General features: G+C 41.0%; 1 protein-coding gene across 1 annotated transcript; it reads right to left on the bottom strand.

Annotated features, from left to right (window-relative positions):
• Positions 1–56977: 56977 nt before the first annotated feature.
• Positions 56978–59442, bottom strand: LOC107810040 (mavicyanin-like). The gene is made up of 2 exons (XM_016634767.2): positions 59141–59442; positions 56978–57630 (listed from the first exon to the last, which is right to left on the bottom strand). Exons 1-2 carry the CDS (start codon positions 59307–59309, stop codon positions 57233–57235), a joined length of 567 nt encoding a protein of 188 aa, XP_016490253.1. The 5' UTR covers positions 59310–59442; the 3' UTR covers positions 56978–57232.
• Between the last annotated feature and the right edge of the window lie 12647 nt (positions 59443–72089).

The following is a 72089-nucleotide window of genomic DNA, read 5'->3' as shown; positions in this document are numbered from 1 at the left end:
GAAGGAAAATTTTACAGACTTACAGATGAATTCAGAAGGTGCGAGAAAGAAGTTAGAAAATTTAGAGTTTGGAGATGTAAAATTGATTGAAAGTGAAAAAAGGGTTTATTTATAGTTAGAGCAATGGCGATTCAATTTCGATAATGGCTGACCATCGTCTGACATGCATTAAATGCCTTGGTAAACTAAACAGACGGGACAACTATCACGCACATCATGATCGGACTCGATGCAAACGTTAGTATATATCTAATCGTACCGTTGAAAAATTATTTCGTTTCTCGCTACATCCTTCCCAAGAAATGAGGGGACTATCTGTATAAGGTCAAAACCAGTTAGCCCTTCATACGAACTAGTCGAAATGGTAATGCATTGAATTGAAGATCAGGTTGAGGTCCGAAGTCATGTCATCAAGCTTCGAGCCCTAGGGACTGATCAACGTCGAGCTCGAATCCAAATCAAACTATGATGAAGTTATAGAGCTTATGATGCAGAGACCGACCAACATTTTCCCCGAATCAATACAAGGCTCCGAATCAGAATCAAGCTCGAGTCAAGATCGAGAGCTCGAGTCGATATCGAGCTCGAGTCAATATCGAGCTCATAGCCAAAAGTTGTTGCAACCGCACTAGAGGAGAGAATCCTGGCAGGAATTATGGAAAAGCTGATTTATCATGGGTCTCCCACTATGTATTTTTAAATTTATCTTAAATAGGATTCCTCCACTATAAATGGGATGGTTATTATTTCTGTAGGGGACCAAGTTCACATACATTGTAACTGAGATATTATACACTCCCATATTGAAGAGTTATCCTTTTTGAGCTTCAAAGTTTGATTCATCTTGCGTAATCCATAAATCATCTTCTTTCCAACTTTGCTTATTTTTCATTTTCTACAGTCAACATTCGATATCTCTATTTATTCTTACGATTTGTGTCAAGTTATACCACATACCCTTAGAACTACGTATAAATTTAACTCTATTCATTTTTTGGGTAAACAGTTTGCCGCCCACCGTGGGGCTAAGGATAATAGTGATTATTTTATATGAATCTGCAAAAACACACCATTTTACGCTTATTTTTAGAAGTGCCTTTGATTTCGGATTAGCTACAACGAGCTCTCTAAATTAAATGGCCTTACCTATCGACAACGAAGCTGGCCTTCAAGGTGAGAACAACAACTTGATGCCTAGGGTCAGAATGAGTTCGTCGACGCAGTTGGAGATCGAGTCAAAGTGCCATTAGACGTTAATTCTCATGTGGCCATTGAGGCGAACCTACATTCTGAACCTGAAAATAGCATTCATGGTGGCACTCGATCTGCAGCTCGAGAAACCCATAACGTTGAGGAAAATGGAATCAGCTTGCGTATGATTTTTGAAATATTGCAGGCTTAATAGGTAGTGATAGCTCAGTTATAGAGTCAAACCCATGGACCGAGCAGGCCGGAGCCCAGTCTGCCCGAGAAGTCACCCACAGAACAGAACCGGCTATAGTAAAGTTAAATGAGCAAGAATCGGGGACTAATCCCGAAATTTCTAAGATATTCGAAGAACTGACCAAACGAATAGAATAAGGAGAAAGGAGGATCGAGGCAAACCACAAAAAGGTGGAGACATATAACTCCAGGGTTGATCAGATCCCGGATGCACCACCGATATTGAAGAGCTTAGATTCCAAAAAAATCGTACAAAATCCTTTCCCCCCAAGCGCGGCTCCTAAACCGATCCCAAAAAAATTCCGCATGCCCGAAATTCGTAAATATAACAAAACTACCAACCCCAACGAGCATGGCACCTCTTACACATGTGCCATTAAAGGGAACGACCTAGAGGACGATGAAATCTAATCCGTATTATTGAAGAAATTCGGTGAAACCCTGTCAAAGAGAGCAATGTTATGGTATCATAATTTACCATCTAATTCTATCGATTCTTTTGCTATACTTGCGGATTCCTTTGTAAAAGCGCACGCCGGGGCCATAAAGGTCGAGACCAGGAAAGAGGACATGTTCAAGGTAAGACAAAAGGATAACGAGATGCTAAGGGAGTTCGTATCTCATTTTCAAATGGAACGAATAGATCCGCCACCAGTCACAGACGATTGGGTTGTTCAGGCTTTCACTCAAGGTTTGAACGAATGAAGTTCAACGGCTTCACGGCAGTTAAAGCATAACCTAATCGAGTATCCTGCTATTACTTGGGCCGACGTGCATAATTGGTAGCAGTCAAAAATTAGAGACGAAGATGATCAGTTGGGTTCCGAACCCACTGCTAGAAGGGACATCAATCAGGAACAAGTTCCGATTAGGGACCGATACCTACCATATAGTGGAAACCACATGACCAATGAATCGAGATGTAACCCCAGACAGGGCAATAAAAGGAGTGATCAAGGTCAAGGGTCTCGGGGGATGATGAATAGAGATAGGTTCGACAGGCCTACCGGACCTAAGAAAGCACCAAGGTTATCAGAGTATAACTTCAGCATCGATGCATCCGCCATCGTGTCGGCTATCGAATGCATCAAAGACACCAAATGGCCTCGACCCATACAGACTTTTCTTGCCCAAAGAAACCCCTATCAAATGTGCGAATATCATGGCACCCATGGCCACAGAACAGAAGATTCCATGCAACTAAGAGAGGAGGTAGCCCGGTTATTCAATGAAGGGCACCTTCGAGAATCTTTAAGCGACAAGGCCAAAAACCATTTCAAAAATAGGGATTTTGGTAAACAGAACGAACAGGAAGAACCACTGCACATCATCCACATGATCATCGGTGGTGTTGATACCCCTCAGGGACCAGAGCTTAAACGCATTAAGATATCGGTTATGAGAGAAAAGTGACATGGTACTCAGGATTACGCACCCAGAGGAACCTTGTCCTTTAATGATGAAGATGCAGAAGGAGTCATGCAACCTCACAACGATGCACTGGTAATATCCGTACTTATGAATAAAACTAAAGTCAAGTGTATTCTAATTGATCCAGGTAGCTCGGCCAACATTATTAGATCGAAGGTTATAGAACAGCTCGGTCTAGAGGACCAGGTCGTACACGCGACCCTGGTTCTAAACGGATTCAATATGGCATGTGAAACCACCAAAGGTGAGATAATCATGCCGTTAAACGTGGCCGGGACCATCCAGAAAATAAGGTTCCACGTAATCTAAGGTGACATGAGGTACAATGCCCTTTTTGGAAGGCCATGGATCCACAATATGAGAGTTGTACCTTCGACCCTCCGCCAGGTGCTTAAATTCCCAACATCGGAGTGAGTCAAAACAGTGTACAGAGAGCAACCGGCCGCAAGAGAAATATTTTCCATCGAAGAAGCAATTTCGATATCCTCACCTTCATTGGCAAAGGGATCGGACTCAAAGGGGGAGTGAGATGCCAAATAGCAATCACAGACATCAGCTTCAACACAACTAGAAAATCTGAAGACTGGCGAAGATGATTATCAAAGGATCCCTTGATCCTTCGTGATCCCCGATGATTCCGAAGCTACCCAATCAACGATTGAAGAACTGGAGCAAGTCATACTAATAGAGCATTTTCCCGAACGAAAGGTATACCTGGGAACGGGATTAACCCCCAAACTCAAGAAAAGGCTTATTCAATTTTTTATTGATAACATAGATTGCTTTGCTTGGTCCCATTTAGATATAACATGGATCCCACCGAATATAACGATGCATCGGCTAAGCCTGGACCCTAGGATCAAACCGGTGAAGCAAAAGAGAAGACTCCAGTCTGAGGTAAAGCACGCATTCGGGAGGTAAAATACCCCGAATGGTTAGCCAATGTAGTTGTCTTTAAAAAGGATTTAAACAAGGCGTTCCCCAAGGATTCTTTTCCACTGTCCAACATCGATTGCATGATTGATGCCACGGCCAGCCACGAGACCCTTACTTTTCTCGATGCCTATTCTCGGTATAATCAAATCCAGATGAACCCGAAAGACCGGTAAAAAACTTCATTTGTCACAAAGTATGGAACCTATTGTTATAATGTAATGCCCTTCGGGCTAAAAATGCAAGGGCTACTTACCAACGCCTAGTAAATAAAATGTTTGAAGAGAAAATAGGTAAATCGATGGAAGTTTATATTGATGACATGCTAGTTAAGTCCTTGCACGCAGAGGACCATTTAACTTATTTGCAGGAAATGTTCGAAATCTTAAGAAAACACAACATGAAGCTCAAACCCGAGAAATGTGCTTTCGGGGTCGGTTCGGGAAAGTTCCTTAGCTTCATGGTATCGAATCGGGAGATCGAGATCAACCCCGCTAAAATCAAGGCCATCGAAGACATCGCCATCGTGGACAGTGTAAAAGCCATGAAGAGATTAACGGGACAGATTGCTGCCTTAGGCTAATTCATTTCAAGGTTGTCGGATCGAAGTCACAGATTTTTCTCTCTTCTCAAAAAGAAAAACGATTTCGCCTGGACCTCGAAATGTCAACAAGCATTAGAGGAATCTAAACAATACCTATCGAGCCCACCGCTGCTTCACACTCCGAAGACAGATGAGAAACTTTACTTGTACTTGGTGGTATCGGAAATAGCGGTAAGTGGTGTCCTAGTTCAAGAAGATCAAGGTACACAATTTCCCGTTTATTATATAAGTTGAACCTTAAGGGAAGCAGAAACTAGATATCCACACTTAGAGAAATTGGCACTAGCACAGATAAGCGCCTCTAGAAAGTTAAGACCATACTTTCAATGTCACCCCATATGCGTGTTAACCACTTACCCACTTCGTAATATTTTGCACAAGCCCGAATTATCAGGCCGATTGGCCAAATGGGCCGTCGAACTCAGTGGGTACAATATCGAATATCAAACCCGGACGGCTATCAAGTCTCTAATTTTAGCGGATTTTGTGGCCGATTTCACGCCGACTCTCGTACCCGAAGTTGAAAAAGAACTCTTGTTGAAATCGGGTACATCATCTGGGGTATGGACCCTTTTCACGGATGGGGCTTCGAATGTGAAGGGGTCCGGGCTGGGCATCATTTTAAAGCCTCCCACGGGTAACCTTATTAGGCAATCTATCAAAACTACTAGGTTGACTAACAATGAGGCCGAGTATGAGGCCATGATTGTAGGTCTCGACCTAGCTAAAAGCTTGGGAGCAGAAGTCATTGTATCCAAGTGTGACTCTTTGCTGGTAGTAAATCAAGTAAACAAAACCTTCAAAGTTTGAGAAGATAGAATGCAAAGGTATTTGGACAAACTGTAGGTAACTTTGCACCGTTTCAAAGAATGGACCTTACAGTACGTACCTCGAGAACAAAACAGTGAGGCCGATGCACTTGCAAATTTGGGGTCATCGGTCGGAGAAGATGAGATCAGCTCGGGGACTGTCATTCAACTCTCGAGATCCGTGATCGAGGAAGGTCATGCCGAGATAAACTCTACAAGCTTAACTTGGGATTAGAGAAATAAGTATATTGAATACTTGGAGAACAGAAAGCTCCCATCGGACCCTAAAAATTGGAGGGCCCTACAAACAAAAGCTGCTCGGTTCATATTGACTACAGATGGAACATTATACCGAAGGACATTTGATGGACCATTGGCAGTATGCTTAGGACCATGGGACACCGATTACGTCCTACGTGAGATTCATGAGTGTACTTGTGGAAATCATTCCGGTACCGATTCATTAGTCCGAAAAATAATCAGAGCAGGATATTATTGGATCAATATGGACAAAGATGCAAAGGAGTTTGTTAGAAAATGTGACAAATGTCAAAGGTTTACACCAATGATCCATCAGCCCGGAGAGCAACTTCACTCATTCCTATCCCCATGGCCATTCATAAAATGGGGAATGGATATCGTCGGCCCTCTGCCATCGGCCCCAGGTAAAGCTAAGTTCATTTTATTTATGACTGCCTATTTCTCTAAATGGGTTGAAGCACAGGCATTCGAGAAAGTAAAAGAGAAAGAGGTTATAGACTTCATTTGGGATCATATCGTATGTCGATTTGGGATAACCGCCGAAATAGTGTGTGACAATGGGAAACAATTTATCGGCAGCAAAGTGACAAAATTTCTCGAAAACCATAAGATAAAAAGGATATTATCAACACCGTATCACCCTAGTGGGAACGGACAGGCCGAATTGACAAACAAAACAATCATTCAAAATCTAAAGAAAAGGTTGAACGACGCTAAGGGGAAATGGAGAGAAATCCTAGCCGAAGTTCTTGGGGCGTATCGAACAACATCAAAGTCCAGTACAGGGGCAACCCCATTCTACTTAGTATATGGCTCTGAAGCCTTGATTCCAGTTGAATTCGGAGAACCCAGTGCTGGGTTTTGATATACAACAGAAGAGTCAAACCACGAGGCTATGAATACTAGCCTCAAATTATTGGATGAAAAACGAGAAGCCACTCTCGTCCAATTGGCCGCCCAAAAGCAGCGGATCAAAAGATACTATAACCGAAGAACCAATCTATGCCATTTTAAAATCGGGGACAGAGTGCTAGGGAAAGTCACCCTCAGCACCCGAAATCCAAACGAAGGAAAACTAGGTCCAAATTGGGAAGGACCGTATCAAGTACTCGAAAACGTCGGTAAAGGATCCTACAAACTCGGTTTTATAAACGGCAAACAACTACAAAGAAATTGGAACGTGTCATACCTAAAACGATACTACTGCTAAGGTACGACCTTCCCATTTTCGTTTATATTTTGAAACTAACCCTTGCAGGAGTTCAATCAAGAACAAGGATGGATCATTCAACACGAAGCCTTAGGTCTGAAAGCGCGCGTTGCACTCTTTTTCCCTTAGACCGGTTTTGTCCCAAATGAGTTTTTTGGCAAGGTTTTTAATGAGGAAACCATCGATCATGCTAACTTAGAACAATTCAATAGTATCCGAGGCCTCTTTACAATCGACCTCGAATACTGGGGGGGCATTACCCCGCAAATATATGAAGTTCGATGCAGGAAAGTTACTTCATAACAAAAGGGTTCCGATAGGAAATATTGTAAGAGCCAAATGGTCAAAACGAACCATGCTCATATAGTTGGCCCGAGCCCTGACATAAAACATGAACACATGTATAATGACTTACAAGAAACATTTCCTCTTTATCGATATCTTTTATCCAAGAAAAATTCCTGTATTTCGAGATTTATTATGCAAACAGGCTTATGGGCCGACCATTACCCCATAAATCGGGGACTGCCAACCGAAAAGTCAACGGGTTCGAGCAGCACTCACTTGACTACTAAGCCTACGGGCTACATTACTTCGATTTTGAATCACTCACTCGACTAATAAGCCTACGGGCTACATCACTTCGAGTTCAAGCAAGCACTCACTCGACCATTAAGCCTACGGGCTACATCACTTCGAGTTTGAATCACTTACTCAACTGCTAAGCCTACGGGCTACTCTTATTTCAAGTTCGAGCAAACACTCACTCGACCATTAAGCCTACGGGCTATATTACTTCGAGTTTGAATCACTCACTCGACCACTAAGCCTACGGGCTACTCTTATTTCGAGTTCGTGCAAACACTCACTCGACCATTAAGCCTACGGGCTACACTATTTCGAGTTCGAGCAAACACTCACTCGACCATTAAACCTACGGTCTAGATTACTTCAAGTTCAAGCAATCACTCAACTCGACTACTAAGCCTATGGGATACCTTATTTCAAGTTTGGGCAAGCACTCACTCGGTTATAAAGGCTAAAAGATCCAAATTCGATCAAATTGCCTAAAACCTTATAAAAACCTTCATAATACATGAATGAAATAAAGTCTTCTCAAGACAGAGAATAAAATAGAGGCGAGTCAGGAAAACAAAAGATCTTTATATATACAAGAATATTTACAATGTTCGAACAAGACGCTACACAAAAAACCAAAATAAAAACTAAAAGCTAAATTTCTTGATTATCTACGGGGGCAGTCTCTTCCCCATCGGGCTCTATCCTGCTCGCAGACCCACTCTTGCTCCCATCATCACCATCATCATCATCATTATCGTAAGCCAAGGCTTTAGTATCAGCTTCAAGCACTTTAGCTCTTTTTATCTTTTCGGTGAGATCAAAAACTCGAGCATGGATCTCTTCGAGGGTCTCCCTCTGAGATTGGTATTTAGCAAGTTCAGCAACCCAATGTGCTCGAGTGTTAGCGGTCTTGACTGCCTCTCTTGCTTGTACCTGAGCAGCTTCAGTATCCAACCGATAAACGGTCACTAATGCATCCGCATAGGACTTTGCTTTTTAGGCATCAGATTTGGCCTTGGCAAGTTCGGAGGCCAACCCAGCCTCGAGTTCCTCTATTCTTCTCGTTTGAACCAAACTCTTCTCCTTCATGCCTTGAAGTTGGCTTGCAGTCGATGACAATTGGGCCCGAACAGTTTCCTTTTCTGTAGCAAGACGGTCCATGCCATCTTTCCATCCCATGGTCTCCACCCTTATTATATAAACTTCCTCACGAAGCTGCCCGATCATCTCGAGTTTCTGCTGCAGCTGTGAGATCGAAATATTAGCCTCAAATCCTGAATCAAGCCCATGAGTTCTTAATATTATCATTATCTGCTCTGTCAGGTCGGTCTGGTCTTGAAGAGCCTTGGCTAACTTAGCTCGAAGGCCTTTGATTTCTTTTTTCCTTTGCTCGGAAAAGAGTTTAAGGGCATTCCTCTCCTCTATAACCCGTCGGAGGTCGACCTCGAATCGATGCAGCTCAGCTCGAGACTAAGAACATACTTCTCGATGAACCACTATGGCCTGCGAAAAAAAGAAGAAAAAAATTTAGAAAGGAGTAGCAAACATAAAAGTAATATCAACAAAGAGAGTTAAAGCTTACCCGATTCAGAGCTTGCTGCACTTCGTAGAAAAGGCCCGAAACGTCACTAGGGCCAGCAGCGTCCTCGACCCCAGTAAACAAATCACAGAAGGGGTCCTCCCCTTCATGAGACCGGTTCATCTCGAGTGCCCCCAAAGCTTGAGCTTCCCGAATTGCCCCTTCGGAAAAGGCGGGGAGAGTGGGCGAGTGTCCCATTACTATTTCCCTAAGCGACTCGCTTGGGGCGTTCTCCTCAGTTCGGAGAGCTATAGGACTGGCCCCTTCCGATATACCCACCGTTTGTTGACTTCGATGGGAAGCATCCTCAATCACTAATGATTCGGGGACTCTGCCCGAACATTCCTCCGATATCTCCTCGGTTCGAGGCGGAGCCTTACAAATCACCATCGATTCAGCTACCTTTGGGGCATCGATGGATTTCTTCATTCGGGCCACCAGCACGGACTCGTCTTTTTTTTCTTCTCTGTCTTTATCCCTTATCTGCAGAACTGATTCTACGGTCAAAGGAATGGTATTCTTCATCAGCTTTCGAGCCATCTTCGTCTTCGATTTTGGATCTTCGAAAGCGGAGGCCTTTTTTCTTTTATTATCCTTCACCGGTTTTGGAATAGAGGTCGAAGCCTCTTCCTCGACAGACGAAGGCCACAAAGCCGCATCTTTAACCACACCTACATTCAGGAAAATTGATTTAAGTATATGGAAAGCATCTCGTTCGAACTACCAAAGATACGAGAAATGGGCTTACCATGATTTTTGCCCTCCCATCGGCCCTTTGACAAATCACGCCATGAGTGCTCGGCATAGGTGGAGGTCGAAGCTAGATACCGTACCTAGTTCTTGAGGTCGGGAATTGCACCGGGCATCCAAGGAACCGCTGCACCACGAAAAGGTAATATCGGTGAGAAACAAAATGAAAGGGCAAAGTAGTAGGAGATAACAGCAGAATTACACTTACGCTTTATGTTCCACTCCTCGGGAAAATGCATCTTTTCAGTCGGAATCATGTCCGAACTCTTTGCTCGAATGAACCTGCCCATCCAGCCTCGATCCATGTCCTCATCTATGCTTGAGAATAGAACCTTGGTAGCCCAACGCTGAAGTTTTATTAACCGGCCTCGAAAGAGGTGAGGGCAGTACAATCGGATGAAATGGTCGAGGGTGAAAGGCATCCCCTCAATTTTGTTCATGAAGTAACAGATCAAAATAACGATCTGCCAAAAAGAAGGATGGATCTGGCCTAGCGTTATTTGATATTGACGGCAGAAGTAGATAATAACAGGGTCGAGGGGACCTAACGTGAAAGGGTAAGTATACACACTTAAAAAACCTTTCACGTAAGTGGTGATATCTTCTTTAGGAGACGGGATTACTATATATTTGTTCTCCCAATTGCAATCTTTCTTTAGCTATTTGAGGTGCCCCTTGATTATCGAACATATATACCTCGATACTGGCTCACATCGGTCGGGAACCCACGAGACTTTATCGACCTTAAAATTAGAGGTAAGTACACACGCTCCATGAACGCACTCCTCAGGCCGTGGCTCCACCGGTGTTTTGTTGGCGGCGGGCTGTGAAGAAGAATATTTCTCTTTATAAGGAATGGTTTTTGATGTTTTAGCCATTTTTTTATTTAAAGATCAAAAAAAGAAGGGGGTAACAGAGATTTGGTGTTTTGAAGAGAGATTTTGCAGTTGAAAACACAGAAGGAAAATTTTACAGACTTACAGATGAATTCAGAAGGTGAGAGAAAGAAGTTAGAAAATTTAGAGTTTGGAGATGTGAAAGTGATTAAAAATTAAAAATGGGTTTATTTATAGGTAGAGCAATGGCGGTTCAATTTCGATAATGGTTGACCATCGTCTGACATGCATTAAATGCCTCGATAAACTAAACTGACGGGACAGCTATCACGCACGTCATGATAGGACTCGGTGCAAAAGTCAGTATATATCTAATCATACCGTTGAAATATCATATTGTTTCTCGCTACATCCTTCCCAATAAACGAGGGGACTATCTGTATACCGTCAAAATCGGTTAGCCCTTCGTACGAACTGATCGAAATAGTGATACATTGAATCGAAGATCAGGTTGAGGTCCGAAGTCAGGTCATCAAGCTTCGAGCCCTAGGGACCGATTAACGTCAAGCTCGATATTATTATCGAGTTTGAATCCAGATCGAACTATGATGAAGTTATCGAGCTTATGAGGCAGAGAACGACCAACAATGTCCCCAAATCAATACAAGGCTCCGAATCAGAATTAAGCTCGAGTCAAGATCGAGAGCTCGAGTTGATATCGCGCTCTAGTCAATATCGAGCTCATAGACAAGAGTCATTGCAACCGTACTAGAGGAGAGAATCCAGGAAGGAATTATGGAAAAGATGATTTATCATGGGTCTCCTACTATGTATTTTTAAATTTATCAAAAGTAGGATTCATCTACTATAAAGGAGATGGTTGTTATTTCTATAGGGTACCAAGTTCACATACATTGTAACTGAGATATTATACACTCCCATATTGAAGAGTTATCCTTTTTGAACTTCAGAGGTTGATTCATCTTGCTTAATCAATAAATCATCTTCTTTCTAACTTTGCTTATTTTTCATTTTCTACAGTCAACATTCGATATCTCTATTCATTCTTACGATTTTTGTCAAGTTATACCACATACCCTTAGAACTACGTATAAATTTAACTCTATCCGTTTTTCGGCTAAACAGATTTATTGTTCTGGTATTTTAGTAGCCACGTTACTCCATCCTGCAAAACAATGCCCAAAATTTTGTTTACTTCAACTACAATTAACATTTTGGTTTGAAATATTAACCGTACGCGTCAAATTTTTGTACTATTTATTTTGGAATAGTAAAATCTGGTGTATTTGGTCATAGACAAGGTTGGCCTCTTTAAGGTAAGACCTACTCGCCGCAAATAACAAGCAGTCTTTTGCAGATTTACAAGCAATTCTTTGTATAACTGTGGTGTTCGAATTAATGCAGTTTTGTTATGAAAATATTACTATGGATATTCATTTATTACTCCACTGTACATAATTTTTTGAAAAAGATTATCCATTTAGTATTTCATTGAATTTTATCTCTAAGCAGCTGATGCATGTAGGTTGCAAGCAACTCAATGAAATGACTAACAGCATGCTTCTTATTAAACAGACAGATTGCGAGCAGCTCATGCAGTCAGTTTACAAGCAGTTCAATAAAAGCCTCGCACTTGCTTCTTTTCTTCTATAAATAGAGGAGATTTCAGTTCATTATGTACAGGAGTTTGAAGTTGAATAATATATCAATATCTCTCTATACCTCTCTGTCACGACCCGAAATTCCCACCTTTGGGACCGTGATGGCGTCTAACATTTCACTTGCTAGGCAAGCCAACGTTTATCTATATCTATTAACCATTTTTGACAATTTCAAATTAAATGACGATAATAAAACTGAATAGTCTGAAATAAGGTGATAAACTAATAAACGATGAAATCCAAATACAATCTCATATCTGGTGTCACAAATACATGAGCGTCTAGAGTACTACAGATAATGGTTTGAATAAAACATAATTTTCTGAATCAAAATAAACAGCTAAAATGATGTAGAAGGGTACTTCAGGGCTGCGAATGTCGTGCAACTATACCTCAAGTCTCCACTGATAGCTAGATCCAAGCAAACCTCACTCATCGCAGCTGGGATCAACTCTGGTATCTGCACAAGAAGTGCAGAGTGTTGTATGAGTACAACCGACCCTATGTACTCTGTATGTGCCGAGCCTAACCTAGATAAATTAGTGACGAGGCTAAGGTGGGTCACTTACAATAACCTGTACGCAATAATAATAATAACAGAAAAGACATGAATAGAAATAAAGCAGTTAACTCACAACAACAAACTCAAAATCCAACTATGAGAGGGCCAGAATAACAAGTCTTATAAACTCATCTCAAATACCGAGGCAAGTCCAATAGTCACAAACAAATACAACTTATATAATTTGTTACGGCGCGCAACCCGATCCCACCATATCATCATCTGTCAATATCATAATCCATCCTTATTCCGCCATTTCAATTCACTACCTTTCAATTTTCGTTGCGGCGTGCAACCCGCTCCCCAAATAATTTCAATCAACAAAAACAATTCAACAACCAAATTTTACGAGAATTTCTTCATCAAGAGAGTAAAAGTACGAGACAATGAAGAATCACATAATAATCAAAGAATCTCTAATAACTCGAATATCTCAAATTTACCTACTCATTGATATCTACCAATTAACCATTCATACAAGTGAACTACATTATTGAAGGCAACAAATTTTACAAAATTATAAGACATGTAAGACATATGACAAGTTAAATATGCAGGTAAAGCAAGTGGAGACAAATAGTAAATAAGCATGGGATCATGGAAGAGATTAACAATTTAATACAAAGATAACTAAATGACAAGTAACAATTATGGCATGGAAGTCAAATAAGAATGTAGCAATTAAGGCATGAAACGAGATATATTATGACGTAACAAAAACATGGAAGCAAGTACATAACGGCGCATATACACTTGTCACCTAGCATATACGTTGTTTCACATGTAATTCACATGACACGTAGTTTAAGGGTTCCTAATTCCCTCATATCAATGTTAGACCCAACACTTATCTCACTCTACAACTCAAGCAATCAATCAACCACATCCTTGCTTTTTGAACAAGCCTCCAAACCAACCAAAACTAGCAAATTATTGACCAAATGATTCAAAATAAGCTTTAGAAACTACCCGCAAATAAAAGAGGTTCAATTTAGATCATTTTTGAAAAAGTCAACAAAAGTCAACCCAATTACACATTCACCCCCAATCTTGGTTATGTGATTTGTTACCCTAATTCGAGGTCTAAATTTCAATTTTATAAAAATCCCAATTCTACCAAAATCCCTAATTTCTACCATGAAAATCCTAAATTTGATATTGAAATCTCATAAAATGTAATGGGTAATTGAAAAGAAATAGATTAAGGTCACTTACAAATGAATTTGGGAAGAAAGGTTTCTTGGAAAATCGCCTCTAGAGTGTTTAGGGTTGAGAAATAGTGAGAAATGAGCCAAGTCTAGTTCCCCTCTTTCACCCAGCTGTAGATGTCGCAATTGCAATGTCTTGTTCGCAATTGTGAGCATTGAAAGTACGAACTCCCAACCTTCGCAAATGCGTACCATTCCTTCGCAATTGCGAAAGTAACACAAGAAAACACTGAGTCGCAAATGCAGCTCGATAGTTCGCAAATGCGTGGCTGCCGAGTCCAGCCCATGCTCGCAAATGCGAATAATTATTCACAAAAGCGAGTCCTAGCATTAGCCAAACTCATCTGAAACACGTCAGAAACTCACCCGAGCCCCTGGGCTCCAAACCAAACATGCGCGCAAGTGTAATATCATCATACAAACTTGCTCGCGCAATCAAATCACCAAAATAACTCTTAAATCTACGAATCAATCCACAAAACAAATGAACATTCAAAGTGAAACTTAAGAACACTAGAATCACATTTAAGCATCTGAATCACGTCAAATATATTCCGAATAGAACCAAATATTGCAGACAAGTTCCAAAAAGTGATACGGACCTATTTCAAGTTTCAACATCAAAAATACGAACTCGTTAGCTAAGAAGTCGATTTACAGTTAAACCTAGAAATTTTTTACCTTTCAAAAATGCTAGTTATCGGCAAAATGAGTCAAAACAAGTTAGGGACTTCCGAATTTAATTCCGGGCCTACGCCCAAATCCCAAATCATGATATGGGTCTGTTTGCACAAAATTTTGAACGTAGTCAACTCAAACCATTTTAAGGAAAAAATTCACATTTTCTTTAATTTTTCGCATAAAGACTATCTAGAATAAAACACGGGCCGCACACGCAAATCGAGAAACACTAAACGGAGCTAATCGAGGTTTTGGAACACGAAAATAGAGGCTAAATCTCAAAATAACCTATCGGATCATCACATTCCCTACCTCTAAAACAAACGTTCGTCATCGAACGGACATAGAAAGTACCTGGACTAGTGAAAAGGTATGGGTATTTACTCCACATATCGAACTCGGACTCCCACGTAGCTGCCTCGATCGGATGACCCCTCCACTGCACTCTAACTGAAGGGTAACTCTTATACCTCAACTTCCGAACTTGGTGGGCTAGAATGGCTATCGGCTCCTCCTCATAAGTCAAATCCTTGTCCAATTGGACTGAGCTAAAATCTAATACATGGGACGGATCACCGTGATACTTCCAGATCATGGACACATGGAACACCTGATGGACTGCTGATAAACTAGATGGCAATGCAAGCTTTTAGTCCACCTCACCCACTCTCTCAAGAATCTCAAAAGGTCTGATATACCTAAGGCTCAACTTGCCCTTCTTTTCGAACCTCATCACACCCTTCATGGGTGAAACCCGGAGCAAAACCCTCTCTCTAACTATGAATGCAACATTACGAACTCTACGATCGGCATAACTCTTCTGCCTAGACTGAGTTGTGCAAAGTAGATCCTAAATCATCTTGATTTTTTCCAAGGCATCCTAAACCAAATCGGTACCCAACAATCGAGCCTCTCCCAGCTCAAACCAACCAACTGGCGGGCGGCACTGCCTCCCATATAGTGCCTCATAGGGAGCTATTTGAATACTCGATTGGTAGTTGTTGTTGTAGGCAAACTCCGCAAACGGTGAGAACTGATCCCAAGAACCCCCAAAATCCATAACGCAGGCGTGAAGCATATCCTCCAATATCTGAATAGTATGCTGGTTTGTCCATCCGTCTAGGGGTGAAATGTTGTATTCAACTCAACCCATGTGCCTAACTAGCATTGTACGACCCTCCAAAAGTGCGATATCAACTGCGTACACTGATCAGAAATGATGGACACCGGCACACCATGCAGTGAACAATCTTGCGAATATAGATCTCAGCCAACCACTCTAAAGAATAGGTAACTGCTACTTGAATGAAATGCACTGACTTGGTCAACCTATCCATAATCACCCATACAGCGTCAAATTTCTTATGAGTCTGTGGGAGCCCAACAACAAAATCCATGGTAATACGCTCCCACTTCCACTCAGGAATCTCACGCCTTTGAAGCAACCCACCAGCCTCTGATGCTCGTACTTTACCTGCTGGCAATTCAAACATCGAGCTACATGCGCAACTATATCTTTCTTCATTCTTCTCCACCAATAATGCTGCCTCAAATCCTGATACATCTTGGTGGCACCCAGATGGATGCAATACCACAAATTGTGGGCCTCCTCAAGAATGAACTCATGAAGCCCATCCACATTGGGCACACAAATTCGACCCTGCATCCGCAAAAACTGTGTCCTTAAGGACAAGCAAATGGGGGCCTTCATACTGACACTCTCTGATGCGTTCATACAAAGAAGACCGAGAAACCATGTAAGTAAGGACCCGACTAGGCTCTGAAACATCTAACCTCACGAATTGGCTAGCCAAGGCCTGAACATCTGATGCTAGCGGTCTCTCACCAACTGAAATATATGCAAGGCTACCCATACTCACAGCCTTTCTACTCAAGGCATCGGCCACCGCATTGGCCTTCCCGAGATGATACAAAGTGGTGATATCATAGTCTTTTAACAGCTCCAACCACCTCCGCTACCTCAAATTGAGATCCCTTTGCTTGAACAAATACTGTAGACTCCGATGATCTGTGAATACCTCACATGACATGCCGTAGAGGTAATAACTCCAAATCTTCAATGCATGAACAATGGCTGCCAACTCCAAGTCATGAATAGGGTAATTTTTCTTGTGAACCATCAACTGCAGTGATACGTATGCAATCATCCCGCCATCCTGCATCAGTACTACACCAAGCCCAATACACGATGCATCACAATACACCGTATAGGATCACGAACTCGTGGGTAATACCAACACCGGAGTTGTAGTCAAGGCAGTATTGAGCTTCTGAAAGCTCAACTCACACTCATCCGACCACCTGAATAGGGCACCCTTCTAGGTAAATCTAGTCAATAGGGCTGCGATGGATGGAAACCCCTCCACGAACAGGCAATAATACCCCGCCAAACCTAGGAAGCTCCGAATTTCTGTAGTTGAAATAGGTCTAGGCCAGTTCTGAACTGCCTCAATCTTCTTAGGATCCCCTTTAATGCCCTTTGTAGATAACACATGTCCCAAAAAGGCAACCGAGTCCAACCATAACTCACACTTAGAAAACTTGGCATATAACTGACTATCTCTTAAGGTTTGAAATACCACCCGAAGATGTTGCTCATTCTCCTCTTGACTGCGGGAGTAGATCAAGATATCATCAATGAATACGATCACAAAAGAATCCAAGTAGGGCTTAAATACTCGATTCATCAAATCCATAAATGTTGATGGGGCATTTGTCAAGCCAAATGACATCACTAGGAACTCATAATACCCGTACCGAGTCCGGAAAGCTATCATAGGCATATCCGATGTTCTAATCTTCAACTGATGGTAGCCAAATCGAAAATGAATTTCGAAAACACTTTGGCACCCGGAAGCGGATCAAATAAGTCATCAATCCTCGGCAAGGGATACTTATTCTTGATGGTAACTTTCTTCAGCTGCCGATAGTCTATACACATTCTCATCGAACCATCCTTCTTCTTCACAAACAACACTAAGACACTAGGCCTAATGAATCCTTTATCAAGAAAATCTTGCAATTGCTCCTTCAGTTCCTTCAACTAAGGTGGGACCATACGGTATGGTGGAATAGAAATGGGCTGAGTTCCCGGAGCCAATTCAATATAGAAGTCAATATCTCTGTCGAGTGGCATCCTCGACAGATCTCCAGGAAACACCTCTAGAAACTCACGCACAATAGGTACTGAATCCATGGAACGAACCTCTGCATTAGAATCACAAACATAGGCCAAATATGTTAGACATTCCTTCTCGACCGTATGCCGAGCCTTCACATAAGAAATAACCTTGCTAGTAGAATGGACAAGAGCCCCTCTCCACTATAATCGGAGCAACCCCGACATTGCTAAGGTCACCGTCTTGGCATGACAGTCCAATATAGCATGATAAGGTGACAGCTAATCCATGCCCAAAATAACATCAAAGTCCACCATATCAAGAAGTAGGAGATCTACACTAGTCTCAAGGCTCCCTATAGAAACCACACACGAGCGATAAATACGGTCAACAAAAATAGAATCGCCGAGCGTGGACACATATAAATGAGCACTCAAAACATTACGAGGCACAATAAGATATGAATCAAAATGCGATGACACGTATGAATAAGTAGATCCCGAATCAAATAGAACTGAAGCATCTCTATGGCAAACCGGAATAATACTTATGATGATGGAATCATATGACTCTGCCTCAGGTCTAGTTGGAAATGCATAAAAGGGGCTGGGCCCCGCCACTCTAACCTCCGCCTCTCGGGCGACCCCTAGCTGGCTGGCCTCCACCTCTAATGGCCTGACCTCCTCCTCTAACGGTCTGACCTCTACCTCCCCCCCTCGAGCTAGCTATGCTGGCAGTGGAGCAACTGGCGCCGGCATGATGGCACGAGAACCCTACTGAGGTCTACTGCTCGACAATCTAGGGCAATACCTCCTGATGTGACCTATTCCCCCACACTAAAAGCATTCCCTCAGCTCCTAAGTCTACTGAAGCTGAGACTGACCATTGACGGCCCAGACAGCCATTGTAGTAGCTTAGAAGCGATGGTGCACTGATAGGAGCTATAGGATGAGACCCATAAGAACCACGACTGCCTGAAGCACTATGGGCTACCTGAAGAGCTGACTGAATCAGCCTAGGAGGATGGCCTCTACCAAAAAAAAACCCTGCCTCCAAATGAGGCATCAGTGAAGCCACCGAAATGACGGGGCCTCTTCTCAGATGTCGACCTTCTATCCTCACCACGAACCATCTCGATCCGTCTAGCAATCTCTACGGCCCTCTGAAAAGAAATATCATCCCTCGTCTTCTTATCCATCTGAAGCCTGATGCCGAAAGTAAGACTATCAATGCACCTTCTCACTCTCTCTCTGCCTTTAGGAATCAACATAGCTGCATGACGGGCCAGGTCCACAAATCTGGTCTCGTACTAGGTGCCGGTTATGCTACCCTACTTAAGGCGCTCAAACTACCTACGGTACTTCTCTATTAGAGTGAAGGGAATAAACTTCTTCAGAAATAGCCGTGAAAACTGATCCTAGGTAAGTGAAGGTGAACATTGGTCTACTCCGCTCAAAATCCTGCCACCACCTCTTGGCAGAGCCTATCATCTGGAACACTGTAAAGTCAATTCCATTAGTCTCAACAATACCCATGTTGCGCAATAGCTCGTGGAAATAGTCCAAGTAATCTCGTGGGTCCTCAGATGGTGCACCGCTATAATGAACAGGAAAGAGCTTGGTGAACTTGTCCAGCCTCATCAATCTCTCAGAAGACATCGCGGGCCTCTCCCTGGGCTGTGTAACAACTACGGGATAAACTACCCCAACTGTTGTAGCCGCCGGAGTCTAGTAAAGGGGAGCCATCTGCTCCAGAGTGTGAGTGGGGGGAGTTTGTGCTACTCCCCCAGCCTGAGAGATGGCGGGTGCCATAGCAAATGCCCCGGTCTAAGCCACACTCACCATGAGTCCAACTAAGTGGACTAGAGCATCCTGAAGTACGGCAGTGGATTCTCCAGGACTGGAGTGGGTCTGACTAGTGCGGCCTGAACTGGGACCTGAGCGGGTCTGACTGGTACGGCCTGAACTAGGACCTCCTCCTCATGGTCAGGCTGAGGCTCCACCATGGGTGTTGCTGCTGCTCCTGCTCTAGGCTAATCATTGCCTCTGCCATGGCCCCTGCCTCAGCTCCGAACCCTACCTCTGGTAGTGGCTACAACATAGAACTCTGGCTCCTGCCCAGCTGTAGACGTTGTGCGATTTCTTACCATCTGCGAGAGAACAAGAGTAGAATGGTTCAAACTTCAATAATAGAAATAAACTGCAAGATAGAGAAAGAAAGATGTGAAATTTTTCTAAAACCTTATAGCCTCTGAAAGATAAGTACAGACATCTCCGTACTGATCCTCCACTCTCTACCAAGCTTTCTCATGACTCGTGAGATCTAGGCAATCTAGTGATCTGATACCAACTTGTCACAACCCATAATTCCTACCTTCGGGATCGTAATGGCGCCTAATATTTCACTTTCTAGGTAAGCCAACTTTAGCTATATCTATTAACCATTTTTAACAATTCCAAATTAAATGGCAACAATAAAATTAAATAGTCTGAAATAAGGTGATTAACTAATAAACGATGAAATCCAAATATAATCCCAGATCTGGTGTAACGAATACATGAGTGTCTGGAGTACTACAAATAATGGTCTGAATAAAACATAACTGTCTGAATCAAAATAAATAGCTAAAATGATGTAGAAGGGGACTTCAGGACTGCAAACGTCGTGCAGCTATACCTCAAGTCTCCACTGATAACTAGATCCGAGCAAACCTCACTCAGTGCAGCGAGGACCAACTTTGGTATATGTACAAGAAGTGCAGAGTGTAGTATGAGTACAACCGACCCCATGTACTCTATAAGTGTCGAGCCTAATCTCGACGAAGTAGTAACGAGGCTAAGGCGGGTCACTTGCAATAACCTATACGCAATAATAATAATAACAGAAAAGAAAGGAATGGAAATAAAGCAGTTAACTCATAACAACGAACTCAAAATACAACTACCAGAGGGCCCAGAATAACAAGTCTTATAAACTCATCTCAAATACCGAGGCAAGTCTAATAGTCACCAATAAATAAAACTTATACAATCTGTTATGGCACGCAACCCGATCCCACCATATCGTCATCTGTCAATATCATAATCCGTCCTTATTCCGCCATTTCAATTCATTACCTTTCATTTTTCGTTGCGGTGTGCAACCCGCTCCCCAAACAATTTCAATCAACAATAGCAATTCAACAACCAAAATTTACAAGAATCTTTACATCAAGAGAGTAAATGTACGAGGCAATGAAGAATCACGTAATAATCAAAGAATCTCTAATAACTCGAATATCTCAACTTTACCTACTCATCGATATCTACCAATTAAAAACTCATACAAGTGAACTATGTTATAGAAGGCAACAAATTTTGCAAAACTATAAGACAAGTAAGACATATGACAATTTAAACATGCAAGTAATGCCAGTGGATACAAATAGCAAATAAGGATGGGATCATGGAAGAGATGGACAATTTAATACAAAGATAACTAAATGACAAGTAAAACTTATGGCATGGAAGTCAAATAAGAATGTGGCAATTAAGGCATAAAGCGAGATATACTATGAAGTAATAAAAACATGGAAGCAAGTACATAACGACGCATATACACTTGTCACCTTGCATATATGTTGTTTCACACGTAATCCCATGACAGATAATTCAAGGGTTCCTAATTCCCTTAAATAAAGGTTAGACCCCACACTTATCTCACTCTGCAACTCAAGCAATCAATCAACCACGGCCTTGCCTTTTGAACGAGCCTCCAAACCAACCAAATCTAGAAAATTATTGACCAAATGGTTCACAATAAGCTTTAGAAACTACTCACAAATGAAAGATTTCAATTTAGATCATTTTTGAAAAAGTCAACAAACATCAACCCCGATCCTGCTTGGTCAAAACCGAGATTCGAACCAAATCCCGATTACCCATTTACCCTCGAGCCCGGTTATGTAATTTGTTTCGAAATCCAACCCCAATTCAAGGTCTAAATCTCAATTTTACAAAATTTCCAATTCTACCCAAATTCCTAAGTTTTACCATGAAAATCCTAAATTTGATGTTGAAATCTCATGAAATGTAATGGGTAACTGAAAAGAAATGGATTAAAGTCACCTACCAATGAATTTGGGAAGAAAAGTCTCTTGGAAAATCGCCTCTAGAGTGTTTAGTATTGAGAAATGGTGAGAAATGAACTAAGTCCCATTTTGCCCCTCTTTTACCCAGTTGCAGATGTCGCAATTGCGCTGTCTTGTTCGCATTTGCGAACATCAGAAATGCGAGACAAGGGTAGCAAATGCGAACCCTGTCACGGAAGAACAGAAGTCGCGAATGCGACATTTGGCTCGCAAATGCGAACTCCTAACATTTGCAAATGCGGACCATTCCTTCGCAAATGTGAAGGTAACCCCAGAACACACTGAGTCACAAATGTGGCTCTGAGATCGCAAATGCGACCTCTGATAGTTTGCAAATGCAAGGCTACCTCCAGCGTATGCTCGCAAATGGAAACAATTATTCGTAAAAGCGAGGCTCGTAATTATGAGCCAGACCTCGCAATTGCGAGATCTGCAACAGAGCACCAGAACTAGTATTGCACCAGCAGTCCTAGCATTAGCCAAAGTCATCTAAAACACGTCTGAAACTCACCCAAGCCCCCCGGGCTCCAAACCAACATGCACACAAGTGTAATATCATCATACTAACTTACTCACATAATCAAATCACCAAAATAATATCTAAATCTACGAATCAATTCCCAAAACGGATGAACTTTCAAAGTGAAACTCAAGAACACTAGAATCACATTTAAGCGTCCGAATCAAGTCAAATAAATTTTGAATTGAACCAAATTTTGCAGACAAGTTTCAAATAGCGATACGGACCAATTCCAAGTTTCAACATCAAACATCTTAACCCGTTACCTAATAAGTCAACTGTAAGGCCCCATAAATGTTTACCAAGAACTCAAGGTTTGCGGTGCCGAGGTAGGCTAATGTGTAAGGCCCCGTGAATTTCTGTAGCTAATTCGAGCAATTTCGAGCTTAGGAATACAATTTAATTTTTACCTGAACCACATGAGAAATTAATGGAGTGGATAAAGTTATTTGGATACTTGGAGATAATTATTGTATTAATCTTTGAGTGTTGTAATAATGGGGAACACTTGGACGCTAATTTCAAAGCAATAAAACTAAAGAAAATATAGTGAACTATCTCCCCATAGCGCAACTATAGCACAGGAGGGAAGCAGAAAATTTTAGCAAACCAATGAGCTAAAGCCTTATAGCATAGCTATAGCACCAGTGGAAAAATAATGTACCTGTGCCTATTAATACCTGAGAGGGGAGAGACAAAAATAAAAGAATTTCAAGACTAGGGATTTTCTCTCCATCACCCATCTGGCCAAGGCTTCCAATACACACATAAGGTGAGTTTGTAAGTGTGTTTTTATTATGATTTCACTTCTCAATCGCTAGTTACAACAAGGTTTTGTATTGGATTCCATGGGATTTCTTCAAAATCTCATGAACACCCCAAAAGTTGCCTTTCAAGATTTTGTCTACAAAAGGTAATCTTTCACCCTTAAACCTACATGCGTGGATTATTAGTGAATATATGAGCAATAAAAAAGTATTAACACTTATTCGATGGTGCTTGAAATCCATAAATACTTAAACTAGATTATTGGGTGTTGTAGAGATTTTGTAATGGTTAATTAGTAAAATTTGGTGGATGTGAGTTCATTGATAATTAAGATGGTGCTAAAGAAGGTAGTTAGTAGTCAAAAGATATTGTATTATATATTGTTGGTGGGAAGGAGGGATTGTTGGATTAAGAAACACCATTACTAGAGATAGTAGAATGTTATGCACTCTAGGTGTTTGATAAAATGCCAAAATAACCAAAAACCTGAAAATATTTAGTAATATCGGTCCAATTGAATTATGTTGATGTAGATTGAAGTTGTAAGAGTAGTGGGAGTTTTTATTATAACTAAGGAGCTCCATCAAGGTATGTTGGCTAAACTCCCTTTCTAGAATTGGAATCCATGAGTTCCTCGGATGTTCTAAATACGGTTTGTTCAAACTCCCTTTCCAACAGTTCCCAATTGATTCTGAAAACTGATTTGCTTAAATGCTTATGTAATTAAGTCGTGTTCAAACTTCCCTTATCATACTATGCTCCCCTTAGTGGGAAAATATTCAAACATGGTTGTTTTAACTAATGTATATGAATTGAACCCATATTTCAATCGTAAATCACCATGTTATGCTTGTAAGTATTTCCAATGTGTTTTAAGTCCTTACATACTCATGAGTTGAAACTGTATATTACCCTTTTGGAAAATGTATTTCAAGAATAAGTGATGTGTCACTCGTTTATGATTCTTTACTTGTTCTTCAATTGCTAGTCATTTTTCTCCATTCTTTGGAAAGAAACCCATAGTGGTTAAAGCCTTCATTTCTAATGAACATAAAATTATGATTTTTGGAATATTCTATATGTTGATGTTTATGATGATGACCCTTGAAAGTAAATAAATGAAAGTATGGAATATGAGATACAACCATCGTGCCATGAATGAAGAATTATATGTATGGCCAAGAGAGCCAATGAAATAATGATATTGTGAGTAGTTGCAAGTACTAGTGAAGCTATATGTGGTGTGGAAGGTTATGAAATGAATGTATTTGTATTTATGTTTCCTTTGTGTGCAAAACAAAAATATTTTTGGGAGTGTCATTAGCGAGCCGAGGAAGGGTGGGTTGTAACGGCCCACACCTGAAACTATACGTGTCGGTGTAGGGGTGGGTTGAGATTATTCCCCTTGATTGGAATGCGATTGATGTGTTGTGATTATTCCCCTTAATTGGGATGATATGGATGTTAGCCATGGGATGAAGTCAACCCACACGGCATATGTGGGGATACAACCTAGCTGATAGGGTGGAGATGGGACGACATGTCGTGCGCATGGTAGTTCCTATTGTATCACCTTTTATTCGCATCACCATGTCAATCCACATTGATTCGGTGAGAGATGGCTCAGGCGATCGGGTTTGTTATCAGACTCCATGCCTCGTGTATGGTGTGATGATCGGATGCTAATGATCTCCCAACAAAAAATGTTAATTTCTTATTTTAAAAATTATTACGTTTTAACTTTACATTTGGGTATCATTGGTTGTTACTTGCTGCTTTCATGATTATTCCCTTTTTATATCGGCATTCTATTTCATGAGCGGATATTTAGCTTTACATACTAGTACTATTCCATATGTACTAATGTCTCTTTTGTCAGGGGCGCTGCATCTTTAATGGATGCAGGTAGTTTGTCAGCGGGTAGCTTTGATCTTCGTTAGCAGTTACCCTCTATTCAGCAGGTTTTGGTGAGCCCTATTATGTTCTGGGCCTTATGTCACTTGACATTGCACATTCTATTTTGAGGTATAGCCCAGGCCTTGTCACCGACACTTCCATACTACTCTTCTATTATACTTAGAGGCTCCATAGACATATTATGGGTGGTGTTCGATGTTGGGTAACGAACTAGAAGTGTTGGTATTTGAAAAACATGTCCCTCGAAATTATTAACTTGTAATATGTTTTTTGAAAATTGTAAATAGAGCTCCTTTGAGTAATGGAAAAAGAATGTGGAACACTTTACTCTTGTCATGTATATCTCTTGTTACTGATGCTTATATTATTCATGGGTAAGGTTGGGTAGAAGGCATCAAGTAGGCTTTCTTGACCGAGGTATCTTGGTTGAGCATCGATTGCGCTCCCCGAGGTTGGGGCGTGACATCAACTTACGGTCAAACCTAGTAATTTTTCAACTTTCAAAAATGCTAGTTTTTGGCAAAATGGATCAAAACAAGTTAGGGACTTCCGAATTTAATTTCGTGTATATGCCCAAATCCCAAATCACGATACGGACCCACCGAAATTGTTAAAATACCGATCCAGGTCCGTTTATATAAAATGTTGGCCATAGTCAACTCAAACCATTTTTAAGGAAAAATTCACATTTTCTTCAATTTTTCGCATAAAGACTATCTGGAATAAAACACGGGCTATGTACGCAATTCGAGAAATGCTAAATGGAGCTAATCGAGGTCCCGTAATACCAAAATAGAGGCTAAATCTCAAAATGACCTATCGGGTTATCATATTATCATTGATTAATTTACTTTGCATTCTTTATTTTATAACACGTTATCAACACAAGTCTCTAATTTCGTCGTCACCATTTGACTGTGAGGCAACATATTGCCCTTATGCGTTGTCAAACTAAATTCATTTAGAGCATTATGAGGAAAATTATATCCTTGGGGTGGTGAACAATACGTTAGTTTTGTTAATTTCCAACTCTCTCAAGAGGTGAAATCCTGCTTCTCTCAAAGATAAGGCTTATTAAGTTATAATTTTAATTTGAGTTCTTTCATGAGCTTGAAAATTATGTATATTATCTATTTCCATCACGTGCTTCTAAGCAACTAGTGATGCAGGTGTAATGACCCGACAGGTCATTTCGAGAGCTGTAGCCTTGTTCCACCATTTACTGCTCCTTTTGTGCTTTATAGTAGTTATATGACTTATCAGATTAGTTAGTTCGGGTCCGAAGAGATTTCAGAATGAATTGAGACACTTAGTCTCATAATGAAAAGCTTAAGTTGAAAAAGTTGACCGGTGTTGACTTATGTATAAACGACCCCGAATTTGAAATTTGATGGTTCCGTTAGCTCCGTTGGGTGATTTTGGACTTAGGAGCGTGTCCGGGTTGTGATTTGGAGGTCCATAGCGGAATTAGGCTTAAAATGGAGAAAATTAAATTTTTGGGAAAATTGACTGGGAGTGGACTTTTTGATATTGGGGTCGGATTCCGATTCTGGAAATTGGAGCAGGTCTATGGTGCCATTTGGGACTTGTGTGCAAAATTTGGGGTCAATCGGACGTGATTTGGTAGGTTTAGGCATCGGTTGTAGAAATTTGGAAATTCAAAGTTCATTAGGCTTGAATCTATGTGCGATTCGTGTTTTTGATGTTGTTCTACGTGATTTGAGGGTTCAACTAAGTTCGTATGATGTTTTGGGACTTGATGGTATGTTTGGTTGAGGTCTCGAGGGCACCTCGGGTAAGTTTCGGGTGGTTAACGGATCAAGAATTGAAGTTGGGAGACTGCTGAAGTTGAGTTTGCTAGTTTTTGGCTGGTTCTGGTTTTCTCTTATGCGTTCGCTAAAATGGTCTCGCATTCGCGAAGTGCATCTGGAGGCTGTAAATATTGCTCTTCGCGTTCGCAAAGAAGAGGACGTGTTCGTGGAGGTTGGACAGAGAGTGCATCACGAACGCGAGATGGGGAACGTGTTCGCGAAGAAGAGAAGAGGCAACTAGGGACACCATGCATTTAGTCTACGCGTTCGGGGAGGCGCGGTCACGATGATAGGGGTCAGTAAAGGTTCGCGCTCACGAGTGGTTGATCGCATTCGCGTTGAAGGGATTTTTGGTCAGAGGCAATTTGTGCTACGCGAATGCGAGGGTGCTTTCGCATTTGCGAAGGAGGAGTACCTGGGCAGAATAAAAGATTCAAAATGAGGGTTTCGAGTTCATATCACAAAATTGATTTGGGAGATCGGTAGAAGGCGATATTTGGAGGGATTTTCACGTGGGTGTTTGGGGAAAGTCATTCCTATCTAGTTTTGGTTAATTTCCATGATTATGCCTTTGATTCTACCATTAAATTTGTGATTTGGGGTGAAAATTGGGGAAAATGAAGAAACGCTCTTAGGCTAGTTTTTTGAGGTTTTGAATGGGATTTTGTTATTGCATTTGAGTAGATTTTTGAGTTATAACTTAGTAATTTCTTGTGGAATTGATTCCTTTACCCCGTGTTGATCGTATTATACTGTTTGTGACTAGATTCGGGTCATTTGGAGACCGATTTGCATGCAAAGGCGTATTGGAGTAGGGATTTGCTCGGATTGAGGTAAGTAACACCTCTAAACTTGGCTATGAGGGCTCAAAACCCCAAAATATGTGTTATATGATTGGCGTTGAGGTGACGCATATGCCAATTGACGGGCGTGCAGGCGTACACCGTGAGAATTGTGGCCTGGTTGATTCCATGGCACTGTATAGTGGACTTATCTTGTTGATGTCCGTGTTTTCATCATGTGAGAAAGTAATTAAGCTGTTAAACATGCTAGAGATCATGTCTAGGCTATATGTCGGTATTGTTGGGACCCATAGTGGTCGTTTCTTGCTGTTATCTTACTGGTTTCATTGATATTTCGTACTCAGTCATATTCCTTCATTTCACATCATATCTCAGTCTCTGTTGTTATTTATTGATGCATCATATCATTGTATTCGGGCTAGTTTCATTGACATGGTGAGCCCGTGAGAGTGACTGGAGAGATTGATGATTGAGTGAGGCCGAGGGCCTGACTATGAGTCACATTATGGGATAGGGCTGCACGCCACAGCGATTATACTTATTTATGATAGCGCTAGGGCTGAAGTAGCCCCTCCGAAGTCTGCACACACCCCAGTGAGCGCGGTTGATTATATTGATGGATGGATCTTCCCTAGAAAAGGATCTTGTCTGAAGCATTATATACCTGGGGATGGATCTTCCCCATGAGCTGGATTGGCCCTGCTTAGTACTGGGTGACAGATGGTCAGTCGATATATATATTCCGGGATGGTTCTTCCCTAGGCCGGGTTGGCTATATACAGTCATGAGTGATTGAGCAACTGAGAGTGTGAGCACATAAGGCTGACAGCATGGTGCATCACATACATCATGTGCATTGGCATGTAGGAGTAGAGCAGTTCTATTCTTCTTATCATTCATATTTGATCTATTTTACTGTTTTTAGTTTATCTGCTGAACTTAAAAGTATGCCTACATTTCTGCACTGTTACTTCTATATTGAACTGTACCGGTTGAGTTCGTCACTACTTTCAGTCCAAAGTTTGGATTTGTTACTTATTGATTTGGTTGTACTCACGCTACATCCTACACCTCGTGTGCAGATCCAGGTGCTTCCGGTCACGGCAGCTGCTGAATGTGGAGTCAGGATCTCGAGAGACTATCAAGGTTGCTGCATGACGTTCGCAGACCTTGACCCTCCTTCGTTATCTTTACTTGTATTTCAGTATTTACTCTTTAGACATTGTATTAGACTATCTTCCATTGTAGATGCTCGTGTACTCGATGACACCCCGGTTTTGGGAGAGATTGTATTGGGTTGCATATTTATTTCTGTTTTCAAAGACTTTTCCTTAAATATTAACTTCTTCCGTATTTGTTTCAAAGCTTTTGGTTATGTTGGAATAGTTGAGTAATTGGCTTGCCTAGTTTCACGATAGACACCATCACGATAGGTGGTTTTGGGTCGTGACAAGTTGGAATCAGAGCCTAGGTTACACAGGTCTCACGAGTCATGAGCAGGTTTAGTAGAGTATTGCGGATCGGTACAGAGACGTCTGTACTTATCTTCGAGAGGTTGTCGAACCCTTAGGAAATTTCAGATTCTTCTCATGCGGATTTTTTGATTCCGGTAACTAAACTTCTGTTATTCTATTCTCTCACAGATGGTGAGGAGACGTACTACTAGGCAGGATGGACAGCCACCAGTACCACCAGCTAGGGCCGCAAGAGGCCAAGGCCGCGATAGAGGCCGTGGTAGGGGCAGGGGTGCAACTCGTATAGCAGCTAGGGCAACACCTGCAGACCCACCAGTCACTCTAGCTCCGGAGCAGGCACCAGATAGAGTCGAGCCAGTGGGGCCATCTCAGGCACCAGCTGTGCCCATCGTGATTCTAGGCCTTCACAAGGCCTTAGCTCAGATTTTGACCGTGTGTACCAGTCTTGCTCAGACGGTCTCTGTTCTAGCCGCAGCAACCACTTCTCAGGCCGGGGGAGGTACTCAGACTCCCATTGCCTGTACACCCGAGCAGGTGATGCAGGGACCCTAGACCCAGGGGGCATAACTAGCCCAACCGGCTGCAGCTGCTCAGGCACCGGTAGTCCCTGTTATGGCTGATGATGAGCAGAGAAGACTTGAGAGATTTGGGAGACTTCGACCTCCATCATTTAGCGGTACTTATTCAGAGAATGCTCAAGGCTTTCTGGATAAGTGCGAGCGGATGCTTCGGACAGCGGGTATTCTGGAGACCAGTGGGGTCTCGTTCACTACTTTTCAATTTTCTGCGGCTGCCTTCAGATGGTGGGATGCTTATGAGAGGCGCAGTCCAGTCGGTGCAACACCACTTACATGCAGGAGTTCTTCGTTCTCTTCTTGGAGAAGTTTGTGCCGCAGTCTCGCAAAGAGGAGATACACAGACAGTTTGAGCAGCTTTATCAGGATGGCATGTTTGTGACGCAGCACGAGATGATGTTTTCTGAGTTGGCCCATCACGCAGTTTACCTGGTTCCCACTGATAGGGAGAGGATCAGGAGGTTCATTCATGGCCTCACATATCAGCTGCAGTTGCTTATGACTCGGGAGAGGGTATCTGGTGCCACTTTTGATGAGGTACTCGACATTGCTCGGCAGATAGAGATGGTCTGCAGTCAGGATTGGGGTGAGAGAGGCCAAAAGGCCTCATGGCTCAGAAGGTTTTAGTGGTGTTCCTTCTGGAGGTCAGTTCCACCACGGCATGGGTCGTCCTTATAGGCATGCTTAGATGGCTCGTCCAGTTCACCATGCTGCATCATCCGGCCATGGTTCATACAGTATACATCAGGTCCAGTCATCTCTTAGTGCCCTTCTAGCTCAAAGTTCGTCCCATGCACCTTCAATTCAGGGCTCATCGGCACCGGGTTCTTCTAACGGGTATTCTGGTGTTCGAGCCCCCCTCCAATCCCCACTGCCAGTCGCAGGGAGGGGATGTTTCGAGTGTGGAGATATGGGTCTCATCAAGAGGTATTGTCCCCGCCTTACAGGAGGTCCATCTCAGCAGAGGAGTCATCCTACAACTTCAGCACCCGTTACTTCACCACCCGCTCAGTCAGCTCGGGGTGGGGCCCAGTCAGCTAAAGGTCGCCTTAGAGGGGGAGGCCAATCAGGTGGCGGTCAGGCCTGATTCTATGCTATTCCTGCAAGACCAGATGATATTGCTTCAGATGCAGTGATCATAGGTTTTGTCTCAGTTTGCCACAGGGATGCCTCTGTATTATTTGACCCTGGTTCCACTTATTCATATGTATCATCTTATTTTTCTCATCATTTGGATATGCCCCCGTGTGTCCTTAGTTTTATCTGTTCATATCTCTATGCCTGTGGGAAATACTATTATTGTAGATCGTGTATATCGGTCGTCTGTGGTGAGTATTGGGGATTGGATACCAGAGTTGATCTTTTACTACTTAGTATGGTGGACTTTGACGTGATTTTGGGTATGGATTGGTTGTCTCCCTGTCATGCGGTTCTAGATTATCACGCTAAGACTGTGATGTTGGCGATGCCTGGATTGACAATGATTGAGTGGAGAGGTTCTCTAGACTATGTTCCCAGCAGAGTGATTTCATATTTTAAGGTCTAGCAAATGGTTGGGAAAGTTGTTTATCTTATCTAGCCTTTTTGAGGGATGTTAGTGCTGATGCTCCAAGTATTGATTTTGTTCTGGTGGTACGGGAGTTTACGGATATGTTTCCTGTAGATCTGTCGGGCATGCTGCACGATAGGGACATTGACTTCGGTATTGACTTGGTGCAAGGCACTCAGCCCATTTTTATCCCATCGTATCGTATGGCACCAGTTGAGTTGAAAGAATTAAAGGAGCAGCTTCAGGAACTCCTTGATAAGGGTTTTATTAGGCCTAGTGTGTCGCCTTGGGGTACACCAGTTCTATTTGTGATGAAGAAGGATGGCACTATAAGGATGTGCATTGATTATAGGTAGTTGAACAAAGTTACAATCAAGAACAAGTATCATTTGCCGCGTATTGATAATCTGTTTGACCAGCTTCTGGGAGCGAGGGTGTTCTCCAAGATTGATTTGAGGTCTGGGTATCCCCAGTTAAAGATTCGGGACTCGGATATTCTAAAGACAGCACTCAGGACCCGTTATGGTCATTATGAGTTCCTTGTGATGCATCTTGGGCTGACCAATGCCCCACCAGCGTTCATGCATCTGATAAACTGTGTATTTCAGCCTTATCTCAACTCGTTTTTCATAGTGTTCATTGATGATATCCTGGTGTACTCTTGTAGCCAGGAGGAGCAAGCCCAACATTTGAGGATTGTGTTCCAACGGTTGAGGGAGGAGAAGCTTTATGCCAAGTTCTCCAAGTGTGAGTTTTGGGTCAGTTTATTGGCATTCTTGGGGCACGTGGTGTCCAGTGAGGGTATTCACATGGATCCAAAGAAGATAGAGGTGGTTTAGAATAGGCCCACACTATCCTCAGCTACGGAGATTCGGAGCTTTCTTGGCTTGGCCGGTTATTATCGTCGCTTCGTGGAGGGCTTCTCGTCTATTACATCGCCGTTGACCAAATTAACCTAAAAGGGTGCTCCTTTCAGGTGGTCGGATGAGTGTGAGGAGAGCTTTTAGAAGCTCAATACTGCCTTGACCATATCTCCAGTTCTAGTTTTTCCTTCAGCTTCAGGCTCTTATATAGTATATTGTGATGCTTCTCGGATATGTATTGGGTGTGTCTTGATGTAGGAGGGTAGAGTGATTGATTATGCTTCGCACCAGTTGAAGCCTCATGAGAAGAACTACCATGTTCATGATTTGGAGTTAGCTGCCATTGTTCATGCATTGAAGATTTTGAGGAATTATATTTACAGTGTGTCTTGTGAGGTGTTTACGGATCATCGGAGGCTTCAGCACTTGTTCAAACAGAATGATCTAAATTTGAGGCAACGGAAATGGTTGGAGCTGCTAAAGGACTATGATATCACCATGCTGAATCATCCCGGGAAGGCTAATGCGGTGGTCGATGCCTTGAGTAGAAAGGCGGTGAGTATGGGTAGTCTTGCATTCCTTCCCGTGGGAGAGAGACCTCTTGCAATTGATGTTCAGGCTTTGGCCAACCAGTTCGTGATATTGGTTATTTCGGAGCTCAGTCGTGTTCTAGCTTGTGTGGTTTCTTGGTCTTCCTTATATGATTGCATCAGAGAGCGCTAGTATGATGATCCCCATTTGCTTGTCCTTAAGGACACGGTTCAGCACGGTGATACCAGAGATGTGACTATTGGGGATGATGGGGCATTGAGGATGCAGGGTCGGATTTGTGTGCCTAATGTAGATGGGCTACGTGAGTTGATTCTTAAGGAGGCCCACAACTCACGGTATTCCATTCATCCGGGTGCCATGAAGATGTACCAGAACTTGAGGCAGCATTGTTAGTGGAGGAGAAGGAAGAATTATATAGTGGGGTTTGTAGCTTGGTGCCTTAACTGTCAGCAGGTGAAGTATGAGCATCAGATACCGGGGGGATTACTTCAGACGTTTGAGATTCCAGAGTGCAAGTGGGAGTGGATCACCATGGATTTTGTAGTTGGGCTCCTACGGACTTCGAGGAAGTTCGATGCTATTTGGGTGATTGTGGATTGGCTGACCAAGTCCACGCACTTCATTCTAGTTGGTACTACCTATTCTTCGGAGCGGTTGGCTGAGATTTACATCCGAGATATCGTCCGCCTTCACGGTGTTCCAGTGTCCATCATTTCAGATCGAGGCACACAATTTACATCATAGTACTGGAGAGCAGTAGAGCGAGAGTTGGGCACCCAGGTTGAGTTGATCACAGCATTTCACCCTCAGACGGACGGACAGTCCGAGTGCACTATTTAGATATTGGAGGACATGCTACACGCTTGTGTCATTGATTTGGGGGGTTCTTAGGATCAGTTTCTACCACTCGCACAGTTTGCCTACAACAACAGCTACCAGTCGAGCATTCAGATGGCCTCGTATGAGGCTTTGTATGGGAGACAGTGTATATCTCTAGTTGGTTGGTTCGAGCCGGGGGAGGCTAGTCTATTAGGTTCTAAATTGGTTTAGGATGCATTGGACAAGGTTAAATTGATTCAGGAGCAGCTTCGCACGCCGCAGTCCAGAAAGAAGAGTTATGCCAATAGGAAGGTCCGTGATGTTGCTTACATGGTTGGGGAGAAGGTCATGCTGAAGGTTTCACCCATGAATGGTGTTATGAGGTTCGTAAATAAGGGGAAGTTTAGCCCTCAGTACATTGGGCTCTTTGAGATGCTTCGGAGGATTGGGGAGATGGCTTACGAGCTTGCCTTGCCACCTAGTTTGTCGGGTGTGCATCCAGTCTTTCATGTTTCTATGCTTCGGAAGTATTTTGGCGATCCGTCTTATGTTTTGGATTTCACCACAGTTCAGTTGGATGGTGATTTGACTTACGATGTGGAGCCACAGTCCAATTTGGATCGGCAGGTTCGGAAGTTGAGGTTAAAGTATATAGCTTCAATGAAGGTGCAATGGAGAGGTCAGCTCGTGGAGGAGGCTACTTGGGAGACCGAGCGGGAGATGCGGAGCTAAAATCCATGCCTATTTGAGACTCCGGGTATGTTTCTAGATCCGTTTGACGACTAACATTTTTTTTAAGAGGGGAAGGATATAACGATCCGACCGGTCATTTCGAGTTATACCCCCGTTCCCCTATTTAGTGCTCCTTTTGTGCTTTAGAGTTGTTATATGACTTACCGGGTTAGTTGGTTCGGGTCTGGAGAGATTTCGGAATGAATTGAGACACTTAGTCTCATAATGGAAAGCTTAAGTTGGAAAAGTTGACTGGATGTTGAGTTATGTGTAAACGGCCCCAGATTTGAAATTCGATAGTTCTGTTAGCTCCGTTGGGCGATTTTGGACTTAGGAGCGTGTCCGGATTGTGATTTCAAGGTCCGTATCGGAATTAGGCTTAAAATGGCGAAAGTTGAATTTTTGGAAAAATTGACGGGGAGTGGACTTCTTGATATCGGGGTCGGATTACGATTCCGGAAATTGGAACAGGTCTGTGGTGTCATTTGGGACTTATTTGCAAAATTTTGGGTCAATCGGACGTGATTTGGTAGGTTTAGGCGTCGGTTGTAGAAATTTTAAAATCCAAAGATCATTAGGCTTGAATCTATGTGTGATTGGTGTTTATGATATTGTTCGAGGTGATTTGAGGGTTCAACTAAGTCCATATGATGTTTTGGGACTTTATGGTATGTTTGGTTGAGGTCTGGAGGGCCTCGGGTGAGTTTCAGGTGGTTAACGGATCAAGAATTTAAGTTGGGAGACTGCTGAAGTTGAGTTAGCTGGTTTTTGGCTGGATCTAGTTTTCTCTTATGCGTTCACAAGAATGGTCTCGCGTTAGCGAAGTGCATCTGTAGGCTGAGTAAATATTGCTCTTCGTGTTCATGAAGAAGAGGACATGTTTGTAGAGGTTGGGCAGAGAGTGCATCGCAAAAGCGAGATGGGGAACGCGTTCGCGAAGAAGAGAAGAGGCAACTGGGGACCCCATGCATTTGGTCTATGCGTTCGCGGAGGTGCGGTCACATTCACGGTGAGAGGAGTTAGTAAAGGTTCACGTTCACGAGTGGTTGATCGCATTCGCGTAGAAGGTATTTTTGGTCAGAGGAAATTTGTACTTCACGAATGCCAGGGTACTTCCGCGTTCGCGAAGGAGGCGTACCTGGGCAGAATAAAAGATTCAAAAATGAGGGTTTCGAGTTCATATCATAAAATTGATTTGGGAGCTCGGTAGAAGGTGATATTTGGAGGAATTTTCACGTGGGTGTTTGGGGTAAGTGATTCCTATCTAGTTTTGGTTAATTTCCATGATTATGCATTTGATTCTACCATTATATTTGTGATTTGGGGTGGAAAATTGGGGAAAATGAAGAAACATTTTTAGGCTAGATTTTTGAGGTTTTGAATAGGATTTTGTTATCGGATTTGAGTAAATTTGATATGGTTAGACTCGGGGTTGAATGGGCTTTCGGGTTTGGTGATTTTTTTTGCATTCTGAGACGTGGGCTCGGGGGAGGTTTTGAACCAATTTCGAATTTTTGAGTTATAACATAGTAATTTCTTGTGGAATTGATTCCTTTAGCCCGTGTTGATCGTATTGTACTGTTTGTGACAGGATTCGGGTCATTAGAAGACCGATTTGCGAGGCAAAGGCATATTGGAGTAGGGATTTTCTCGGATTGAGGTAAGTAACACCTCTAAACTTTGCTCTGCGGGCTCGAAACCCCAAAATATGTGTTATATGATTGATGTTGAGGTGACGCACATGCCAAGTGACGGGCGTGCGGGCGTGCACCATGGGAATTGTGGCCTGGTTGATTCCGTCGCACTATATAGTGGACTTATCTTGTTGATGTCCATGTTTTCATCATGTGATAAAGTAATTAAGCTGTTAAACATGTTAGAGATCATGTCTAGGCTATATGTCGGTTCTTTTGGGACACATAGTGGTCATTTCTTTCTGTTATCTTACGTATTTCATTGATATTTCGTACTCAGTCTTATTCTTTCATTTCACATCATATCACAGTCTCTATTGTTATTTGTTGATGCATCATATCATTGTATTCGGGCTAGTTTCATTGACATGGTGAGCCCGTGAGAGAGACTGGAGAGATTGATGATTGAGTGAGTCCGAGGGCCTGACTATGAGTCACATTATGGGATAGGGCTGCGCGCCGCAGCAGTTATAATGATTTATGATAGCTCTAGGGCAGAAGGAGCCCCTCCGGAGTCTGCATACATCCCCCAGTGAGCGTGGTTGATTATATGAGGGATGGATCTTCCCTGGACATGGATCTTGTCTGAAGCATTATATACCTGGGGATGGATCTTCCCCACGGGCTGGATTGGTCCTACTTAGTACTGGGTGACTGATGGTCAGTCGATGTATATATTCCAGGATGGATCTTCCCTGGGTCGAGTTGGCCATATACAGTACTGATTGATTGATCAAATGAGAGTGTGAACACATGAGGCTGACAGCATGCGGCATCACATACAATATGTGCATTGGCATGTAGGAGTAGAGAAGTTATATTCTTCTTATCATTCAGATTTGATTTGTTTTACTGTTTTTAGTTTATCTGCTGAACATAAAAGCATGCCTACGTTTATGCACTATTACTTCTATATTGAACTGTGCTGGTTGAGTTCGTCACTACTTTCAGTCCAAAGTTTGGATTTGTTACTTATTGAGTTGGTTGTACTCACGCTACCCCCTGCACCTCGTGTGCAGATCCAGGTGCTTCCGGTCACGGTGGCTGCGGAGTGTGTAGTCAGGATCTCGGGAGACTATCGAGGTAGTTGCATGACGTTCGCAGACCTTGACCATCCTTCATTAACTTTACTTGTATTTTAATTTTTTACTCTTTAGACACTGTATTAGACTATCTTCCATTGTAGATGCTCATGTGCTCAGTGACACCCCAGTTTTGGGAGAGATTGTATTGGGTTGCGTATTTATTTCTATTTTCAAAGGGTTTTCCTTAAATATTAACGTCTTCCGTATTTTTTTCAAAGCTTTTGGTTATGTTGTAATAGTTGAGTAATTGTATTGCCTAGTTCCACGATAGGCACCATTACGACGGTTGGTTTTGGGTCGTGACAGCAGGACTTGCAAGTATATTCTAATTTGAAATACAAATTTGATGGCTAAGAAAGCAATGGTATATTGAATCAAATGCTTGCAAGGTTACGTGCTCTGTATACATAGTAGCCTATAACAACTATTTTTTATACTTATTTTCATCACGTTATCATCTTTAAAAAGGATTACAAAGTGGATAACATTGGTAGATTCATTTAAACTCCAACAGAGTTTGCAAGAAACAAATAACCACCGGTAGTGGCAATATTTCTCAATTCTTATTAGGACTTAAATTTATGGTGCACTTGAACTCTAGCAAAGTACTATCACCAAAAGTGATTATATTTTGTATACCTTAATGTAACTAAATTTTCTCACTACCAGAAGTGGTATATACATATGACGACCGGAAGTGATAATTTAGGCTTTCTATAGATAGAATTGAAGATAAGTTTGAGAATAATTCTCTATATTACATACCTGCCTCAATTTGCTCCTGAAGTAGCAATATCTTAAAGAGGTTCTAAGCTATCATAATTTGATGTGGTTAATGCACGTTTAGATATTTATGTTTCATCCCTGAAGGATGAGAATTTTTTATGAATATTGATCTATTCTTTGAAGTGAATGTGTTAAGATTAATAAAGTTTATAAATATAAACGTGCTCTTGATTGTGAATATTTTACAACTCACCATCAGAAGAGGTAGCAAAATTAAGAGAAAATTCCTCAAAGTCTCATACTTTAAAATTTGCTCCTAAAGCAGTAAACAATTGAAATTTCCTCCTGGAGTAGGGAAATATTATGAAATGGTGTCTTCTTGTGCATAAACAAAATAATTAACTATTCAAAGCTATGTATAAAGCACACTCAAATGATTAGGTTTCATTCTCCGAAGTGAATAAAGAAATACATAACTCACCTCCTGAAGAGGTAGAATAACAAAGGATATAAATATTATTTTGTGGTATGAAGATCATTGTTGCACATACTCGCCGTATGTCGGAACATCTTGAATAATTTGTTAGGTATCATGTAAGGAAAAAGGATACATATCGTAAAGGATATTTTCTACTATAACCACATTGATATATGATGGTTAGTTGTTATTGATTTCTCCGAAGGATATAAAAATTCATGTATATTTTCCTGAAGGATATAATAACTATGTGGTTGGTGCCTTGATACAAAATATTCAGATGTTAGTGGAATTTCACTCTGAAGAATATCTATCATAAAGTTAGTAATAGAAATATTGAAATTCTTAATTTTCGTCATTTATAAATTTAGAATTATCTTTATAATGTTCATTTAGTTATGATTTTCTCTCATGATACCAGAAGTGTCTGAACAATATTGGATAGTACAAAATGTATCAAAAAATCTTAAAGAGCTAAATATTTATCTAGAAGACATATGACACCAGTAGTGTCCGAATAAAATCAAATTATGGATAATAAATGAAGGCTCTCAAATAGCTTATATACAAATATGACATTCATATTATATGATTGTAGTCAAAATATATGTTGTAGTAAACCTGAGGTTTACTAATAAAAATGACTATCATACTGAGACTACAAATGATTAAAAGATTGAAAATCATCACGTTTCCACAATCATAGGGGATAAAATAATATGTATGTGAGAAGTTACCCGCCATATTTTTCAATTTGTACTACATCACGTATCACAGTAAACCAGAAGTTCACTAATGCTAAAGCAATCACAGTAAACTAGAAGTTTTACCAACTAGAAGTTTACTAATGCAAAAGCAGTCACAGTACACCAGAAGTTTTATAGAGGCAAAAGTAGCTACATTAAAATAAAAAATTACTGATATAAAAATAGCCACAGTAAATCAGAAGTTTACAGATGCAAAAGTTTATACCATAATAAACCGAAAGTTTACTTAAAGATAGCACATGCCATGATAAACTTGAAGTTTTTTAGTGCAAATACGTTATCAATCAGTATAACCAATATTTCCATCCATTTAAGTATGATGAGCTAATTGAGAATTATGATAAGCATATATGGAAGAACTAGAAGATTCTTCAAAAATTGTCTTGTGTTGCTTGTTCTCATAATAAATTGATTATACCAACTAAAGTTGGGACTAAGTCCCTTGAATTCTGAAATATATAAAAGGTGAATATGAGCACATTCACCTATCATGTGGACCATTTATAGAATCATATATGAGATGGTTACATGTGTGTTTATTGTCAACCTGTATTTTAGCATTTGAAATTGCTTTTCTCAATTAAGAGCATAATTTTCAGATTATGCAATCAAGACAGTTCCTCTTGATAATGTTGGTTTATTTCCAAGTTTGTTTAGCATTAAATACCTCATATTAATGGCTAAACTATTTCTTAGGGGAACAAAGCTTTTCCTGTTGGTCTAAGATTTTCTAAATTGCATACAACATCACTTGTGTGCATCGGACCAACAAGATATGATAAGTCAACCCCTCACAATTGGTTCCAGATCAAAAATCAATTGTTTTTACTATAAAATAACTTTTAATGTGTTGTATATGATTAATGTCTCTACCACAACGCACAAAGATAGATTTTCCAATGAAGATTTGGGATATATGTTAGTTTTTCTATCAATATGGGGATGAAATATGCAGCTAAAAAATATATTATATGAATCGAATTATAATTAGTATGATCCTCATTCAGAAGATAATTTAAGTCAGCATTTGTTGATCCAAAATAAAATATTATAATGCAGCTGCAAATGCTCCTATTAAAATTAAAGTACTTGAAGGATGGAGTTTATTGTACGCATGAAGCTTAGTAGACCAATCGGTTCCAAAGGTAACAATTCGTGAAAAGAATAGGAGCAAATGATCAAAATGATGATAATAAGGAGGAAATGATCTCTAGAAGAGCCCACAACATAAAATTCATGAAACTCCAAAAGAAGATCAGGTACTTGAAAATAAAGAAAGTGATAAGATCTCAACAAGTTATATCGCTTGTGAACCGATACAAAATTATCGTGGAAGATATATTTAATACAACATAATGCACAATATTGTAAAAGATTGCAAGGATCGGGCTTGTAGTCCAGACACCTGAAGATGTCATGCCCTTTAAATGCATGTCATAACCTATATGATCCCTGAAGGATTTAAAATGCTTGTAGCATATAATTCAAAGTCTTGAGAAATATACTTAATCAAATTACAAAAATCTTTGTACGACTTAAAGCATTTTGGGTGCATGTGGTATAATCACCTCGGTGAATATTTGCTGAAAGAAGGTTACATAAATAATGTTATTTGTCCATGTATTTTTATAAAGAAAATATCATCAGAATTTATTATACTTATTGTTTATGTTGATGACATAAATCTTGTTGGAACTCCAGAAAGAATTTGAGATGAAAGATCTTGGAAAGACAAAACTTTGTCTTAGTCTTCAAATTGAATATTTAGCAGACGAGATCTTTATCCATCAATGTTCCTTTACAGAAAGGGAACTCTTGATATGTGTTTTTTTTATGCTAACAAAGGTAGTGCAGATCTTGTTGGTTATGCAGATGCAGATTATTTATCCGATCCCCATAAAGCTCGATCTCAATCCGGCTACTTATTTACATGTGGATGTATTTTCATATCATGGCAGTCCACAAACCAATCTATTGTTGTTACTTCCTCAATTCATGTTGAGATAATATCTATTCATGAATCAAGTAAGGAATGTGTATGGTTGAGATCGGTGTAATGACTCGGCCGGTCGTTTTGAGATTTGTAGCCTTGTTCCCCCATTTACTGCTCATTTATTGCTTTATAGCTGTTATGTTACTTGTCGGGGTAAGCGATTCGGGTCTGGAGAGATTTTGGAATGAATTGAGACACTTAGTCTCAACGTTAGAAGCTTAAGTTAAAAAGGTTGATCGGATATTGACTAATGAGTAAAAAACTCCAGAATGGAGTTTTATTGGCTCTGTTAGCTAAGTTGGGTGATTTTGGACTTAGGAGCGCGTCCGGATTGTGACTTGGAGGTCCGTAGTTGAATTAGGCTTGAAATGGCAAAAATTGGAAACTTGAAAGTGTGATCGAGAGTGGACTTTGTGGTTACCATGCTTGGATTGGAGTTCCAGGAATTGGAGTAGGTTCGAGGAGTCATTTGTGACCTGTGTGAAAAATTTGGGGTCAATCGGACATGATTTGATAGGTTTCGGTGTCATTGTAGAAGTTGGAATTTCCTTAGTTTCAATGGGCTTGAATTGGGGGTGCGATTCGTATTTTTGATGTTATTTGAGGTGATTTGAGGGCTGGACTAAGTTCATATCGAGTTCTAGGACATGTTGGTATGTTTGATTAAGGTCCCGAGGGCCTCGGGTTGATTTTAGATGGTTAACGGATCGACAATGGGACTTAGTGCATTTCTGAAGCTGGGAGTTCTCTGGTGTGATCGCACCTGCGAAGGGTTGGCCGCAGGTGCGGCTGGAGTGGCGCAAGAGCGCAATTTAGTATGGCCTTGGGTGTATTGCAGGTGCGGAAAGAGTTCTGCAGGTGCAGACACGCACCTGCGCCTGGAGGATCACAGAAACGGAAGAGAGCTTGGGGAGGCTCGTCCGCAGAAGTGGACGATTCGCTTAGATGCGCACCCGCAGAAGCGGGATTTGCGACCATAGAAGCGGTCGGTCGGTATTAGTGACTTCCGCAGATGCGGATGGTTGACCGCAAAAGCGGTGTCGCAGAAGCGAAAAGCCTGTGCAGAACATTTACATTCAAGGGTTCGCGATCTTTCTTCATTTTGAATATTTCAAGCTCTGGATTAGGCAATTATTGAGAGGATTTTCGAGGGGTTTCTTGAGGTAAGTACCTTGTGCTCATTTTTAATCAATAATCTTGTTTCCCAATTGAATTTCCCACCTAGTTTGTGTGTATTTAAGGTGGAATTTGGAAATTTGAGGTTAGGGATTTGGAGAGTTTGATTTGGGGTTTTGGGTGGCGATTTGGTGTCGGATTTTGGTAAATTTGGTATGGTTGGGCTTGTGGTTGGATGGGCTTTCGGTTTTTGTGACTTTTATTGGATTTCAAGATGTGGTCCCGGGGGCCGGCTTTTTAGTCGACTTTTGACTTTTGATTAATAACTTAGTATTTTCTTATGGAATTGATTCCTTTAGCTAGTGTTGGTTGTATCGAACTGCTTGTGGCTAGATTCGAGGCATTTGGATGTCGGTTCACAAGGCAAGGGTGTGTTGGAGTTGGGATTTGCACGGCTTTAGGTAAGTAATAGTTCTAAATTTGGTTCAAGTGGGTATGAAACCCTGTATTATGTGACATGTGATCTATTTTGGGGTGACACACATGATAGGTGACAAGCGTGTGAACGAGCACCATAGGAATGGTGACTTGGTCAATTCCTAGGAACTGTGTATTTGAATAATCTGTTGTTATCCATATCTTCTCCATGTGTTATAGAAATGGAACTGCAAACCATGTTAGAAATCATGTTTGGACTATGTGTTGTAATTGTAGGGGCCCACAAAGGTCGTGTACTTGTTAAATTATCTGCTAAATTGTTATGAGGGTTACTGAGAGCCCAGAGACTGGAGAGGTTGATGACTGAGTGAGGCCGAGGGCCTGATTGTGAGAATATTTATGGGATAGGGCTGCACGTCGCAGCATGTTTTATTGATTTATGCCATGATTGGCTTGTTATAGCGCTTGGGCTAAAGGAACCCCTCCGAAGTCTGTACACACTCCCAGTGAGCGCAGGTACTTACTGAGTGTCGAGTGCCGAGTGTTGAGCGATTGAGAGGAATGAGAGACTATGAGAGATGAGTGACTGTGAGGTTGAAGTGCATGGGAGGACTGAGTGACTGCATATATCACTGTCATGTAATTTCTGAGAGATATTATATCATGTTTCAATTGAACTTGACATGAATTAACTATTTTGGCCTTAATTGTCGAATTTGAAAGCATGCCTATCTTTCTATGTTGTAATTTCTGTAATTGAACTATATCGTGAAGCTCGTCACTACTTTCAGTCTATTATTTTGTCTTGTTACTTACTGAGTTGATTGTACTCATGCTACACCCTCCACCCTCCACAGCTTGATCGTTTGGAGATTCCAAGGTAGCCATAATTTTTAAAGGCTTTAAATCGAATTATTTCCGCATTTGTATAACCAGTAATTATCCTTCAAATTATTTTTATGATGATTTAATCATCTAAACTTATCATTTACACCAAAATGATGTTTTAAATATTTTCAATGCATTTTTTAATCACATTTGCATTTCTAGGGCTAATTGCACATTTTTGCAATAATAGCCCATATTCATGTATAATTACATTATTTATGCGAAAATGACCCTTTATATTTTTATAATGTTAAGTAATTATTTTTAATCATTTTAGTGCATGAATAATATTTTGTTATTTATTAATTACTTTTATAAATTATTTTTTTATTAAATATTGGGTATTTAAAACCTAGCCTAAAATCCTACCTATTTTTGGACCAATTACTGGCCCAAAATCTAATACCCTAGCCCAAATAACCCCCCAGCCCAAATCAACTAACCCAACCCCAAAACCCGGTCGCGACCCATTTTAACCACCCGACCTAATTCCCCTCTAATCGTGGTCGTTGATCTTTGAGATCAACGGCCCACATTAAACCTTCCCTTTTTACCACCCTCATCCTTAACCCTAACCATTTCCCACCATTCGCTGCCCTCATATCCCACCTCCCTTCTCCCTCCTAAGAACCCTAGCCGCCGCCCTCCTAAAATCTCTCCTAATCCCACGCGATATGGGATTCTATGGTAGGGATTCTATGGCTACCCTTTGCCATATACGGCCTCTCTTTGGCACTGGTTCTTCCTTTATACTGCTTGCCTAAAAATGGCAAGCAGATCTCATAAGGATCGAACCAAAATCGGTTCAAATCCTTGACTTCTCCGTTATTCTGTCAACATTCATCATCTTGCTCTTTGTAAGTACGAATATTTGTGTATCTCTTATGGATTCTTACTTACCCTAAAATTAGGGTTTTCAGATCTCTTTTAATCGAACCAAAATAGGTTCGATTCTCTGATTTTAAGTATTATTATGTCCATATTTGTCATATATTCTACTATGGCCTGTTTGTATTATATTTTTGTCAATACTTATCTTAACCTAAAATTAGGATTTTCAGATTTTCTTAAATCGGACCAAAATTAGTTTGACCCTCTGATATTTAGTAGTATTTGGGTTTATATTCATCCTATGTTATTATTTTTGTGTATATTCTGGTAATATTTGTTTTTCTAAAAACTAGGGTTGCTTGACTTCTCCTAAATTGATTCTAAATCAATTTCGCATGTTATTCTTTCCTTTTATTTTGAGGTTGATTGATTGTTTTCCTTGCTTATGTGCTGATTTTTACCACTATATAAACACATTCCCTTTCCCCTTTTGGACAGAAAAAAAAGTCACTAAAAATTGAGGTTTCTACTCTGTATTTGTTTACTATTCTGTTCTGTTTGGCTCTTGGCCGACTGAAAGCCAAGGCCACTGGATTTCTACTTTTCTAACCATCTCTTGGATGTGAGCACTGCCCTAGGTTCTTGAAACCCTTGGGAACTTGATACATTTGAGACTCTGGGTCCTTACTGCTGTTCTTTTCTTGTTTTATTGAACAATCACTGGTTAGTTTCTAAACCCTCGCAATGTTTATTCTCTTATCTTAGCATGTTCTTTGAAACTGCATGACTTAATGTATTCCCTTGGCTCTTTTTATGTGTGATTCTGCCTATAATTGCTAGCCTAATAATGTCTTTGCGCCTAACTTAGTTAATTTAGACAGAATGAAGCATGTTTAGTTTTGTGTTGTTGATAATTCAAATGTTCTGCCTTGATTATATGGTTTAATCTATGTTCTCTGCCTAATTCTGAACTTTTAGTGATTAATTGATGTTATTAGCATGCCTTAACTTGTTTAAGACCTTTACTCTAAGTATAGTATGCTCCTATGACTATGGTTGCCACTCTATATGTTCTTGCCATGTCCATTTCTGCACTTCTAACAACTTGTTATCCTTTAAACTAATCCTCCTTAACTGATATCCTCTATGATATCTAATCATGTTTGTATTATATTGTGTAATCCTGAGTTTGGTATAATCTGATCCTTTAAGTTCTATACTAGTTGCATTACTTGGTTTTACTAGTCTAATGCCTTTGCCTGTTGACTTTGCAATCCTAGGTTCTTTATTTCTTATCATATGACACCCTGCCCAATGTGTTAGTTTGCTTCTTGAGTTCATTATGTGATCATCTTATAGTGTTTGCAAATGCTTTTTCCAAACATATTACTATTTTTTATTGATTGTTTCTTGTTATGAGTCTAATTCTGGGCCATCTGAAAGCCAAGGCCCCCTTCCCCTAAATCTTCTATATCAACCTCCATAGTGTGAGCACTGCTCGGGGTCCATTTTGAGACCCTTGTGAACTCTGACACACTAGGGTCTAAGGTTCTTTGGGCCACTTTGTCCTAATTGTTCAACTAGGCCCCTCTTTTTTCACCTACTGAATAAACCAATTGGTTTGTGTAAATGGTTGTTGATCAGCTCTGGCTACTTTGTGTAAATGAGGATTGTTTTTCTGGGTTTTGTTGGCTATGACTTCTAGGCTGTGGTGAAGCCTGTTGGATATGTAATTGAAGGCCTGGCTGGGCTGGGTATACTTTGGGCATATCTTAGGCCCACTATAGTTATTTTGTAACCTTGTAACTTATTTTACTCATTGGGTCTGTAATAATATTGTAATAACAATTGGGGTGTTAGTAAAATCGGGAAAATGGGTTTATTCTAATATTTGCATGAAGGGGTAGAAATTCTGCCTATAGGTATTTAATTTGCTCAAACATGTTCTGCTACTATGTGTGTTAGATAACTTGCCTATAGGACTTGAGTGTTTAATTCATTTAACATATGCTGCTTCTACATGTTTGTTAGATATCATGTCTATAGGAAATAAAGTGACCAATGTTTCAATTCGCATTACGGCATATTCATTAGATACTATGACCCTAGGGTTATGTTAGCTTATGTTCTGTAAATCTGCATTTTAGAAATCATGCCTATAGGGTTTTAATTGGTTAATGTGTTGTTGTTATAATTGCTCACTTAGGAGACATGCCTATAGGAGCTAAAACCAGTTTCAATTGTTAATTGTTGAAATCCTGCCTATAGAGTAATCTCATTCGCTTTTAAGTGTTAATATAGAACTTTCAACACTATTTCTATTAGAAAGCATGTTTATAGGATCAAACTGAGTAGTTCTAAATATCTTCCATGGTTATCACTGCTAACTACTACATAAATCACGTAGATAGCATGTCTATAGGTTTAATCGCTTATAATCTGTAATCAGCGGGCAATTGTGTAGTCGCTTAGAAGCTGTATCTAAAACGGCACCTTGCATCTGAAACTGCCTGTGCGTTTGAATTCCAAGGTCACATAGAAATCATGTCTATAGGGCTTAATGACATTAACTCGTCTAAATTCTGAAACTGTCAAATGCCTAATTTATTTCGCATGCATTTGTTGTCTAAGTGTGGAGGCTAACTTGAGCCCTTAATTACTTTTACGTGAAGTCCAACTTATTTTGTATGTCGCCTAGTTTTATCATTTCTAAGCAGCCTAAGCTAAGTCTAGAAACCATCCAAAATAGAGGTCCAAACGCCTCCTGGGCCATAGGCATGGGACGGCTAGTGCACGCATAGGGCACGGTTTAGAATCAACTGGTGCGCTTTAGATAAGAACTTAAAGATAGTAATTGGGTAGCAGGAGATGATAGTCTGTGCCCGCTGAATAGTACGAGTAACACCCCACCTCGAGGGAGTTACGAAGTATTATTTATGTTGTACGGGGTGATCCTTTAGGCTAAAAAACTTAGGACCCCCCATCTTGTCTTTAAACCAATTATCTGCGTTTACTCAAGGACTTTCTAATAATGATTTATTTTCAAACTTCTTGTTTTTCTCTCTGACTATTTGACTAATTCATATAATTCAAGTTCGGCCGGGACCCACAGTTGTGGACCTCGAAGAGTGCCTAACACCTTCTCCTCGAGGTAATTTGAGCCCTTACCTGATCTTTGGTGACGCAAACTGGTTAAACCAGAGTTATTTGTAAATAGGTGTCCTAACGCACCTCAAACCCGTTAGGTGGCGACTCTCTCTTTTAGCACCTTCCTTTAAAAGAGTTGTCACGTGTCAAAAGCCCAATTTCGCGAGAAAGAGGGGCGCGACATCCGTGAAGCTCGTCACCACTTCCAGTCCATCATTTAGTCTTGTTACTTACTGAATTCATTGTACTCACATTACACCCTGCACTTCTTGTGCAGATCCACATTTCTTTGGATACGGTGGGTGTTGATTTCTTTGCGCAGCATGATCGTTGGAGATTCCAGGGTAGTTGCCCCGGGTTCGCAGACCTTGTCTCTCCTTCCCTATCATTCCGCTTTATGTATTTAGTTTTAGTCTTTCATAGACATTAATTCTAGACCTGTGTTGTATAGACGCTCATGTACTCAGTGATACCCCGATGTTGGGAATTTCTGTATTGGGTTTTGACTTTCTATCCAGTTTTTTTGAGAGTTTTGATGATTTAAACCTGTGTTATTCTTATTTTTTATTTAAAAGTGTTGGAAGTATTTTGAAGTGTCGACTTGCCTAGTACCACGTTAGGCACCATCATGACAGGTTAGTTTTGGGTTGTGACAAGTTGGTATCAGAGCCTAGGTTACATAGGTCTCACGAGTCATGAGAAGGTTTAGTAAAGTCTTGCGGATTGGTACGGAGACGTATATACTTATCTTCGAGAGGCTTTCGAACCCTTAGGAAACTTCACATTCTTGTATTCTTGTCGTGCTGACTTGTTGATTCCCGTAACTAAACTTTTGCATTCTATTCTCTCATAGATGGTGAGGACACGTGCTACCGGACAGGACGGACAGCTACCAGTGCCACCAGCTAGGGCCATGAGAGGTCGAGGCCGCAGTAGGGGCGACGGAAAGGGTAGAGGTGTAGCTCGTACAGCAGCTAGAACAGCGCCTGCACATCCACCAGTCGCTCCAGCTCAGGAGCAGGTACCAGATACGGTTGAGTTAGTGGGGCCAGTAGAGGCACCAGTTGTGCCCATTGTGATTCTAGGCCTTCAGGCAGCCTTGGCTCAGATTTTGACGGTGTGCACCAGCCTTGCTCATGTAGTTTCTGTTCTGGCCACGGCAGACACTTCTCAGGACGGGGGAGGTACTTAGAATCCCGCCGCCCGTACACCAGAGCAGGTGATGCAGGGACTTCAGACACCGAGAGTACTAACAGCCCAGCTAGTAGCAGTTGCTCAGGCCCAGGTGGGTCCCGTTATGGTTGATGATGAGCAGAGGAGACTAGAGATATTTGGGAGGCTCCAGCCTCCATCATTCAGTGGGGCCGAGTATGAGGATGCCCAAGACCGTTTGGATAGGTGCTAGCGGATTCTTCGCATGGCAGGTATCCTGGAGACCAGTGGGGTCTCATTCATTACTTTTCAGTTTACTGGGGCTTCCTTCAGATAGTGGTAGGCTTACTAGAGCCGCAGGGCAGTCGGTGCAGCACCACTTACATAGCGTGAGTTATCCGTTCTCTTCTTGGAGAAGTTCATGCCACACTCTCGTAGGGAGGAGCTGCGCAGATAGTTTGAGAAGCTACGTCAGGATGGCATGTCTGTGACTCAATACGAGATAATATTTTTCGAGTTGGCCCTTCACGTAGTTTGGTTGGTTCCCACGGATATGGAAAGGATTAGGAGGTTCATTGATGGCCTCACATATCAGTTACGGTTGCTTATGACTCGGGAAAGGGTATCTGGTGCTACTTTCGACGAGGTGGTTGATATTGCTCGACAGATAGAGATGGTCTGTAGTCAGGAGCATGAGGAGAGGGAGGCCAAGAGGCCTCGAGGTTCAGGTAATTTTGGTGGGGTTCCTTCTAGGGGAAGTCCTATCACAGAAGGGGTCGTCCTTATAGGCCCATTCAGATGGCTCATCCAGTTCACCATGATGCATTATCCAGTCATGGTTCGTACAGTGCCTGTCAGGGTCAGTCATCTCTCAGTGCCCTTCCAGCTCAGAGTTCGTCCCATGCTCCATCGGTTCAGGGTTCATCCTAGTACTCGGGGCCCCCTTCAATCCCCACCACCAGCACCGGGGAGTTGCTTCGAGTGCGGGGAGTTTGGGCATATATGGAGGCAGTGTCCTCCTCGCCCGGGAGGTCTAGTGAAGCATAGGATTCAGGCCGATGACACCAGCACCAGCAGTTACACCACCCGCCCAGCCAGCTCGGGGTGGGGCTCAGCCAGTTAGGGGTCTCCCAAGAGTGGGAAGCCGATCAGGTGGCGGTCAGGCCCGATTCTATGCTTTTTTCGCCAGGCCAGATGTCGTTGCCTCAGATGCAGTGATCACAGGTATTGTCTCAATATGCCATATGGAAGCATCTATATTATTTGACCCTGGTTCTACTTATTCATATGTATCATCGTACTTTGCTCATTATCTGGATATGCCCCGTGAGTCCTTAGTTTCATATGTTCATGTATCTACGCCAGTAGGCGATACCATTGTTGTGGACTATGTAAATCGGTCATGTGTAGTAACTATTAGAGGATTAGAGATGAGAGTTGATCTCTTATTGCTTAGTATGGTTGATTTCGATGTGATCTTGGGTATGGATTGGTTGTCTCCATGTCATTCTATTCTGGATTTTCATGCTAAGACCGTGATGTTGGCGATGTCGGGGTTACCAAGGATTGAGTGGAGAGGTTCTCTAGACTATGTTCCCAGCTGAGTGATTTCATATTTGAAGACACAACGGATGGTTGGGAAGGGTTGTTTATCTTATTTGTCCTTTGTAAGGGATCTTGGTGATCATACTCCTACTATTTATTCTATTCTGGTGGTGCGAGTTTTTCCTAATGCGTTTCCTGCAGACCTGCCGGGCATGCCACCCGACAGGGATATTGACTTTGCTATTGACTTGGTGCCAGTCACTCAGCCTATTTCTATTCCACCATGTCGTATGGCACCAGCTGTCTTGAAGAAATTGAAGGAGCAACTTCAGGAACTTCTTGATAAGGGGTTTATTAGACCTAGTGTGTCGCCTTAGGGTGCACCGGTCCTGTTTGTGAAGAAGAAGGATGGTATTATGCGGATGTGCATCGATTATAGGCAGTTGAACAAAGTTACGATCAAGAACAAGAATCTTTTGCCATGCATTGATCATCTATTTGACCAGCTTTAGAGAGCGAGGGTGTTCTCTATGATCGACTTGAGGTCTGGGTATCACCAATTGAAGATTTGGGGCTCGGATATTCTAAATACAACATTCAGGACCCGTTATGATCATTATGAGTTCCTTGTGATGTCTTTTGAGGAGACCAATGCCCCAACAACATTCATGCATCTGTTGAACAGTGTATTTCAGCCTTATCTCGACTCATTTATCATAGTATTCATTGATGATATCATGGTGTACTCTCGTAGCCAGGAGGAGCATGCCCAGCATTTGAGGGTTGTGTTGCAGCAGTTAAGGGAGGAGAAGCTTTATGCCAAGTTCTCCAAATGTGAGTTTTGGCTTAGTTCAGTGGCGTTCTTGGGGCACGAGGTGTCCAGTGAGGGGATTCAGGTGGATCCAAAGAAGATAGAGGCAGTTTAGATTTGGCCCAGACCGTCCTCGGCTACAGAGATTCAGAGCTTTCTCGGCTTGACCAGTAATAATCATCGCTTCGTGGAGGGTTTCTCGTCTATTGCATCGCCTTTGACCAAATTGACCCAAAAGGGTGCTCCTTTCAGGTGGTCGGATGAGTGTGAGGAGAGCTTTCAGAAGCTCAAGATTGCCTTGACCCCAGCTCCAGTTCTAGTTTTGCCTTCAGCTTCAGGTTCTTATACAGTGTATTATGATACTTCTCGGATCGATATGGGGTGTGTCTTGATGTAAGAGGGTAGAGTGATTGCTTATGCTTCGCGTCAGTTGATGCCTCATGAGAAGCATTACCCTATTCATGATTTGGAGTTAGTTACATTCATGCATTGAAGATTTGGAGGCATTATCTGTACGGTGTGTCTTGTGAGGTATTTACGGATCACGGGAGTCTCCAGCACTTGTTCAAACAAAAGGATCTAAATTTGAGGCAGTGGAGATGGTTGGAGCTGCTAAAGGATTATGATATCACTATTCTGTATCATCCCGGGAAGGCCAATGTGGTGGCCGATGCCTTAAGTAGAAAGGCGGTAAGTATGGGTAGCCTTGCATTCATACCTGTTGGTGAGAGACCTCTTGCAGTTGATGTTCAAGCCTTGGCCAACCAGTTCGTGAGATTAGATATTTCAGAGCCCAGCCGGGTTCTAGCTTGTGTGGTTTCTAGGCCTTCCTTATATGATCGCATCAGAGAGCGCTAGTATGATGATCCCCATTTGCTTGTTCTTAAGGACACGGTTTAGCACGCTGATGCTAGAGACATTACTATTGGTGATGATGGGGGTGTTGAGGATGCAGGGTCGGATTTGTGTGCCTAATGTAGATGGGCTACATAAGTTGATTCTTGAGGAGGCCCACAGTTCGTGGTATTCCATTCATCCGGGTGCCGCGAAGATGTACCAAGACTTGAGGCAGCATTATTGGTAGAGAAGAGTGAAGAAGGATATAGTGGGGTTTGTAGCTCGGTGCCTTAACTGTTAGCAGGTAAAGTATGAGCATCAGTGAATGGGTGGATTGCTTCAGAAACTAAAGATTCTAGAGTGAAAATGGGAGGGGATCACCATGGATTTTATAGTTAGGCTACCACATACTTCGAGAAAGTTTGATGTTATTTGGGTGATTGTGGATCAGCTGACCAAGTCTGCGCACTTCATTCCAGTTGGGACTACTCATTCTTCAGAGCGGTTGGCTGAGATTTACATCCGCGAGATTGTTCGCCTTCACGGTGTGTCAGTGTCCATCATTTAAGATCGGGGCACGTAGTTTACATTGCAGTTTTGGAGAGTCGTGCAGCAAGAGTTGTGGCCCAAGTTGAGTTGAGTACAACATTTCACCCTCAAACGGACAGACAGTCCAAGTGCACTATTCAGATATTGGAGGACATGCTATGCGCTTGTGTCATTGATTTCGAGGTTTCTTGGGATCAGTTTCTGCCGCTCATGGAGTTTGCCTACAATAATATCTACCAGTCGAGCAATCAGATGGCTCCGTATGAGGCTTGTATGGTAGACGGTATCGATATCCGGTGGGTTGGTTTGAGCTTGGGGAGGCTAGGCTATTGGGTACTGACTTGCTTCAAGATGCTTCAGACAAGGTTAAATTGATTCAGGATCGGCTTCGCACGACGCAGTCCAGACAAAAGAGTTACGCCTATAGGAAGGTTCGTGATGTTGCTTTCATGGTTGGGGAAAAGGTACTGCTCAAGGTTTCACCCATGAAGGGTGTTATGAGGTTCGGGAAGTAGGGCAAGTTGAGCCCTCGGTAAATTGGGTCGTTTGAGGTACTTCAGAGGATTGGGGAGGTGGCTTACAAGCTTGCCTTGCCACCTAGTTTGTCGAGTGTGCATCCAGTGTTTCATGTTTCTATGCTCCGGAAGAATGTCGACTATCCGTCTCATGTTCTAGATTTCAGCACGGTTCAGTGGGATGGTGATTTGACTTGGTGGCCATTTTGGATCGGCAGGTTCGAAAGTTAAGGTCAAAGGACATAGCTTCAGCGAAGGTGCAGTGGATAGGTCAGCCAGTTGAGGAGGCTACTTGGGAGATCGAGCGAGAGATGCGGAATAGATATCTATGCCTATTTGAGACTTCAGGTACGTTTCTAAACTCGTTCGAGGACGAACGCTTGTTTTAAAGAGGGCAGATGTAACGACCCGTCCGGTCGTTTTGATAGTTGTTGCCCCTTCCCCCACTTACTGCTTATTTTGTGCTTTATAGTTGTTATGTGACTTGCCGGGGTAGTCGGTTCCGGTCTGGAGATATTTCAGATTGAATTGAGACAATTAGTCTCAAAGTTGGATGATTAAGTTGAAAAGGTTGACCGGATATTGACTTATGAGTAAATGACTCTGGAATGGAGTTTTGTTGGTTTCGTTAGCTCCGTTGGTAATTTTGGACTTAGGAGCGTGTCCGGATTGTGATTTGGAGGTCCGTAGTTGAATTAGGCTTGAAATGACAAAAACTAGAAATTTGAAAGTGTGACCGAGAGTGGACTTTGTGGTTAGCGGGCTTGGGTTGGAGTTCCGGGAGTTGAAGTAGGTCCGTTGTATCATTTGTGACTTGTGTGCAAAATTTGGGTTCAATCGGACGTGATTTGATAGGTTTCGGCATCATTGTAGAAGTTAGAATTTCCTTAGTTTCAATAGGCTTGAATTGGGGGTGCAATTAGTGTTTTTGATGTTGTTTGAGGTGATTTGAGTGCTCGACTAAGTTCGTATTGATTGTTAGGACTTTTTTGTATGTTTGGTTGAGGTCTCGGGGGCCTCGGGTCAATTTCGGATGGTTAACGGGCCAAAAATAGGACTTAGTGCATTGCTGAAGCTGGGAGTTCTCTGATGTGATTGCACCTACGAGGGGTTGGCCGCAGGTGCGGCTGGTGTGGCGTAGGAGCGAGATCTGGTATGGACTTGGGTGTATCGTAGGGGCAGAAAGCATTTCGCAGATGCAGACTCACATGCGCGTGGAGGATTGTAGAAGCGGAAGAGAGCTTGGGGAGGCTGGTCCGCAGAAGCGAACGATTTGCAGAGATGCGCACCCGCAGAAGTGGGATTTGTGACCGCAGAAGTGGTTGGACGACATTAGTGACTTCCGCAAATGCAGATGGTTGACCGTAAAATTGGTGCTGCAGAAGCGGCTAAATGAACCGCAGAAGAGAAGAGGCTAGGCAGGCCATTTAAATTCAAGGGTTCGCAACTTTTCTTCATTTTGAACATTTCAAGCTCAGGATTAGGCGATTTGTGAGAGGATTTTCGAGGGGTTTCTTGAGGTAAGTCCCTTGTGTTCATATTTAATCATTAATCTTGCTTCCCCCATTGAATTTCACACCTAGTTTGTGTGTATTTAAGGTGGAATTTGGGAAATTGAGGCTCGGGATTTGGAGAGTTTGATTTGGGGTTTTGGGTGGCGATTTGGTGTGGGATTTTGGTAAATTTGGTATGGCTGGGCTCGTGGTTGGATGAGCTTTCAGGCTTTGTGACTTTTATCGGATTTCGAGACGTGGGCCCGGTGGCCGGCTTTTGAGTCGACTCTTGATTAATAACTTAGTATTTTCTTATCGAATTAATTCCTTTAGCCCGTGTTGATTATATCGAACTATTTATGGCTAGATTCGAGGCATTTGGATGCCGGTTAGCGAGGCGAGGGTGTGTTGGAGTGGGGATTTGCAAGGCTTGAGGTAAATAACAGTTCTAAATTTGGTTTTGAGAGTACGAAATCCCGTATTATGTAACATGTGATTGGTTTTAAGGTGACGCACATGCTAGGTAACGGGCATGTGGGCGAGCACTGTAGGAATGGTTACCTTTTTAATTCCTAAGAACTGTGTATTTGAATAATCTGTTGTTATCCGTATATTCTCCATGTGTTTTAGAAATTGAACTGCAAACCATGTTAGAAATCATGTTTAGACTATGTGTTGACATTGTAGGGACCCACAGAGGTCGTGTACTTGTTAAATTATATGCTAAGTTATTGTTTTGTACTCAGTCACAGTTTTTCTTGCATATTATATCTCAGTCTGTAATGTTCATTATTGATATATTATATCATTGTTGTTTGGGTTGATTATGATGGTTAGTGAGAGCCCCAAAGACTGGAGAGGTTAATGATTGGGTGAGCTGGGGGCTTGATTGTGAGAATATTTATGGGATTGGGCTGCACGCCGCAACATGTTTTATTGATTTGTGACAGGATTGGCTTGTTATAGCTCTTAGGCTGAAGGAACTCCTCCGGAGTCTGTACACACTCCCAGTGCTGAGTGCCGAGCGATTGAGAGGAATGAGAGACTGTGAGGGATGAGTGACTGTGAGGTTGGAGTGCATGGGAGGACTGAGTGACTGATGCTCTGAGATTTTGCACTTGATTTCATTACTATTGTATTTCAGCTGGCATATATCACTGTCATGTAATTTCTGAGAGATATTACATTCTGTTTCAATTGAACTTGACATGAATTAACTGTTTTGGCCTTAATTGTCGAATTTGAAAGCATGTCGTAATTTCTGTAATTGAGCTATATCCGTAAAGTTCGTCACTACTTTCAGTCCATCATTTAGTCTTGTTACTTATTGAGTTGATTGTACTCACGCTACACCCTACACTTCGTGTGCAAATCTAGGTATTCTCGGACACGGTGGGTGTTTATTTCTTTCCGCAGCTTGATCGTTGGAGTTTCTAAGGTAGCTGCCCGGTATTCGCAGACCTTGTCTCTCCTTCCCTATCTTTCCGCTTTATGTATTTAGTTTTAGTCTTTCATAGAGATTAATTCTAGACTTGTATTGTATAGACGCTCATGTACTCAGTGATACCCCGATGTTGAAAATTTCCGTATTGGGTTTTGATTTTCTATCCAGTTTGTTTTTGAGAGTTTTGATGATTTAAACCTATGTTATTCTTATTTTTCATTTAAAAGTGTTGGAAGTATTTTGAAGTGTCGGCTTGCCTAGTACCACGTTAGGCGCCATCACGACAGGTTAGTTTTGGGGCATGACAATCAGTGATTCATTTCATTTGACAAAAATGTGATTTGGAATGTGATCGATGACCCACAATTTTATATGAAGACAATGTTGCATGCATAGCCCAACTGAATGAAGGATTTATAAAAGGAGATAGAACGAAGCACATTTTATCAAAAATATTCTACACACATGATCTTCAGAAAAATAGTGATATTGATGTGCAACACATCTGTTTAAGTGAAAATCAGGCAGATTTATTTATCTTTGCCAACTACAACCTTCGAGAAGACGGTATATAAGATTGGAATGCGAAGACTTGGGTATTTGAAACAACGTCTTTATCAGGGGGAGCAAAGTATGCATTGTACTCTTTTTTTCCTACCCATATTTTTCTTTACTGAGTTTTCCTTGTAAGGTTTTTAATGAGGCAACTTGCAATGTATATTATTAGTGTACTCTTTTTTCTTGACTAGAATTTTTTTCCTAGTAAGGTTTTAACGAGACACTTAATAATGAACATCTAAGGAGTATTATGAAAATATTATTGTGGATGTCCATTTATTATTCCACTGTAGATAATCTTCATCAAGAAGATTATCCATTTAGTATTTCATTGAAGTTTATCTCCAAGCAGCTGATGCGGGCAGGTTGCAAGCAACTCAATGAAATGACTTGCAACAACTTCTTATTAAACAGACAAGTTGCGAGCAGCTCATGCAGACAGCTTACAAGCAGTTCAAGAAAAGAATCGTAGATGTTCCCTGAAAAGTCTTGCAGCTGCTTCCTTTCTTCAGTTCATTATATACAGGAGTTTGAAGTTGAATAATATATCAATCTCTCTATACTTATCTTTGGTTAATTTACTTTGCATTGTTTATTTTATAACAAGTTTGTCATTTTAAAGTCGTGTTTGAATTAATGTGTCGTTTTTGAATATCAAATCCTAAAAGGTTAGTGTACACTGTAAATAAAATGCAACATATTGTTTGTCTCTTATTTAAAGTCTGGAAATATTCATCTAAGTGGAGGTGATGCATTTTGAACATACAATTTAAGAATTGGCACAAAAACTTTGGAAAAACTCGAGCTGAACCATAAAATTTCAAAGTTCTCCCGACGCTAAGAGTAAGGAAATAGACAGTGACTTCTATTTCAGCGGTTTCCACCGATTTCAGCTAGACCTTCTTCCAAATCCAAGTAATTCATTTTTTCACCTTGATTGTCTAGTAGCAACAAGCGACGAAATACATTGAAAATACGAGTAGCCCCAATGAGAAGCAAAAGCTTGGGAAATGCAGAATTGATCCATTACTAGGGGCTGAATCTGGGGGACTATGAGGGCTCAACGGGCTGGGTGTAGACGGCGCTGGAGCCAGAATTGCCGGCGGAGATGCGGCCGGGGAGGTTGTAGGAGCCGCCGAATGAACGAGGATTTCCACATTTTGACCAGCCTTACAATGGCCTGGAACGCTGCAAATGAAATAGAAGTGGCCTTCAACATTAAGAGAGAACCATTCCTTGCCAGTGCTTGGGGTACCAAAAGGGGATGAGGCATTGCATGCTTGGAAATCCTCCTTTGTCACTCGTACCACATTATCTAATTTTGGATCGAATTCAAACACTGCATACACAAAAAAAAAAAAATAAAAAAAAAATATTACTGGTGAGATTTTGTGATTTGTAAAACAATATCCACAATTGAACTTTCAAGTGCTTTGAACAAGCTAGGTGACACATATCGGTCCCTTCAAAATTTAAGAGGGAAATCTCGAGGAGAAAGTCAAAACTTCGAGTAAAACAGAAAACTACAATTGAAGTGTATTAGGATATTATTACGTACTTAAACAGGCCTGAAGTTGGTGCATACGAGAATATTTCAAGGTAAACGCTCCGGTTTGGAACCGATGACTAATAAGTATTTTCATGAACTGAGGACTCTCTCACCCGGTTTGCACCAAATCATATTAATATACCATTTGTTAGTTATAAATTAAAGTAAGAATATGTATTAATTAACTATTCATCTGTTTCAAAATAATTGTCTTAGTTTGACTTGGCACAAACTTTTATAAAAAAGAGAAAGACTTTTAAAATTTGTGATCTTAAATAAGTCATGTCATTTGTGTGACAGTAAAACTTTTTAAACTTGTGGTCTGAAATCTGTCATAGCATTTGTGTTGCTATAAATGCTTTTTATTAAGAAAATATTGAAAGGTGTCAATCTTTTTGGAACAGACTAATAAGGAAATAGTGTCAATCCTTTTTAAAGATAGAAAGAATGATTTAGTGATTTTAAGAGTCTATGTCAAGACATGTGTCATATATAATATATTTATTGGATCGATATAAATATTGAATGCGAGTAAATTTTTAAATGTGGAAAAAATCCATATAACTTTAGAAGATTGATACTGAAACTGAAGAAATCTTGCCATAGTGGTTATAAGACTAAGGTTCAGTTCTGTATTTTACCTTGAAATTTGAGTTGATGGTAAAGTAACTCCTAGTGGAAAATTTTTTTCCACTGAACTCCTAATGGAGTTTTTTTTTTTTCCAACTCCTAATGGAGTTCATACTGGAAAATATTCCCCCCTGAAACAATATTCAAGTTCAAATTAAATAAAAATGAACCGTTACTTTATCTTTTTATATTCTAAATCGTTCTTCATCTGGCCATTCGTTTCCCGTCTTAAAGAATTTCTAAGGAACATCTCCTCCTATATAACAATTATTATACATATATGCTACTCAGATTTTACAAAAAAATTACATTTGTGCGTGTGCATTTCAAATACACACACTAATTCTCTATAACAATTGCTACATACTTATATAACTGCATATATTTACAACATTTCATTTATAGATGTCCACTGTAAGCAGTATGCATCCGTCACTTCAACTAGCTACATAATTATTTTAATTTTTATAGGCCATTTTGCACTAATTTACCAAGTATATCTTATCTCCTAAAAGCACACGTACTATAACTCAGCCCGCCAAAACTTAGACATATGAAAAAAAATTACCCAAATACATAATTATTATAGCAAAAATGTAGAGAGCATAAGGTAGGCCAATTTCTTTTAAAAAAAATTAAAAATAAAAATTAGAAAAGAATAATGGCTTACGAAGAACATCTCCAACTTGAAAATGCTTAGATGCTGACCATCTCTTATAATCCACTTGCCCAGTGCTTGTCCAACCAGCAGAATCACCAACCACATATATGTTTGCCTTTACTAAACCAAAAAACATGAACATCATTAACAAGAAAGAAACCACCACTTTCTTAGTCATTTTCAGATCAATCTTCACACATGAGAAAACATTAATTATTATTTATATAGAGAACAAATGTGGGTAACTTTTTGGTCTAAAAGGAGCAGAAGAAAGAGGCCAACAAGAACTTCCTTGAAAAAGACGCGTTTCAGTAAATTTGCATTCATATAAATCGAATTCCTTGTCAAAGGAAAAGGAAAAGGTTTTAAAAAGGGAATGCTTTAATGGAAATAACAACTTTGCCTTCTTCGGTACAAAACTTTCCTTTCCAGATTATCAGTTTGATATATATGACAAAATTCTCTCGGCTTAAAAAAAGTGTAATAAAGAGGTCGTTTTGCTTATTTTTTCTCTTTGAATGAAAATATAATTTTGCAAATATGGTAAATTTGTTATATTCCTACTAAAATAGATATACTTTAATGTTGAAAATAATATCATGCACTAAAAACAGTTCAATCTTTGCACAGATTCTTTGAACCCGATTATATCTGCAGTTTTACGAAGGATAAATATAAATGAAAATCCATTCTTATGGCGTAAGAATCTGGAACCGCAATCATATCTATATATTAGTAAAAGCCAAAGAAAAATGTATCACATTAAGCCAAAAGGTAGCATAGAAAAACGCCGCATGGTATATGTGTTAATAATTAGTTATTTAGTTAAAAAATAATTATTAGTAATTTTTTTTAATTTAAATATATTTAAAATTCGAAAATAAGAAAAAATCAAAATACCACTTGGCATCATATAATTATTTACTTCTCTTTATATATATATATATATATATATATATATATATATATATATCCCCGAAATTTTGATAGACTTTTATACCCTTAAATATTTGTATAATTTAAGGATCTAATTGTAAATTACCTAATGATGGAATTCTTTTTCAATTTGAACTCCATATACACTGCGTATAATTTCCTACTCTACCAATATCGAGAACTTCTAATTCAACTAAAAAGTGGTAAAGTTGGAAATAATTATGAATTTAAACAAGCTTCTAACATGTAACGACTCGACCAGTTAGTTTGAGCCCTAGCGCGTCATTCGGCGGTTTGAGGCCTTGAGTAGTTTTACTTTATGTTTTATGACTTGGACGCGTGGTCGGAATCGAATTTCGAGAAATTCAAAGTTGATTCGGATGGGAAATTCTAATTTCGAAAGCTTTAAGTCGTGAAAATTGACCATAGGTTGAATTGTGTGAAGACGAATCCGGAATGAAGTTTTGAGGGTTCCAATAGCTCCGTAGGGTGATTTTGGTCTCAAGAGCGTGTCCGGATATTGATTTGGAGGTCTGTAGGTCATTTCAGCGTTAATTGGTGAAAGTTGGGATTTGGATGATTGTTGGAAAGTTTGACTATGAGTGGACTTTCTGAAATCGGGGTCGGATTTCGATTCCGAAAGTTGAAGTAGGTTTGTAATATCAATTATGACTTGTGTGCAAAATTTGAGGTCAATCAGACTTAATTTGATAGGTTTCAGCGTCGAATGTAGAAATTTAAAGTTTTAAAGTTTATTAGGCTTGAATCAATGCGCAATTCGTATTTTTAGTGTTGTTTGAGGTGATTTAAAGGCTCGACTAAGTTTGTATGATTTTTTAGGACTGGTTGGTATATTTGGTCGAGGTCCCAGGGGGTCTCGGGTGGATTCCCGGATGGTTAACTAATCAAATTTGGACTTGTGAGAATGGCTGAAGGCACCAGTTCTGGTGCAATCGCACCTTCGCAAGATTGACCGCAGGTGCGAGCTCGCAGAAGCGAGCCATTGGGCGCAGATGCGGGGCTAGAGAAAGTGGCATGTTGTCGTAGGTGCGACGTGAAGGCCGCAGAAGCGGAGTCGCTTCTACGGAGAAATGAGCGCAGAAGCGGAAATGCCAGGGAGGCCTGTTATTCGCAGAAGTGGAGACCTTCCGCAGAAGCGGAATCGCAGATACGGTTGTCCCTTCGCAGAAGCGCACGCGCAGGTGCGCTTAGGATGCCGCAGAAGCAAGATTTTGTGGCCTAAGTAATAGCCGCACCTGAAAAGGGCTAATTCTGAGGGTTTAATTTTATTCTCCATCTTTGAAGCTAGAGAGCTCGGATTGAGGCGAAATTTCAAGAATTTTCCGGGGAAAACATTTGGGTAAGGATTTTTGACTTACTTTTGATTAATGTCCACTAATCTATCAATTATTTCTTCATTTAATTAAGGATTTGGGTTGAGAAATTTGGGGGAAATGGTGGAAGTTCTTAGACCGAAAGTTTGGGAATTTCAAAGCAATTTGAGGTCGGATTTGAGTAATGTTGGTATGGGTGAACTCAATATTGAATGGGTATTCGTATTTTGTGACTTTTACCCGATTTCGAGACGTGGGCCCGGGTCGACGTTTTGGGGCAATTTTTTCGATTCTTTGCTAAAGTCGTATTTTGATTATTCAAATTAATTTCTTGTAGTTGTATTTATAGTGTGTAATTGCTTTTGGCTAGATTTGAGCCGTTCAAAGTCGAAAAATCAAAGGAAAGGCATTCTTATTGACTGATTGAACTTGGTTTGAGGTAAGTGACTTGTCTAACCTTGTGTGGGGGAAAATCCCCTTAGGTTTTAGTACTGTTGCAACAATTCGTGATATGTGAGTGCCATGAACATGAGGTGACGAGTACATACACATGCTAAATATGAAAATTTTGGTTCTTGCTGAGTAGTTTTCTTTTAAAAATCCTTAACTGAGTTGCCTTAGCATGTGTAGTTATCATGTTTAGCCAAGTATCACATGTCTACGTGTCTTAACTCTTACTTGCAATTTGTGCAACATGCTTAGTTGAATTATCTGTTTTCTTCATTTGTATTCGGTGTTTAACTGTATGATTCTTTGCTGTAATTTCGTTGTTCTATAGGTTATGAGTTGTGTATTTACTTTTGAGACTACGAGGCGGTACCTTGGGAGATCCCCTCCTACATATTTACTTTTGGGACTACGAGGAGGTACCTCGGGAGATCCCCTGCTCGATATTTACTTTTGGGACTACGAGGCGGTACCTCGAGAGATCCCCTATTATGTATTTACTTTTAGGACTACGAGGCGGTACCTCGGGAGCTCCCCCTATCACGTATTTACTTTTGGGACTGCGAGGCGGTACCTTGGGAGATCCCTTGTCGTGTATTTACTTTTGGGACTAGGAGGCGGTACATCGGGACGTCCTCCTATTGTGTATTTATGTTTGGGACTACGAGGCGGTACCTCGGGAGCGCCCCTATTGTTTATCTCTATTTGTTGTGTTGTTACTTCTCTGTCATTTCTCGTTGTTCATTTCTTAGTCATTTCATTGTATTATTATATTTTTTGCCTCATTTCCTTTTATTCCAGTAGGGCCCTGACCTGACCTCGTCACTACTCTACCGAGGTTAGGCTTGAAACTTACTGGGTACCGTTGTGGTGTACTCATACTATACTTGTTAAGTTGCCAGCATACTGCTTACCAGACCAGGTACCAGTGAGCTAGCCGTACGTGGAGATTTCAAGGTATATCTGGCAGCATCCGCAGACCTCAGAGTCCCCCTATATCCTTGTTAAGTTGTTTTTCCTTATTTTCCTTAAACTCTGATATATAGAGACACTTAGTATTTTCTCTTAGAAGCTTGTGACTTGTTTCTACCGGATTTTGGGAGTTGTAATTATTTGAATCACAGTTCGTATTTATATTTCATGTGTTGAGGTGTGAGTTTAGTTTATATTCAGTTATTCCACAAATTATTAGGCTTACCTAGTCTTAGAGACTAGGTGCCATCACGACATCCTATGGAGGGAAATTGGGGTCGTGACAAGTTGGTTTTAGAGAACTAGATTCATAAATGTCATGACCCAAAATCCGACTAGTCGTGATGGCACCTAACCTAACCCGCTAGGTAAGCCAATTAACCACTAACCAATTCCAATAACAATTAATAAAGTAATTAAGTAAAGAAATATTTGAATCTAATACATTCCCCAAAAACTGGTAGTACAAATCATGAGCTTCTAATAATATAGTTTACAATGCAGAAATAAAATAAATACATCGTCTGTTTGAAAAGTACATAAATAGAGTTTTATTGATCTAAGGCTACTACGAACAAGAGGCAGCTACAACCGGGACGCATGTACATCTTCAAATCCAGCTCCCCTCGATCATAGCAACATCAACAGCCAACATCTGCACGCAAAGTGCAGAAGTGTAGTATGAGTACAACCGACCCTATGTACTCAATAAGTAACAAACCTAACCTTAGGTTGAAAGTAGTGACAAACGAACACAAGGTCGGGTCCAATACCAATATTTCACAACAATTCATAACAGCATAATACAAGTAATAAAAGATGTATCTTAGAAGTAAAATGCTCAGCTCGTTCACAGTTCCAGAAAAATAGTCATGCTTTTCAAGTATCTTAGTGAAAACCTAAATCTTTTACCGAAAATGCCAAAAATACGAGTAAGTTTAATAATTGTAATTTTTCCAAATATCCTTTCCACAACAAATAAGATATTTCGTTTTCTTTCCAGATAGCAAGTGTGAAATACCTCTCTATGCCCACATATCAATGTGTGTAAAAAGTCATGAAGGACGTGATACCGTACAACGTGAGGAAAAATGCATCTCTATGTATGTATATCATGTGTGCATGCCAATGCCATGTATCTCAGAGATGATTCATGTACTCATACTCTCAGAGTACTCAATCTCATTGTCTCACACTTTCCACTCATCATGCTCAACCACTCGGTACTGTATATGGCCTATACGGCCCAGGGAAGATCCATCCCGGAATATATACATTACTGACCATCAGTCACTCAGTACCGAGGAAGGCTAATCCGGACCAATGGAGAAGATCCATCTCTAGGTATATAAATGCTTCGGACAAGATCCATGTCCAGGGAATATCCATCCCTCAATATAATCAACCGCGCTTACTAGGGGTGTGCAGACTCCGGAGGGGCTCCTACAGCCCAAGCACTATCATAAGCCAGATCCAGCCATAAATCAATATAGCATGCTGCGGCGTGCAGCGCGATCCCATAATTGTCACTCATAATCAGGCTCTCGACCTCACTCAGTCATTAATCTCTCCAGTCTCACTCATGGGCTTACAATGATATGAAACTAGCCCGACAACAATGATATGATGTATTAATAAATAACAACTAAGACTGAGATATGATATGAATGCATGAATATGACTGAGTACGAAATATCAATGAAATCAGTGAGATGACAGCAAGAAATGACCACTATGGGTCCCAGCAGTATCGGCATAAAGCCTAAACATGATATCTAGCATGATTGACAGCTCAATTACTTTATCACATGGTAAAAACACGGATATCAACAAAATAGGGCCACTATACAGTGCCATGGAAGCAACAGATTCCCAATTCACATGGTGCACGCCCACACACCCATCACCTAGCATGTGCGTCACCTTAATACCAATCACATAACACGTATTTCGGGGTTCATACCCTCAGCACTAAGATTAGAAGAGTTACTTACCTCGAACAAGCCAATACCAATGTCGAGCAAGCCAAGCGATGCTCCAAAGATGCCATCCTGCGTGTTCCGAGCTCCGAACGGCTCGAAACTAACCAAAAACAACTCAAATACATCAACCAATGCTAAAGGAACCAATCTCGATCGAAAAAGATCAAATCTAGAATCAAAAGCCCAAAATCGACCAAAAGCCCAACCTGGGCCCACACCTCGGAACCCTACAAAATTTTCAAAATCCAACAATGCATTCAATTACGAGTCCAACCATACTAGTTTCACTCAAATCTGACTCCCATTCGATGTTCAAAACTGAAAAATTCACATTATGAAACTTTAGGCCAAAACCCCCAGTTTCCTCTTTAAAATTCACAATCCAATTACCAAAAACGAAGATAGATTCATGAAATATAACCAAAACCAAGTAGAGAACACTTACCCCAATCCTTGTGATGAAAATTGCTCCAAAAATCGCTCCATTCCGAAGTCCATAGCTCAATATGTGATAAAAATGACCAACCCTCAAACTTATAACATTCTGCCCAGAGATTCCGCATTTACGGACAGATCGTCGCATCTATGATAAAAAATTCGCTTCAGCAAAAATATCCTTGCCCAGCAACCCCCGCACCTGCGGATATAAAATTCCGCTTCTGCGAAGATTTTCGCACGTGCGCTTCCAATCTCGCATTTGCGCACACGCAGGTGCGCTTCAAAAATCCGCTTCTGTGGTCTTCCTCACCCAGCCTCTTCTCGCTTCTGCGACTCCACTAACGCTTTTGCGACCATCGCACCTGCGCAATACCAGTCGCAGGTGCGATCACACCAGTACCAGCAGCCTTCAGTAATGCACTTTGCAATGAAAATAATCTGAACCTCATCCGAAACTCATCTGAGCCACTCGAGACCCCGTCCGAATATATCAACAAGCCCCATAACATAACACGAACCTACTCGAGGCCTCAAAGCACACATAACAACATTGAAACGATGAATCACACCTCAACTCGAAATCAATGAACTTTGAAACTTCAAATCACGTTCGATTGACCTAAAATTTTGAACACAAGTCACATTCGACATTACGGACCTGCTCCAACTTCCGGAATCGGAATCCGACCTCGATATCAAAAAGTCTACTCCCGGTCAAACTTTCCAAAATTTCAACTTTCGCTAATTCGAGCCAAATTCAACCACGGACCTCCACATCACAATCCGGAAGCGCTCCTAAGTCCAAAATCACCCAATGGACCTACCAGAACCATCAAAATTCCAATCCGAGGTCAAATGCTAAAAAGTTAAACTTGGTCAACTCTTTCAAATTTAAAGCTCCCTAGTTGAGAATCATTCTTCCAAATCAGTCCCGAATAACCTGAAAACCAAAACCGACGATTCACACAAATCAAAATACATCATACGGAGCTACTCACGCCCGTAAACAACCAAGCGAAGTGCAAATGCTCAAAACGACTGGTTGGGTCATTACATTCTCCCCCACTTAAACATACGTTCGTCCTCGAACGTGTCCAGAGTTCTCAAAGCTATCAAACCACCGTATAACCTTACCATGCACATACTCGGGGGTGATCCCACGTCATCCTATTCCATATAGGCCCGACAACATAACATAACTAAAGATCATTACTCCTACCTTAGACCATAAGCTTAAGAATCCAATTTCCCACATCCGGAATTTCTATAAGGTCAGAATCTCGCATCTACACACTGTATAAGTCTGAACAAGCTGTAACCATAATCCAAGATATAATTACATGATATAGCACATAACTCAAATACTCATAGCAATAATTTCTAATCATAGTAGCTGCTCAAAACCACCCAATATATGTAATAAACCTCATGTCAAACAAAACCTCATTCTAAAACCTTCGTACACTGTCGATGATGAAAGAAACACGTAGAACTCATAACCATTCATCAGATCAACCTGTCGTGGAATTCCCTCTCATTTGACAAGAACTATAGCCAATTCTAAGCCGACTTTCGATACTATCCTTCCAAACATACTGTAATCAATTTCGATAGTATCCATTCTAGGTCCAATGATCTCATCTCATCCAACACGACCACTATAGTGACATGCCACATCAATACAATCTAAATCTATAACCCGTGCAATCCGTGCACCAATAAGCAACATTCCAAATATACTCAAATCATGGAAAACTGACTCAGACGGGAGAACTATCCCGCAAGCTCAACAAGTACCACCACAATGCAATGCTAAGAACCTATCACACACTGTAGAAGCAAAACACATGAATCTAACACAAGGGATCATATCTCAACATAACTCCGCCGCAATGCGTGACCCCATCCAAACACTGGTCAATATGAAGTACCTCAGCCACCATGCTCAAAATCAATAACCACGCGAAATTCGACATCAAGTACCCAAAGTGCATTACCGTAGCCTCGGAGAGCAAATAGCACAATACCACAATCCGAAAAGAACATAGCTAACGTGCAAAGAATCACGCAATATTCAAATACTCATCTCGCTCAAATTCCGCTATAAAGCCCAAATAAAACCACACCGTGTGTGCATATAACCCACGAATTGCAACCCTCGTAGCATAGAAGAGTAACTCACAGATCATTTCAGAACATGAAGAAGCTCAACAACAACCGAATGGAACATCCCTCAACAATAGCAGTACTGAGCCAACCAATCCGACTCGACGTAGAATACCCATCCTAGTTGGGCCTACCAATGGGCCCTTAAATCAACTCTGGGCACCCACACATAGATAAATAACCCTCTGAAAGCCCACAATGACTGAATCATAACACATACTATCATCTAGCTAGCTTCGGCCATGACTTCACAGTCCACAACCATGAAAACAACCTGCTCTTGATAAATGCCAGTCTCCAAATCCATAGAACACACGAATTCCATATCTGATCCCAACTCCACTGCCAGAATGTCTAACATATCTCTCATACACGGTCATCCCACGAGGAATAATTCTAAAATTCTTTCCTGCCACATAGCAAAATTTGAATATCAGCAGTCGATCAACAAGAAGAGTGCCGCAATACTAATAAAGTATCCATAAATCAAAACACAGTGCGCCTCCTGAAATGTACACTTTCCTCAAGCAATACCAAAAAGTAATATCATTTACCTAATCATCTAAAATCGTCTATGATGCCCTAGAATTCAGGATCTTCCTTTCAAAACTGAATCGTGACCTTGCACATGCAAATCTCAATCCTACACAACACACCACCTCTATTATGCCATCATATTAAAAGTACGAGAATTTCATAATCAACTCTGAGTCACGAGAAAACTACATACTCAATTAGCCAGGAACCTTCCGTTTAATCTCATCCTGGAGAAAATCATTATACACCACATGACCCTCACGCCAGTAGGTAATATACCCCTCGAACCGTGGTAAAATCCATTACTGTGCTAATCCAACCTACTACCACGCTGTCCTATTTCTCCAAGTCCCTTCCAAATTGCCTTCAAATTGATACTTCTCCTTGCTGGAACACCACGATCCTAAACTAAAATTCACCACACAAGAGACCCTAGTATAAAACCACAACGCCCTAAGGTCCATAAGCCGCTAACTTCCCTCTTAAGCACCCCAAGGCACCACAACCGAGACACCCACTCTAAAGAGACCTTATGTGAACCTAAAACTATTTCCTTCACATTCTTGATACTGAAATGAATAATACACAATGATATAAAAATGCCACAAGTCTCGACACCATCCAACGCAACTCCCAATTTCTAGCCATATACAAATCTTGAAAATTCCAAATTGCTACATATGAATTTTGAATCCATTAGAACCATTCTCGAAAGTCATCCACTCTACTCAAATCTCAATTAAACCGACCAAACGGACCAAACGACTTGTGCCCCATTAGCACACCAACACCCAAGGGAGTAACCCATACTCATAAGCAACTGAGCAGATTCCTACTCTATGTACACTACTCCCTTCACGAATAACCACTCAATTATTTTATGATTCTCATATACCCATAGAGTGTAATACAACCTGAGTCCCAAATTTCCTTTACTTGAGACATCCTCGATCTAGACCTCTGCAACTCATAACTGATTCACCAGTATACCCCAAAATGAAACCAATACAACACATAACCGTGCAATCAAATCGTCGATAGCAGACTCCCCCACTTGGCTCAAAGCCATAGATCAAAACACACAATAACTCAAAATGCCCATACTCTATTACTGCCATAATACCGTTGTGAGATTCAATGAAATACTTCATCCGCTCATGCAACACAAACCATCTAGTACATCAAGTCATCTGTAAATCTCGCGTTCATCCTCGTGATAGTTAAGCCAACTTCCACAGGCTATCCAACTCAAATTGCAACATATATCATTCATTGGTAAAAGACAACTCTCTACAAAACATCATAGGGATCACACAACTTCAGTATACCTCACAGGAGAAAACCCACCTGCCTAGCCTCAAACTGACATCTCTCTATACTCTCCCACAGTCATGACTACTAAGCAATCACTTAATCTTCTCGATTCTGAACTCATCAACAAGACATGAGAATATACTTCACTCCACAACTAAACAACATGAGAGATCCCTCAACACACCCATAACTCGAGACCATACGCCAAATCAAGACAGAAATCAGAAACCCCATAGTCCTTGCTACATCTCAAGTAAACTCTTCTCGTCATATTCGAACAATCTGAACACATCTCGCGGTTACATTATACTCACCACATAGTCATCCAATCACAAATTCCACTAATAGGGACACCTACGGACCTATAAGTCCCAAAAGCACGTGCTCACATAATCGAAATCTCCGTGCTCAAGCTACAGTAAAAACCCGGCCTCAAGTCCCCCAGACTGGCCCATCATCAGTACGCCAAAATCACATCTCACACCTTAACCATGGAATCAGAAGCCGCCAGCGCACAGCAGATACCGATCGCTCACATGCGCATACGAATGCGTGGAAGGAATTCAAAGAGTTACGCTTCAAGCTAAATCAATGTTGCACGATAAGGAAATAAAGATGGGAAGTATATATTAAATGTCATGTAGCCTCTCGAAGATACGTATGGACGTCATCATACCGATCTGCAAGACTCTACTAGACACTTTCTCATTACTTGTAGAACCTATGAACCTAGATCTCTGATACCACTTTGTCACGACCCAAAATCCGACTAGTCATGATGGCACCTAACCCAACCCGCTAGGTAAGCCAATTAACCACTAACCAATTCCAATAACAATTAATAAAGAAATTAAGTAAAGAAATATCTGAATCTAATACATTTCCCAAGAACTGGTAGTAAAAATCATGAGCTTCTAAGAATAGAGTTTACAAAGCGGAAATAAAATAAATACATCGTCTTTTTAAAAAGTACATAAATAGAGTTTTATAGATATAAGGCCACCACGAACAAGAGGCAGCTACAACCGGGACGTAGGTACATCTTCAAATCCAGCTCCCCTCGATCACAACAACATCAGCAGCTAACATCTACACGCAAGGTGCAGAAGTGTAGTATGAGCACAACCGACCCCATGTACTCAATAAGTAACAAACCTAACCTTAGGTTGAAAGTAGTGACGAGCTAACACAAGGTCGGGTCCAATACCAATATTCCACAATAGTTCATAACAACATATTACAAGTAATAAAAGATGTATCTCAGAAGGTTGAAAGTAGTGACGAGCTAACACAAGGTCGGGTCCAATACCAATATTCCACAATAGTTCATAACAACATATTACAAGTAATAAAAGATGTATCTCAGAAGTAAAATGCTCAGCTAGTTCTCAGTTCCAGAAAAATAGTCATGCTTTTCAAGTATCTTAGTGAAAACCCAAATCATTTACCGAAAATGCCAAAAATACGAGTAAGTTTGAAAATTGTAATTTTTCCAAATATCCTTTCCATAATAAATAATATGTTTCATTTTCTTTCCAGATAGCAAGTGTGAAATACCTCTCTATGCCCACATATCAGTGTGTGTAAAAGGTCATGAAGGACGTGATACCGTACAACATGAGGAAAAATGTATCTCTATGCATGTATGTCATGTGTGCATGCCAATGCCATGTATCTCATAGATGAATCATGTACTCATGCTCTTAGAGTACTCAATCTCACTATCTCAGTCTTTCCACTCATCATGCTCAACCACTCGGTACTGTATATGGCCCATACGGCCGAGGGAAGATCCATCCCGGAATATATACATCACTGACCATCAGTCACTCAGTACCGAGGAAAGCCAATCCGGCCCCATGGAGAAGATCCATCTCCAGGTATATAAATGCTTCGGACAAGATCCATGTCCAGGGAAGATCCATCCCTCAATATAATCAACCGCGCTCACTAGGGGTGTGCAGACTCCGGAGAGGTTCCTACAGTCCAAGCGCTATCATAAGCCAGATCCAGGCATAAATCAATATAACACGCTGCGGCGTGCAGCCCCATCCCATAACTGTCACTCATAATCAGGCTCTCAGCCTCACTCAGTCATCAATCTCTCTAGTCTCACTCATGGGCTCACAATGATATGAAACTAGCCCGACAACAATGATATGATGTATTAATAAATAACAACTAAGACTGAGATATGATATGAATGAATGAATATGACTGAGTACAAAATATCAATAAAATCAGTGAGATGACAGCAAGAAATGACTTTTATGGGTCCCAACAGTATCGGCATAAAGCCTAAACATGATATCTAGCACGATTGACAGCTTAATTACTTTATCACATGGTGAAAACACGGATATCAACAAAATAGGGCCACTATACGGTACCATGGAAGAAACAGAGTCTCAATTCACATGGTGCACGCCCGCACTCCCGTCACCTAGCATGTGCGTCACCTCAATACCAATCACATAACACGTATTTTGGGGTTTCATACCCTCAGCACTAAGATTAGAAGAGTTACTTACCTCGAACAAGCCAATACCAATGCCGAGCAAGCCAAGCAATGCTCCAAAGATGCCATCTCGCTCGTTCCAACCTCTAAACGGCTCGAAACTAACCAAAAACAACTCAAATGCATCAAACAATGCTAAAGGAACAAATCTCGATCGAAAATGATCAAATCTTGAATTAAAAGCCCAAAATCAGCCAAACGTCCAACTCAGGACCGCACCTCGGAACCCGACAAAATTTACAAAATCCAACAACCCATTCAATTACGAGTCCGACCATACTAGATTTACTCAATTCCGACTCCAATTCGATGTT

Source organism: Nicotiana tabacum, chromosome 13, assembly GCF_000715075.1.
Source record: "Nicotiana tabacum cultivar K326 chromosome 13, ASM71507v2, whole genome shotgun sequence".
Lineage (NCBI taxonomy): Eukaryota > Viridiplantae > Streptophyta > Magnoliopsida > Solanales > Solanaceae > Nicotiana > Nicotiana tabacum.
Note: the sequence above shows the minus strand (reverse complement) of the source record. Positions and strands in the feature narration are given on the sequence as shown.

Coding starts and splice junctions, on each gene's coding strand:
- LOC107810040 (XM_016634767.2), bottom strand. CDS start 59,309: ATGACTAAGAAAGTGGTGGTTTCTTTCTTGTTAATGATGTTCATGTTT. Junction 57,631..59,140: donor TCAAGTTGGAGATGTTCTTC/GTAAGCCATTAT, acceptor TTGTGTATGCAG/TGTTTGAATTCGATCCAAAA.